The following is a 72,089-nucleotide window of genomic DNA, read 5'->3' as shown; positions in this document are numbered from 1 at the left end:
AAGTTAAATAAAACTTATGTAATCCAGAGAATAATCATGCATATGAAAAATGGCTTCCGGATTATGTAATCCGGTAACTAATTACAAATTTAAAAAATGACTTTCGAATTATGTAATCCAGAATATTATAAAGGGGTATTTTTGGAAATTTGAAAACTTATGGAGGTGAGAGAATAAGGTATGGAGGTGTAGGAAAAAACAGTATTGGTTTTATAGTATCCATAAAGAGGGGTGGGCCTAATGGGCTCATCGAATGGCGCAACGCGACCTCCCCTAAGAACTCTATCAGCCTGAAACAAAACTTTTATAGAAATCACATTTTATATAAGTATATTATGCTTTTGAAAAAATAAATAAATAAAATAATATATATATATATATATATATATATATATATATATATAAAGTTGGTCTCACTAGCCAGTAGGATTAAGACAAGTCTCAAGGTTCAGAAGAAGTTTGTAAAACCCTTATGATTATCTAACAATTTTAATATGAATAATTAGAATCACATTACAATTTTATATATTAAACCAAAATAGATGCAATTGAAATATATATATGATAATCCTACTGCAGATATTAATAATAAAAGTCTTATTTTTCATATCATATTAATATATTTCTATAATAAAATTTTATAAAATTCTTAATCTTATGACATAATATACCACACTATTAATTTTGAATAAATGCATACTAACTAGATCATACTTATACTGTACTAAATTTCTGATATCATATTTTATATAAGTCCTTCTATTCTTACAAGACCTAGAAACAAACTCTCTTTGCCTTCCACCCATTGACCTCTCGGCCTTCGCTTCCGAACTTCCTTCTCGGCGTGATCTTTCGGCTTATTTGTTCTTGGTTTGTACTTGGTTCGAAAATCTTTCACGTTTTATTGAATTGCTTGACGGACACTTCCCGGTCAACTTTAATTTACTCCATTTGATCTTTCGGTTTTTGGTATCGGCTTCCTCTCACAGATGGGTGTGCGTACCTGAAAGGTGCTCCGATGCCAAAGTTAGATTCAGTTTTACAATATATTAGAATGAATTCACCCTTGCTTAGCTCTCAGGATGACCCTCTATTTATACTACTCTTTTATTGGGCCCAGAAGTTATTTGGGCCTTTTCTCTTTGTATTAAACATTTACTACACACACCTACATATTTGGGTCCAGTTGGGCCCAGTTTCATGGGCTTTTGCTTAATAATAATTTCCATTTTATTTTATCTCTTTCTTTTAAGTCTCTCAATTGACCTTTTTTAGTTCACTTTTGGGTTGAACTCTCGGCTCAGTCTTCACATTGCTTTCGGTTGGCATCGACCTAATTGGACTTTCGGTCCAATCTCTCGGCCCAATCAGTACACTAAGCCCCCCAGGCATAAGGAGATGTAGACGACGAAATGTCTATGAAAAAATGAAACTTCACCTCTCTTATATTTTGGAGGGAAAACAAATTTTGAAAGAAAAAAGACTTTAATGGTGTATTCATTGCGAAAAGACTTTTTCGTTTTGCGCGTTTCCTCTTGATTGTACTGCTTGACATGACAAGCTAGAAGTTTCCAACCATTGGATGTGACTAAATCTGATGGTTACAATGCCATGACTCTTCATATGTCACCACTCTTCCACCATTATAAATCTTCACCTCTATTCATCTTGTTACACAGTTTCTCCTCTCATTATATATTAAAGCTGAAGCAAATATTCACGGAAGGTATAATGTCTTCATCGAGTTCTGTTTCCGTTTCTTCTGAGTTTACGGGATTTTCGAGCACGAGTAATGAATCTACTGGGAGAGTGATTGAGACCAATAAGAATGCCAACTCCGCTTTGTCACCTGAAACGATCTCGTGTATGAATTCATCAAGCAAAGATGTCGTAGATGTTGAAGCCGAGGAAAAAGAAGAAATAGCCGAACAAAGATTAAGTCTTCGACTCGGGTACGAATGGGTTAATCCGAAAGTTCGAGAATATTTCTCTCGGTACCAATTTACCTCAACCCTTCGCAATTTCCTTTCTCAAATTTATGTGTATTCTCCTGATGCCACTGAGGAAATCATTTCTTTTCGGCGAACTTGTGTCATTGATAATGTTTGCCATGGTCGTGAAGGCGACAAACACGAATTTTTTTATTTTTATGAATGTCTCTTTACTGATCTCCATTCGGTTTCCTTTAAGTGAATTTCAGATGGGTGTCCTTCGTTTTCTTAACGTTGCTCCTACTCAACTTCACCCCAACGGTTGGGTTTATATGCAAGCTTTTAGCATTTTGTGTAAATACCTTTCTTTAACTCCGAGTCCGAAAACTTTTTTATATTACTATAGCTCTTGGCCCGGTAAGAAGCCTAGTTGGTTGTCCCTGATTAGTAAGACAAAAATTTGTTTTCTTTCTCCATTTACTTCTTCATACAAAAACTTCAAAGGAGGTTTCTTTAAAATTCTCATTAAGGAAACCGGGAGAAAGTATTTCTTTGATGGTGATATTCCAAAATTCCCTTTCTACTGGACCCGTGCTCCCGTGAAATTTAACTCTTGTTCTTATTATTCCATGACTATCGAAGAGAAGCATGTTATTGCGGTTCTAGGTCACTTCTCCCTTAAGATTCCAACTCGTGCTCTGCTTCGGCTATACGTTTCTCATAAACCCCAAAAAGATTTCATGGGTATGTGATTTTTTCGGATTCTCTCTTTTAGTAATAATAGAATTTTAACTTTGCTGAATCTTTTGGTGATGTTCAGGTTTAATGGCGGCAACGAAGCCGAAGGATCGTGCTTATTTTTCTAAGTTGTTTAACCAAGCTGGAGGCTCAACTCCTCGTCTTGAGAAAGAAATTCCACAAACAGAAAATGAAGTTGTTGAGCCTGCCTCTCGCTTAGAGGTTGAAATTGCCGCGGATGCCGAAATAGGACCTTCTAAGAAGAGTAGGAAACGAGACAAAAGTAATAGAAGGTCACACTCTTCTAAGAAACATCGTCATGGTTCCGGGAGTTCTTCTCAATCTCTCTTTGAAACAATATTTACGTCGTCCACACATTTTTCAGATTTTGTTGACTGCAATCTTGATTCCTCTGCTCGGGATATGTTCAAAGTTGTTTCTGTTCCTTCTCTAGCTCATTCGATGTTTGAACTAACTAGCCGTGCTTTTCTGATTAGTAAAGCGATAAGGGAAGAAACTAAGAACCATATTGCTTCTACTGAGTTTGAGAAATTGAAAAGAGAAGCAGCCGAATCAAATGAAAAAATCAGATTAAGCCGAAAGCGTCCAAGTCTGAAAGAATTATAAGTAGATGTTCTCTCGGGAGGGATTTCACCTGGAGTGAAAGCATCCAAGTCCGAAAGAATTATAAGTAAATATTCTCTCGGGAAGGATTTCACCTGGAGTGAAAGCATCCAAGACCGAAAGAATTATACGTGAATGTTCTCTCGGAAGGATTTCACCTGGAGTGAAAGTATCCAAGTCCGAAAGAATTATAAGTAAATATTCTCTCGGGAAGGATTTCACCTGGAGTGAAAGCATCCGAGACCGAAAGAATTATATGTAAATGTTCTCTCGGAAGGATTTCACCTGGAGTGAAAGTATCCAAGACCGAGAGTTTCTAGTTAACACTTAGAACTTTCAACAAAAGATCTTAATATACAATAGTTAGTGTTCTTAAATACAAGCCTTAACTGAAATAAAATTTTAAGTGACTCGTATTCCAAGTTCTGGGTATTAACTTTTCGTCTAACGTTTCCAACCTATAGGCTCCATTCTTCAAGTTTTCTTTTACTCTGAACGGTCCTTCCCAGTTTGGTGCTAACTTCCCTTGTGCTGGATCTTTTCTTGCATCAGTTCTCATTCTCCATACCAAATCTCCTTCACTAAAATTTCTCGGTCTTACCTTCGCATTGAACCTCTTACATGCTCTTCTTTTTACTGCCTCTTCTCTGATTTTGGCTTTCTCTCGAAGTTCTTCAATCAAATCTAATTCTGCCTTTAAACATTCATTATTAACACTCTAATCTTCTATTTGTCTTCGTAATGTTGGTTTAGTGACCTCTATGGGCAACATAGCATCTGTTCCATATGTGAGATTAAATGGTGTTTCTCCAGTTGATGTCTGCGGTGTGCATCTATATGCCCACAATATTTCAAGTAACTTCTCGGCCCACAACCCTTTTGCACTTCCCAATTTTCTCTTTAGTTGACTGAGAATGACTTTGTTAGCTGATTCTGCTTGCCCATTTGTTTGCGGATGTTCAACTGAGGTGGTTGTAGATTTGATTCCCAAATCCGCATAGAATTCCAGAAGCTTTTTATCAGTGAACTGTCGGCCATTGTCAGTTATAATAGAATGTGGAATACCGAATCTACAAATTATGTTCTTCCACACAAATGTTTGAACTTGTTGAGCTGTTATTTTTGTCAACGCTTCAACTTCTATCCATTTTGTGAAATAATCAACCGCAACAATCATGAATTTTGTTTGTCCTCGGCCTAAAGGGAATGGGCCGAGGATATCCATTCCCCATTTAGCAAATGGCCAGGGAGAAGCAATGCTTTGCAACTCTTGTGATGGTATATGGTTGAGGCTTCCAAATTCCTGACACTTCTTACAGGTTTTAACGTATTGATTGAAATCTTCTCGTATTGTCGGCCAATAATATCCGGCACGACAGATTCTTGTTGCCATTGTTCGCGCACCACAGTGCAATCCACATAGTCCTTCATGAAGTTCTCGGATTACATGTTCAGCTTGCTCATGAGAAAGGCACTTTAACAAAGGAGTTGAAAACCCTCTCTTGTACAGTTCATCCCCTATGAGGATAAAATTAGCGACTTTTCTAGCCATTCTAACATCAATTTCAATTCCTTGTTCTTGATTGTTAATCACTTCTTTGTATGATCGAATTCAATCATCTTTCTCTGTGGTAACAATCAAACATTCTTCCACTCCAACTGTCGGATTGTGCAAGGTTTGTTGTAAAATGGAGTTGTGCTGAGGTTGTCTTCGTTGACTTGCCAACTTGGATAGAGAATCTGCTTTTGTGTTTTGTTCTCTCGGAATATGTATGATCTCGGCTGTGATAAAGTTTTCCATAATGCTCAAGACTTTGTGATAATACCTTAATAATAAGGGATCTCTTACCTGGTATTCACCTTTCATATGTCCAACCATTAATTGAGAATCACTCCGGCATATAACATTTTGTGCACCCATGTCTTTGGCTAAAACCAATCCTGCAATTAAAGCCTCATACTCGGCTTGATTATTTGAAGTTTTGAATTCAAATTTCAGGGCCATTTCCAAATGAAAGTTCCCTGGTCCTTCTAGCACGATTCCTGCCCCACTCCCTTTCTTGCTGGATGATCCGTCAACAAATACAATCCACGCTTCATGATCGGCTTCCGTTGTCGGCATTTGGATAATAAAGTCTGCTAATGCTTGTGCTTTGATTGCTCCTCGTGGCTCATATTTGATTCCAAATTCTGACAACTCTACTGACCATGCTACCATTCTTCCCGCAAGTTCAGGTTTTCTTAATACTTTGGCTATCGGGCAATCGATTCTGACAATAACCTGATGATTCTGAAAGTATGGCCGGAGTCGCCTTGCTGTGTACACAAGTGTTAAGGCAATTTTTTCAACCCGTTGGTATCTGGTTTCGACGCTTTGGAGAACTCTGCTCACGAAGTATATAGGCTTTTGTTCTGGATTTTCTTATATCAAGGCTGCTCCTATGGCTTCGTGAGAAGTGGCAAGGTAGACGATGATAGGCAGAGTTGACATAGGTTTGACCAGGATGGGAGGTTTAGCTATCGTCTCTTTAATCGTAGCAAAAGCTTGCTCGCATTGTTCATTCCACGTGAACGTTTCGGCCTTCCTTAACAACTTCATTATCGGTTTTGACTTCTCGGCAAGTATTGGCAAAAACCTTGCCAATGCATTTAACCTTCCTATTAACCTCTGAACTTCTTTCAAATTTATCGGATTCCTCATATTCATTATTGCTTCACATTTATCTGGATTTGCCTCAATTCCTCTGTTAGTCAACATGAAGCTGAGAAACTTCCCACCTTTGACTCCAAAAACACATTTTTTTGGATTCAATCGCAAGTTATACTTCCTTATCTGTGCAAATACTTCTTCAAGATCTTTCACATGGTTATCTACCACATGCGACTTGACAATCATATCATCCATATACACTTCCATATTCTTTCCAATTTGTTTTTTAAACACCGTATCCATCAATCTTTGATATGTAGCTCCGGTATTTTTTAAACCGAAAGGCATGACCTGATAGCAATAGTTTGCCATATCGGTAGTGAATGCAGTCTTCGGGATGTCAGGTTTATACATTTGTATTTGATTGTAATCGGAATAAGCATCCAAGAAACTCATCATGGCTTGACCAGATGCCCCATCAACCAACCTGTCAATACTCGGCAAAGGATATGAATCTTTCGGACATGCCTTGTTCAAATCTGTATAATCAGTACACATTCTCCACTTTCCGTTTGCCTTCTTGACTAGAACTACATTTGCTAACCAAGTCGTATATTGGATTTCTTTAATGAAACCTGCCTGTAACAATTTTTCAGTTTCTTCAAGAGCAGCTTTTCGTCTTTCTTCTCCCAACTTCCTTCGTTTTTGAGCTATCGGTCTTGCTTCTCGGCAAACAGATAATTTGTGAGAAATGATGTTATGATCAATTCCCGGTATGTCTGATGCCTTCCAGGCGAACAAATCTTTGTTCATTCTTATAACTGCCACTAAGTCATCAATCATTTCTTTGGGCATACTACCCCCAACATATGTACATTGCGTTTCATCTTCACCTAATTGAACCGATGTAATTTCTTCTCTTGGCTCTATCCTTTCATCATCATTCATTCTGGGATCCAAGTCCACCATTGCAACCATGTTTCTTGCTTCCATACTTCCGGTCGCCACTCTCGGCTCTTGGACCATCTTCAATCCGGTCGCATAACACTTTTTGGCTGCTTTTTGATCGACATATATGGTTGCTATGTCTCCCTGTTCTGTTGGAAATTTCATTGCCAAATGTGGCGTCGACACTATAGCTCCCAACTTATTCAACGAAGATCTTCCTAACAAGGCATTATAAGAAGTACGAGTATCTACCACCAGGTATCTGATTGTAATTGTTTTCGTTGCATTTCCTCTACCAAAGGTTGTCGGCAAATCGATATATCCTTTGGTGTCAACCTTTTCACCTGAAAACCCAATTATTTGCTCCTTCAAAAGGACCATGTCTTGTTCTTTCAAATGTAACTTTTTGAAGGTTTCCCAGAACAGATTATCGACTGAGCTCCCATGATCTACTAGAGTTTTCATTACCGCGTACTTGGCAATTTCAACTGTTATCACCATTGGGTCTCGTTGATCAGGATCAATATCTTGGAAATCTTCATCAGTAAATAACATAGGTGGTAAACTTCTTCTTTTGAAAACATAATTCACGGTCATGGTACCACTCGAATATTTCTTTCCTATCGTATTATATGTTTCCTTTTCCGGAAAGCCTCCAGAGATGGTATTAATGAACCCCCTAACCGGCCTTCCCAAACTGCGTTGTCGGCTCCTTCTCTCTTGAGAATGGAGGTGGCTTCCTCCACTTCTTAGATCTCTTTTTTCATCTCTTCCTCCTCTTCTCTCCTTTCGATCGTTTTATATATCAGTCGTTCTTCCAAATTTTTCTCCTCTACTCCTGACATCTTGTTCTGGACTTTGACTGGCCTTCATTCTTCCGACTCTAACAAAGCGTTTTAATTGCCCTGTCTGGATCAACTCTTCAATTCGGTCTTTCAGAGCTATGCATTCTTCAGTGTGATGGCCATGATTTTTATGGTACTGGCAATGTTTGTTGTGGTCAGCTCGATCTGGGGTTCGTGCTTTCATTGGTGGCGGTATTACTTCAGTTGCCATCGCCTCTTGAAGAATTCGGGTCCGAGTTGTGCTCAATGGTGTGTATTGTTGAAACTTTCGGCCACGGGGTTCCTCTCTGAAACGTCTGCTTTGATATCCTGCCTCTCTTTCATTTGTTTTCTTCTCGTTCTTCACGTCCATCCTTGCCTGATTCTTGAAGTCCCTTAACTCCTCCATTTGCATGAACTTTGCTGCACGCCGTCTTAATTCATCAAGGCTTACGGCCGGTTTTTTGCACAAACTATCGGCAAATGGTCCCGGTCTCAACGCAGTTATCATATGATGCATAGAAACTTCCGGACTGAGGTTTCTAATACTTAAAGCCATTCTTCCAAAGCGTTCCATAAAAGCTCGCAACGACTCATTTTGTTCTTGTCTTATGTTTACGAGAGCTATCGATGTTAAGTGATGTGGTCTACTTGTAGCGAATTGAGCTCCAAACTTTTCTATCAAAGTGTCAAAACAATCAATAGATAATGGTGGTAACCAGGTAAACCAGCTTAAAGCTGCTCCTTTGAAAGTAGTTGGGAACACTCTGCATAGGATGGCGTCATTCCACGTGTACAGACTTATTTGAGTTGTGTATATAGCAACATGTTCATCTGGATTTGTACTCCCATCATACTTCTCTATTGTTAGACTTTTCCAATTGTCAGGTAATGGGGTCTCTATTATAGTCTCAGAAAACGGGTGTCTTCTGGCTGGCGTTTTCACAGCGATACCAGAAATCTCAGGTAACTTCCTTTGTGTGACCCCGAAACTCTCTTCCTTATTCTCTCTTTCATTAACATGTGTTCTCGGCTGAAAAGTTTCAAGGGAAGCATTCAACACGGTTTCTTCATTTAATCTTTGTCTCATGTAAGCATTCTCAACTCTCAACATACTCAACTCCTCTTCATTACTCTTCTTCAGTGTCTCAAATTCCTCTTGCAATTGTATTAACATGGCCATGGTCATAGCGTTCTGACAATCTTCTTGTTCTCTGGAATGTTCTCCTCTTTCGCTCATTTTGTTTCTCGGCCCCACGGTGGGCGCCAAAATGTTCTTACAAGGACCTAGAAACAAACTCCCTTTGCCTTCCACCCGTTGACCTCTCGGCCTTCGCTTCCGGACTCCCTTCTCGGCGTGATCTTTTGGCTTATTTGTTCTTGGTTTGTACTTGGTTCGAAAATCTTTCACGTTTTATTGTATTGCTTGACGGACACTTCCCAGTCAACTTTAATTTACTCCATTTGATCTTTCGGTTTTTGGTCTTGGCTTCCTCTCACAGATGGGTGTGCGTACCTGAAAGGTGCTCCGATGCCAAAGTTAGATTCAGTTTTACAATATATTAGAATGAATTCACCCTTACTTACCTCTCAGGATGACCCTCTATTTATACTACTCTTTTATTGGGCCCATAAGTTATTTGGGCCTTTTCTCTTTGTATTAAACATTTACTACACACACCTACATATTTGGGCCCAGTTGGGCCCAGTTTCATGGGCTTTTGCTTAATAATAATTTCCATTTTATTTTATCTCTTTCTTTTAATTCTCTCAATTGACTTTTTTAGTTCACTTTTGGGTTGAACTCTCGGCTCAATCTTCACATTGCTTTCGGTTGGCATCGACCTAATTGGACCTTTCGGACCAATCTCTCGGCCCAATCGGTACACCTTCTAAATCCAAGAAATTAAACTTGTATGATCTCATAAATTTTGACCCATAAAATCTATTATAAAAATATTGTAAAAGTTTATATTTATTTAAAATGTAAAAGTTTGAGTTGAATCCAATGGGCCAATACCACTGCAGGGTGCACAAGGTTTATTAGTCCTTTCTTTTACTTATTATTTGATATTTTGAGTTTGTGTGGACAGTGTTGATGCAAGAAGTGGACAAAGACAGAGATGAAAAGAAAAGAAAAGAAAAGGATGTGTTGTGGTGAGTGCTGACATTAAAATCTTTTCAGTGACCCTGCGTGCCCGATAAGTTACACTCACATTTCACAACTCACTCAAAAACAAAACTTACACATTTATTCTTCCACTTTTATATTACACTGCCAAAAACCTCACTATTCAAAAATATATATAATTTTCAATTTTATTTTATCAAATTAAGTCATTCACACACTTCTTATTTTTTACACTTTCTACCTTCTAAAGAAATTCTTTACACTATAACCATAAATTTATATTGCTATTGATGACTATAGGAATCAATATGTGATTTCATTGTTTTATCAAACACTAAATATTTATTTATGTACTAGTAATGTTTTAGAACAATTTTTTTATGATATCTTATTTTATTACAATATTTAGTTTTATTTAAAAAAGAATTTCCATCCTTAAATCGTCTAAAATAACATTCAAATATTTAAATATAAAAAACCTATATAGGATATTGACACCTTTCAATAAGGGCTTACAAAACTAAATGAAAAATAAATACATTTTTAAAAAAACAATATATAAACAAAATATATCCTTATATTTAAATGAGAAAAAATATGAAATTTATATTAATGTCTTCATTATCAAATACCTAAATAATTTCTTGCTCATATTGTAAGAACTCATATTTTAATAAAATTAAATTTTAATTGGATAAAGAATAAAAATTCTATAAATAGGTTATAAAGTTTTCTTTTCTTTATTTTCATTAGAAGTATATCATTTTAAACTTCAATTTTTCTATACTCTTTGTAGATATAAATGTAATTTGATTATTGTTGTGTTGTCATATTATTTCTTTAAGAAGGTAATAAAGTAAGGATCAAGTCTAAGCGATTAAATAAATTCAGATAAATAGTTCATTTTCTACAAAGGATTTCATTTATTTTCTTTTCTTTTTTGGATGTTTTAGAAAAGGAAATTGTTGATTATAAATTACCAGAAGTTTGATTGGATTTCTTAGTGAGTAACAAAGGAAAAGTAACATGCTACCTCCAAGCAATAAGAATGCTACATCTACTCAATATAATATTAGTTAGATGAACAATTATATAAGTTTGAGAAGTATGATGTGTTTATGTATTATAGTTATAACTCTAATTATATTACAATAAAATTATTAAATAAAAATTAATTTTAAAAAATTATTAAATAAAAAATAATTTTAAAAAATTATTAAATAAAAACTAATTTTAGATATCAAAATAATTAGTTCTTATTTAATAAAATTAGATATCATTTTATAAACTAAAAAAACTATTGGTATATAAAGTAGTTATTAATAAAAATTTATAAAATGATCTCTAAATTGGTATCTAACCATTAACTACCAAGGTTTATGCTACTTACCACTTTATATTCTAAATTAGTCTCTATTAGTCTTTCAGAGACTAATTTAAAGTATAAAATATTAGTCGCTAAAATTTAGATAGTTAATTAATTTAGATACAAATTTAGAAATCATTTTATAATTTTGTACTAATAATAGAAACCATTTTAGATACAAATTATTTTGTAGTCTCTAAATTAATATCTAATTTAGTTAATATAATGACTAATTATTTTTTGTCTCTAACGTTAGTTACTATTTAATGATTTTGTTGTAGTGGTAGTTCAATTTTAAAAAAATCGTAATAGATGTTAAATTGATAAATTTGGAATGTATAAACCTTGAAGGATATATGAGAGAGAAAAAAAGGTTTATTGTGTATTACATTGATGAAGTCATTATTACATTCACTCTTTGCCATCCCTGAAGTGATAAGGTGTATAACTCAAGTGGTAACTTAAAATTTGAGTGAGAGAGATTGAGACGACTATTTCTCCTATGAAATAGATGACATTGAAGTGATAATTTGGTCAAGGTGATGGTGCCATGAGTTTTTAAAATATGTAAAACTATGTAACTACATGTCAATGCACAATAGGATGGTTATTCAAGGATTGAGCCAGCGATATATTTAACGCTTATAGAACTTGTTGCTTGATAGTTTAAGCATTCTAAGAATACTAAAAAATATTATATATATATATATATATAATCTTAAAGTCATTTAAATATAATTCATAATTAAAAATATTTAAACATAATTATTTTAAAATTGAAATTATAAAAGCTATTTGTTTTCACAACTAATTACTATATTGCATTGTATGTATAATAAATGTAGTTGGGTAGTGTAGCCAGCAACTATTCCTATATTCATGCATCTTTGGCTTCACCTTACCAAAAGTCTTAATATTTTAGATTTTTAGAATATATATAATTTGGCATAGTTTTATGATATTGGGTTGGGTCTTATTTTTCAACTTGTCATTTCATGTCTTCAAAGAAACAGATAAGTAGCTATCTTGATGGGCCATATTTCAATCTCCTCGGCCCACCAAAGTAGGAATGCCACGTAGGATAGATAAAACCCAAACATAAAACAAAGTAAAACGATACACTCACCATAAAATTTTCTATCCAATTCATCATCATCATCTTCTCGTTACGTCGCTGAACTTGTAAATTAAGACTTTTTAAAATATGTGTTGGGTTGGGGGCACAGTGGAATTTCAAAAGAAAATAACATAAAATATAAATACTGTGTTTTTAAATTAACAAGGTTACACGTAATATTTTTAGTCAGTATAGAACGTATCATCTTTGAAGAGGTAGTATCATAAAGATAAACTTGAGTTTATCAAATTATTGATTCGTGAAAGTAATTTGTAATCTATTAAGGATTTAATTTTTTTCTTTTTCTTTCGATGTTGTGTAAGAGGAATGTTGTTGGCATGAGATTTGATATCAGAATCTTACTTGAATTTTTTGAAAGATACAAAGTAAATTTTGTTAATATCTCTATAAAAAAAATTATTAAATAATAATTAATTTTAGAGAAAAAATTAATTAATTATTATATTAACTGAATTATGTATTATTTTATAAATTAAAAGATTGTTGATATTTAAAATAGTTTTAATTGCTTTCATTATGAAAAATTTGACTTAATGCAAGAAATTATAAATTTTGGCAATAAGTTAACATTGTAGAAAACCAGTACCAAGATATTAATGAGAATTCTAGGTTTAGTTTTGGTAAGCAACAATTTATTAGAAGATGAAATCGTTTAATATTAAGATAATGATTGTATATGTGACTAGTTATTGCACTCTCAATTGTCAAAGCATAATACATTGCAACGGCTAGTTGTGCAATCCAAACAATATGACTATGAAATTTTGTATAAGTAATATATTTACACAAAAATATTTTGTGACAACAAGTGTGCAATTGTATTATGCACAAATCTAATGTTTCATGGATGGTCTAAATACATTGATATTCAATTTCATAAGATCTTCAAGTTGATTGAGGAGAAGGAGGTGGAAACCAAATATTATCCAACTGAAAAAATAAGTTGCAAATATTTATACTAAACCATTAAAAAATGAATTATTTTACAAATTCAAGAAAATGCTTGATATGATAAGAGTTTAAGCTTGATTAATGAAAGTAATTAGAGAAATTAATCAAGTTTTACCTAATCACTCTATTTTTCTCCTATATTCATGGGTTCCTCTACATTTAAGAGATCACCATGTTTTTCTTATTTATTTTAATCATTTAATGTACTTTATAAAACCTATATCAATACATTTATGTGTATTTCATATTACAACAAAATGATGAGTTATTAAATCATGTTTTAAGAAGTTATATTCCTAGTTTTATGTTTTTGCAAATTGTAAATTTTATTGAAGTATTATAATTTATTACTCATTCTAAATTATAAAAGTAAATGAAAAGTATGATTAATGCTTGTAAAGATTATCCCCAAGACTACAAGATGATAAAAAAAATTTATTATCCCATGATAAAAATGTAACAAGAAAATATGTAAAATAATTCAATATCGCTTTACAATTATAAGCCGTACATATTTAAGATATTGACTCAGTCAAACGTATATTATATTTACACATCAAATTGTATAACTTAATTACAGAACATCAACAATGCAACTATAATAGTAATTTTGAATACTTTTAATAAGATCAATAATTATTAATAACCGATGTAAATGTTGATTTAACAACATCATCATCGACTTCAATATTGATATTTTTATTATGCCATCTAAATTATATTTTTTTATTGCGAGAAATTTTTTTCTTACTAATAATCTTAAAAAAATCTAAAATTAAAATTAATTAATTTATAAAGTATTTTTGAGATTCCTTATATTGATTTGTGCTTGTATTAAAAAATTAAAATTAAGGCATAATATCTTGCAAGATGAAGCCATCACAGCATAGAAATTAGAGCCCATGAATGGGTCCCAAATTTTCCCCGTTTTTTAAGTATTGGGCCCACTTGTCCCTTTCATCCAGCTGACAGCTACTTTCTTTATGGGCCTTACCTAAAAGAGCAACCTTTATGACCTTCACCATCAATTTTTCTTATCAGACTACCACACTCACCAATTCAATTTTCATTTTAATTCTCTATTACTAAAATATTACAATAAATTATACTTGTACATATCACGTTTTCTGTTTTTTAATATTTTTATATAATATTTTTCATTGTCTATATCATATAATAAGAGTTTGTATAATAACATCCCATTTTTTTAATAAATTATGTGTGAAACGCTATCATTATATAAAGAACAGTTCATTCATTATTATAAAACAATTTGTCAATTTCATTCAAACTAACCTTAAATCTGTCTAAAACTTCACTCAGTTATAAATTATTATTTTTTTAAAATAAAAATATTCAAGAAAAGGTGTTTACTAAAGGAGTATATAAATACTGAAAAAAAAAACTGTGGATGGATGGGCCAAGAGTGGGCCCTTTCTCAGAATCCTACAGTCTGTTTCAACCTAGGACGTCATCACGCACTGGCCAGTGCCAATACTGGAACTGTATTGGCCATGGCTTCACACACCAAACTTTTCAAAAGTTTATGCTAAATTTGAGATGTTTAATAAAAGTCTAAAAATTAATGAATAAAAAAACATGTTCAGATAAGATCTTGGTAGCAGTGTTGGCTCAAGGGCTAAGCTCTTAAGCTCAGAAACAGAGCTATAACTAGAATCATGAGAGCAAAATTAAAAAAAAAAAACATTACATAAACTTTTGTTCAACTTTCTCTGGTCTTCAAAATGAATCAGATGTACATCTTCTTGTGTAACCTGTTGTGAAAATACATTTTTTTGTACTTTATTTTCTCCTAACTTTTGCCCCATGTTATGAGCAATTGATCTTATGTATGGTGTTGAACTTAGCATTTTGATCAAACAAAAAGGAAGAATTGATGGCGAAGGTACCAACCAGATTGGTTTTGTTTTTGACACACTTGACCACATAGCTGTTTGTTCCATGCACTTTGCGCGAAAAATGTCGTTTTTAAGATTTAACCACAAAGTGCCGACATTGCACAGATCGAGGAAGTGCGTCATTTTATGAACAGGTAAGGTTTTTATTTATTAAAATTTTGGTTTGCTAAGTTTTGTATGTTCCTTCTGTATTCTTCCTCTGAACCAAACATGTGCACACTATCACTATGTGTCGGCAGGTTTCATGACCACAGTTTTGTTATCTATTCACTACAGAATTTGTTCAAAACCATTGTTTTATTTTTTATTCCACACTCGATGGTGACAACTACTGGGTATGATTTATCAATCCAATAAACTATGGAACTAAATCTGTTGAGAAAGCACAAAATCTACTATTTAATTCTTATTCCAATATCAAATTATTTTTCGCGTTTAAACATTTGTGCTATCTGTTTCTTTACTATTTTTCTCAGACATATATTACATCGCAGCTAAGTACCAAGTTCATACTCTAAGAAACATTTAAATATTGTTCATATCATTTGTTTTTTATTTGACAGAAATTGAAACACGCAACTGAGATGTCACAACTAATTGTTGATCCAAGTGATCATGTACTCTCTTTTTTTTTTCTTGAATAAAGTATTTGTTTCTAGTTGTGTGAATTAAACCAAGGACTTCGTTAGTTTCATTTTCCATGATTAATAACGTACTTTATAGCTAGATATTTTATGCTCACATGTTATAAAGACGTAAAAATCTGTTGGATTTGTTCTATATGTTAAAGCTAGTTAGATTAACTATAATTAATTACAATATTATGAAGTAGATTAGTGTGTAATTTATAGATAATTAGGAAATTAATAGCTGAGTAATAAGTTACTAGTATAAAATGAAAAAAAGGAGAAGCTAATAAAAATGAAGTGAAAGGCAGATAAAGCAAAGGTGGGTGGGATAGAGAATGAAAGGGACATAAGTGAAATTTAATGGTGATAAGGATTTGATTATTTTCCAATTTAGCTTCATTAGTGCAATCTCTCTTATGCATTTGCTTTTCAACAATAATGGCAGTTCCTGTAACATAAAAAGGACATTACCCTCTTAATTAAAAAAATATCCCCACACACAAACAAAAAGTTAATGCCAAGTCTTTTTCATACATCATTTCTACTAAAAAATAAAAGTGTGTTTCAATTACCTGGATTTCAATCTACATGTGTAATTAAATACATGATATAAGAAGGAGTTTCACAAATTTTTAAAATGTGGGAACCTGTATTTTCCTCAGAAAAAAAAATACACTAAGAACTATTCAATCTCAAACTACATATATAATACATTTATTGACTTTAGTAATATTTCTTTAAAAAAATTATTTGATATTATTATTTATATTATACTAATTAAACTGATTAAGAATATACTAAACTAGTATGTTTACCTGTGCTACGTACTGAGATTTTGTTTTAAAATTATATAATAGTGTATATACTAAAATTGAATTTTAATTAATTTATAAAATTATATATTATAAATAAATTCAAATTTGGAGATTTATTGTGAAATTAATTGTAATTTTTTATGAGTAAATAAAAAAAAGTACAAATTGATAGTTTTGATCTGAAATTGGTAATTATAAGAAAAAATATTGATCACATTAAATTATGCAAAACACAAATATATGATTTTAAAAAAATTTAATATGTTGCTTTCAATATAGTTTCAATTTATTGTATTTTGTTTATAAATTATCAATATAATATTACCTATTTTAGTATTTTTAAATGTCAATATTTTTATATATAGTATTATATTATTATTTTTCATTTAAAAATATATGGTTTATAATTATTTGTCAATTTAATGAATTTTTTTATAAATTTATAGTGATTATAATAATATTCTTCTATTGTTAAAATTTATATAATAAGGAAATTTTAAAAATTAAAGGTTACGCGACACCATTAAAAGTTATACTTTGATTGTATATATAATAATTTTTAATTAATATATTCGGGAAAATAAAATAAAAATGCAGGAAGAAAATGTTGAATTGTATTTTAATTTTTTAAATAAATATAATAATTATTCAAAATTTTATTTGTCAAATGATCATAAGAGACTTTTGTATTCATAGAGTATAACATACACAACTTAATTGATTTACTAAATAAGGCCTCTTTCTAATAAGTATTCTAATAATAGTTGACATTGTTTTCTCTAACAAAGATTTTTTTACTTATTTGTTTTCTTTAACAAATGATTTTTTTTTTCAATTGAGTGATTTTACATTGTTTATCATACCAGCTCTAAAGCTCTAATGGAAAGAGAATTAGTCTGACTTCTCTCACCTAAGCTTTTATTGTCGCTTGAGTGATCATTCTTTCTCTTAGATTACTTAAGTGCAACATATAATCAACAATTGTGTTGGAGATCCCACATCAACTAGAGATGTGTTGGGCTTATGGGATTGAGTTGGGCTTAAAGTCCACTTCGTAATAATATTCTTGTATAATTATTGAAGTTTGATTAAAAATATATATAATATAATGGATGAATTTAAGATATTTTTATATTAAATACATTACATATTAAGAATAAAATTTAAATTATTAAAATTTGTATTCATGATTGTAATATAAATTTAGTTCATAAATCTTTTAATAACTTTAATTAAGTGTTTATTATTTATGATTGTAGAAATCCAAGTTTATAAATGTTTTAATAAATGTGTGCAAACGTTTAGATTGTAAAATTGTTTGCAAATTAGATTATGTTTGTCATATAGAAACATAATATAAGCTATATTATTTTTATTTTTTAATTGGGGAGGATAGTTCTGAAATACACTTGGAGAAAGAATAAAGAACTTACAAGTTTTAAAGAAAGTGAAAACTAGGGTTTAGGGTTTATGTCAGATTTCTATTGACTAACATACTCCGATACTTGACTCTACATGTATTGACTTAGATTCAGAGATCTTCACATGTCATATTATCTCAATGTGAAATTCACACAGCTATGCGCATAAATAATCTCAATATAATCTCTCCTGGTATGACAGGGTTAACTCATATAACATGTCAAGTTATTTGTCTTTCAAACAACTCACCTGAATAACTTCATCTATATGATTCCATTTGCTTAGAAGAGTCAGAATATTTCCTGTAAGACGAATCCTTAGTCAATGCTTACCCTAAACATCCATTATCAGTTAGAATAATATATAGCTGTGTTTTTCTTTTATGACATAAATGGAAACAAACATCAACCATCTTTGCTTTTAAATTATAGTAAACAATTGTTCCATAGAAACAAATACAAATCTCTTACACAAAAAATGTTGCTTATTAATTCAGATTTTATTATTATTAATTCATATTTTATTACTCTTAAACTATTTTACCGTTATATTGCATTAATGGTCAATTTACAGGCCTGTTAGTATTCCTAATTTATAGTTTCCAGTAATTGTAATTATTATATATATGATTGAGTGAATCAAAATGAATAAGATCAGTTTTACAATTTTGTGTAATTACGTTCAATCAGTTGCTACAACCTTGTTTCTTCTCTTATTTCCTTCAATTAGTTCCTAAAAAAAAGTAAAAAAAAGTGTTGTCCGAAAAGAAAGTGATATCTATAAAATACACAACAGCTTGTTTGAAACATTTATTGATTCTCTAGAAACACAATTGAAGCCATTTATTTGGAATAAAAAAGGGTTTAAACCTAAAAGGTTTACATTGAGTGGTTGTTTATGATGAAAGTATAGTGTAGGGGTCCATAAAAGCTGATGAAGATGAAGAAGAGAGGTAGAAGAAAGGTGAAATGTAAATACATGAGTGTGCAGAAAGTAGGAAGTGAGAAATGACAGTTTCATAAATAGTAGTCCCAGTTTTTGTCATAAACTGCAGTGTCTCTCTCATTCTATCTGGTGGTCGTTTTCACACCTCCTGAGTCATCACCCTCCCAACACGCTACTCCTATTTCCTTTTCAACACTGCCACTTCATTAATCTCTTCTCCATTCAAACTCTTCCCTCTCTTTCATCTTCTTTCTTCTCTTCCCACCTATCCATCTTCATTCGGTAGCTATGACCTATTTTAATATTCTCACTGCATATACAAATGTGTAAACATCTTCATCTTTCAAACTCATTTTTCTAAACTTCAACTGAACATAAATTCACTTATTAAGTTGCTATATGAGTAATTTAGAACCTATTTTAACAAATTTTATAGGAGCATATTTAGTTTTTTTAGAGCAAACTCTAATATGTTTTTTTTAGAAAAAGAGTTTGCAATAATTTCATAATGAGAAATATATATTTTTGTTAAGTTTAATAAATATTTCTAAATATAAAAATAAATTAAAATTAATTATTTGAATAAATATTAACATTTATTTGTATAACCGTTCTAATTTTTTATTTAAATTTTTTGTTTTTTTTTTCAGAAAAAATAATATATACGTATGAGCTACTTCAGGAGTAATTTAACCTATATAAAAAATACTAAGATAATTATACAACATAACACATTCCAGACAACTACATAACTAATCCTGTTAAGAACTACTACCGCAAACAAGTATTAATGTTGATAACAAGAAAAATACAAATTTCACTAAAATTTAGTAGTCACTTAGGCAATTATTTTCCAGGAATGTACTTTGGTTAAATACTTTTTTTTTCTATAATAAGTCAATAATTTAGATTTCTGAAGTATAATCATAAGTTCATACGTCAGAAGAAAATAACCCACCTATGAGTTTCATCAAATTCTCAACATAGGTTAAAAATCTTAGTAACGATCCAATATATATACTCCTCAATTTATGCATCTCTTTACGCTTTTTTATTTATTTATTTATAAAACTCATATTAAAAATTAATATTAACTTTATATTAACACTCCAAAATTCAACATTAATTTGTCATCACATGAACTACTCATTACATATTTAACTAAATGTTTTTTTTTAATATTTATACAATATAAAACCTTGGACGGTGCATAAGGAGACAGAAAGCTATTCTCTCCCTAGGTATCTGCATGTTCATGTTCCTTTCACGATTCTATTTTATGTTTGTAGTTGTTGTGAGATCCCTAATTAAATTTATGGACAGGATTAACCTATCTTCTTAGATAAAACTTAATTAGTAATTACCTTTAATTATGGAATATTAATTTAGTGATAGTATAATAATATTGTGCCGTTGCGCCGGATTAAGAGTAATTAAGAGTAGTTGGTGGTAGCATTTGATGTAGAAGTTTGCAGAGTAGGCATTAAAGTGTGCATCCACAACCACTCTTTGTTGCTCCACCCAGAAAGAAAGGGATAGATAAAGAAATGTTATAGGGCACCACTAAGGACTAATCATACTCAATAGCATGACGAACCCCTAGCTATAGGGCTCATCATCTTACATCAAACCCTAATTATATTATAATTACTGCATAATCTTCAAATACATGAGGGGTATATTTTTATCAGTTTTTTTTAAGTGCAAGTTTTAAGGACTAATTATATTTAGGCACTTCATCTTTGTCTTTGATTGATGTTCTTGTTGAATGGTTCCACTGGTGAGATAATTTCGAATCATCTTTAATTAAATTTATTTTATGTTTAAGTTATAATCTAATCAATTACGTGTGTAAGATATGTATGTATATGAGTTAGTTGTAGAGTTAAAAGGAGTGTCGTAGCGGTATTTGAGTATAGAGGTGAGAGTAGTAATTGTAAGTGGTTAGATAGTAAAAGTACAAGTCTTTCGGCTGAAATAAGCATAAGTATGTGAAATTATACTTTATTTGGATTTGACTTAGGGTGAGACTTGAAAAAGGAAAGAAAGGATGGAGGAAAGGTGAAAAACAGTTTGAATAAAAAGAAAGATAATAAGAAGTAAAAAAAAGTTGAAAAAATCATAATAAATTTGACTGATTTAACATAGGTGATTCAAAATGGTAACATCAAATTGTCTAAAACTCAATTGGTCAATTAAATTTTTATTGCAAGTTAAATTACTTCAATTTTGATTTATTATGAGGAGCTAAAATTCCAACGTCAAACTTTTGTTAAACAATTTAAACACAAATAATATGTACAAAAATTGTTTACTATTTAAATTTAAATTATTTATTTCTTCATCTTCTTGAACTTTTGTTAACATGCCAAAGTTATAAATTTATTCAAAAGTTTTTTCAAACAACTTTTACCTTTGTTAATATTACAAAGAGGACTAAGGCAAAGTAATAAAATTATTACTCTCTTTTATCATTTCAGTTCACGTGGGGAGGACCAACAATTCAACCCCCCCTCCTTTCTTTCCTACAAATATGTGAGAAGCAAACTACACAAATTCGCATCTTCCTTTCGATGGTAAAGAGTATATTCATTGAAACAAGTGTTTGTGAGAGTAAGGGCTACAAATAGAAATTAGAAAAAAAACTTCTTTTTTAATTGACCAGTCTAAACTCTCATTTCTTCTTCAATTTATTTATCTCTTTAAATACCTTCTTCTTCATCTTTTGGTGATTTTAAGTATCCAAACAAGTTTGGGGGCGATTTGGGTTAATGACATTTGGGGGACGATTTGGGTTGGTGTTGTGAGTGGAATTTGGAGATATAGGAACTCTGTGACCTTCGATAGGGGCGTGGTAGATGCTCTCGAAGTATTCGCACTGGTACAGGTAAATGTTTTGTCTTGGATTTTTGCAAAGTCCTGTTGTAATTCTTTTACGTACTCCAACTGAGTTTTGAACCCACTGGACTGTATGAGGCTGGTTGGTTAATGTTTTTTTGAGTTTGGTTTGGTTGTTCCTTAGTTAAGTTGGAAGGTGTCCCTCGGTAAGAGGTTGGTAAGGCGTTAGCTCTTTATGTATAAAGGTTGAACCATTCCTGAAATGGTTCCATTTATTTATTTTTTATTACTGATAAAAAAAATTATCCAGACAAGTTAAGAGAAATTTTATATCATCAAGTTTGAGTGTTATCATAATTTAGACCGAGAACAAGTATAATAATATAAATATTTTATCATGAAATTGATATTGGTAATTGAAGTTATTGTTTACTCTATTTTAAATGAAATACTTTATTATAAGTTGATGATAAGATTACAGACAAAGAAATTACGATAATAATATCTTAATACTAGTTTCGTCCATTTAACATCTAAAAAATTATTAATTTATTATAATATAATATTTTATTTTAATATAAAAAAATCTTATTATTTTAAAAATGTTCAAAAATTTCTGAAATATCCTAAAATAAAATGAAAAGATAGGCGAAGTCAAATCATCGCCCTGTATTTAAGTATATTGTACATTAAGTATCAGTATTAAGAAAGAAGAGCTAGATAAAATTAGAAGAAATATATTAATATACAGTGATGTAAGTGATGTTGGCTTCTTCTATGAGCAAGGTAAAAAAAATGACTCACTTTATCTGCAGATATACATATAAAAATCGAAACCTAACAACAGTGGAATCCATGAATACATGAGGGTTTATTTTTTCATGTTAACCTTAAACTGTGTCGAAGAGACACCCAGTCTTTGTCATCATGCATGAAATTCTTTGATCTTCTTCCTTTCTGGAGGATTGTCATAATCTAATCCATGATTGAGCAACAAGTCTTGCATGTATAAAAGGCTAAGAGTGGTAATGGAAATTGTGCAGCCATGGAAATAGCTTTTGGCAGTCATTTTCGTATCCGTTATTGTCCAACTCCCGACACCCCTATTTCCTACTTACTTAGACATCATTAACCATTTAAATAACACATCACCAACCACATCCCAATTGCCATTCAGCCCCCACACTATATCATAGGACAGATGTTTCATACTAATAAACAAGGATAAACTATGTTTTTTGTTTCTCAACAAATTTTACTCTATTTTATTTTCTTCTTCTATAAATTTACTACTTTTAGTTATCAAAATGGTGTAATAGCATTTGAGGGATTAAAATAATATATTTTTAAATTATATAAAGACTAAAACTGGATAAACAAAATTTAAATAACTAAAACTTATCACTTTTAAAATTCAAAAATGTGTTTTATCTTGATTTAAAAACTATCATCTAGTAATAATTTAGTATTAAATTAATTTTATTAACATTATTTGGAAGTAAATTATAAATTTAGTCCCAAAAATGAAATTATGTCTACCTATCATATTTGTTCTTGAAAAAAACTTTAAGTCCTCGATTTATTTTATTTTAGTCCTTAGTCCGGCAACTTAACTGATAAAAATAATAGCACATGATTCCCGAAAAAAAGTTTAGGAACTTACATGAAATTAAAAAAAAAAAACTTGTTTGAATTTTCTTTAATTTCAGGGCCAAGATAATGAGATAGACATTAGATTAATCATTTATATCGTATATATTTTAAATTTAAAGCCTTAATATAAAAAATACATTTAGCTTTTCCTAATTTTTATTTGAAGGGGATTGATTTAAGTTTTTTTTTCTTCTAAATATTATTTTTTATTTAGAAATCTCAAATTAATTTTATATTCTTAAATCACACTACTGTAACTAGAGGTTTAATATTGATTCGTTTGTGTATTTTACATTAATAGTATGACTGATATGGAAAACAGGGTTTAGGGTTTAAAAAGAGAGATTTTATACATTATGTATCAACTAAGATAAAGAAAAAGGACATATATACATGGTTATACTATTAATTGATGTAGTCTATTATTCTTTTTAAGAGAATATATATTTACCCATTTATTGTCTATTGATTGTTTATATAGCTAATTTAGAAAGTGTAATATTACATCAATTAAACATGTGTTATGTGTTGTTGTTTTTAAATGTGTTTTTTATCACGAACATAGAAATCTACACAGTCCAATGATTTCATAACCTAAATTCTTCCATTTAAAAGGAAAAGGATGTATATAAAGACGATCAACATAATATTCTACTCCTAACTACTACTATTAAAACTAGGCCAACTAACATATATTTTTTCATCCAAAGAATCGGTAGATTTAATCCTTACCTTACATTTTTATATACGTATTTCTAATTTTTATCGCTAGTTATTTTATAGTAAAAAAATATAACATTGAAGTATATTATGATATAAAAAATTTATAATCGTTAGATTGTATAAGTGAATATCTAATAATATATATTAATTATTTGAGGTAAATGTGATAATATAGGTGTTTCTTAAGAAGGAAGGTGTGGTGAGAAAGTAGTTGTAAGCATGTAAATATTAAACGGAGCATTGAATGGTATTAAAATATGTATTTAAGTTAATTTTAACGATAATTAAGATGCAGTAGAGAACTATATACATACTCACCAGGATATTATACAACACGAACACATACACAAAGATACATATAATATTTAAAATGTAAGACACGGAGATCCAAATCTATATATTATATAATTATGAATTATATAAATTAACAATAAAAATTTATGTGTACAATTCAGATTATTTTTTAGAGCAGAAAAATGTTTTTCTTGACTGGTTTATAAGGATTTGTTTCTTATTTTTATAATCATAATAAAAATGTATACAATAAGTTTGAGCTTTTAAAAATTTAATATATTTTCTTTTCTTAAATTATGTTAGAATTGTACTACAAGTGTTATATGAATGTCGGTATCCGATATGAGTATCTGAAAACGACATATATTTAAGAGAAGTGTCTGAAATTCATAAATAAATAATAATTAATTAAAAATAATAATGATAGTTGGGAGTGTTAGAGTAATGATAGATTTTGATGAAAAAAAGTGTGTCCTGAGAGGTTGGAAGTTGATTAGGTGGATGATGATGATGTAGAGATTGTGGTGGTATTGCAATGTTTACGTGACGGTTGACCCTTTCAAATTGACATCTTCCATGCAGTGCGGCTCCCACACATCACATGCCTCTACCACCCACAGGAATCAAACCTAGGGGCACCTAGGGCCCACACCTACCTCTTTCCTTTTTTATTTATTTTAATATTTTACCCTCTAAATCAAACATAAACCAAAAATACCTCAAGGATCAAGAATCAACCTTCAAATGGAATCTCATCAAATTAAAATATAAATAAAAAATTAAATTTAAAGTAAGGAGACAAAAAAACACCGTCCCGTTCCTCCCATTCCTCCAACTTGGACTGGGACCCTTTACCAATTGCTGCTGCTTCGCGTTTCTCAAAGGCCAAGGAAAACAAAACACTGTTTCCCCCTAACACCACATCACGCTTTATTGCTTTCCTTCCCAATTAAATATTAACCCCTTTTCTCCACTGCTTTGCTTTGGAGTGCCAAAAAAATTACGTATGAGGGACCCTTTCCACACAGAGCTGGACCACCTCCATCACCGTACACGTGTACAATGAATGGGTTTTCAAGAAACCTACACACGATCACAAAAGCTATGTGCAGAATATCACAGAGAGAGAAGAGGACGCCATGTGCGACCCTGCAAACAATCAAAGCGGGGTTCTATCATATCATCCACTGCGCTCACGCGCATCGCTCCAACCGTACACCCCCGCAGTAAAATGCTGTTTTGTTTTCTTGCTTTCGGAGAAAAAAAAAAGGCAATTTGCATTTTCAGGAAGCAAACAGTTATTGGTTGTTGGTGGGGTTGTTTTCTTTTCTTACTTTTTTTTTATAATATTATTATTATTGTTAAAGGAAGTGTTATTGTTTTAAATAAGGAGGTTGATAATGGTGTTGGGAGGTTTTTTATTTTTATTTTTAGCTTTTAACCTTTAACAGAAAAGTGAAGGATGTTAATGTTACGAAGCAGATCCAATCATACGGCACAGCTTTTTAGGGACGCTCTCTTTAATCATGTTTTGTCTTTTTCATTTTTAGCATCAGATTTGATTAAAGTAGAAGAAAAGGTCGTAAAGGAAAGGAACACACAAACATACCTACTAGTACTACTACCTCCCAAAATTCATGCACCACCACTTCATGCCAAATTCCACAACATCTCCTTTCATAAACAACTTAATTAGATTCACTCTCCCACTAATCCTTAAAATTATTAAAATGTCGTTTGAAAGTGCTTGAATTCATTAATAAGTATTTATAAGTGATTGCTATGTTAGTCTTCAAACTTATAAAAGAAAGTTATTAGTTGACACCATTTTTTTGCAAAAATTACTTTTAATAATAGGGTATCGTCATTTATTAAGACCAAGTCTCTCATTAGATGAAATTTTAATAATAACAAGCAGTTAAGATTACTAATTCTTTGTTTTGTGAATGCAATCAAAGTAGATGACTTCTCATGGTACAAACAAGGTCAATTTTCTATAAGTTAAAGAATTCTAACTGAGTCTAAAACTTGTTAGAGATTATTTTATTGAGGAAATTCAGTTTAAACCATTATATAAATTCAAAAGGAGGATTTTAAATTAAAGGAGGTGACTATTTGGAAAAAGAAAACCTTAAGGGTAACACACAAATATATACAAAATAGTCAAAAACAATGTAATGGACAAACTTTGATTAAGCTGCAAACCACATAAACAATTGTATTGAGGTCAAACACTCTATTTGAAAGCCCATAATATTTGAATATATATTTTATGTAAGGAAGGAAAATAATAACACTACATCATTCTTTATCATATTTAATATCTTAAGAAGATCATTAGGTTTTGTATAATACTATATATGTGTCCACTATTTGAGACAGTACTTTTGAGAAATTCCTTTAGAGAAGAAAAACATACTTATAATCTAATATAAAAAATATCGGAGTTGTTATAAATTAAACGACTCAAACTAATCCCTAAATCTTAAAGATATATTATATGTTTAATTTAGTGCTCTATTGATTTCTTTTGATTTTTTATTTTTTTTTATATTTCATGCAAAGTCTAACATTAACTTTTTATAGCATTAAGCATTTAAGAAATAAATGAAAGATAAATCTATCGTAACAAACCATGGAAGATGAATCTTTGCGGAGTTTTGGAAGTGAAATACTTATATTTTTTATTTTCGTATGTTTAATTGGTGATCGACTAATTACATAATTATATTATTATTAAATTAATTATATATAATTTTATATAATATTTAGATATAATAATTTGATTTTTTTTCTTAATACATGTGCTTTAAAGATATTAAATTATGAATGAACTAAAAAAAATAGGTATTTATTATGTGTTTATAGAGTTTATGTCTTCTATTTGTTTAAAACTTTATCTTTAAATAAAATTCAGGTGTCAGATATAATATAATTTAATAAAATTTTAAATTAATATTGTTTTAAAATTATTAGGAAAGTAACTTGTATGAATCCACCAACTAGTTTTATAAAACACAAAAAACTTGCTCTTATATATATATATATATATATATATAACTTAATGATTTGTTTGTTTTAGTTTTTGTTATATTATTTTCTTACTGTATTAAAATTGACTTTATTCGTATCAATAATTAATCAAGTGGTTTGAAATAAAATGTGGTTGGATAAGAGCGACATGATAAAGGCTAATGGCAGATGATTATCTTGTCCGTTATAGTCTTGAAATGCTGAAAAAGACAGTGACGAGCAAAAACGTCATCATCTCAAAGGCTTTCATTGGAGAAATGTCACGGAATCTTCATCGCTACATAATTTTCACTCTTCCATGGCATCATTCAGATATCAACTCACATGCTTTATATATTACAAAATATAATTTCTAATTTAAGAATTTTTTCTTTCATTTATTTTAATCAAAATATATAAATGATTTTCTACATGCCTTTAATTTAAATTTAATTATTTATACAATCTTTATTTTTTCAATGGATAAAAATAATATATTTCATTTCTAAGATTAAATTGTTTTGAAACTATTTAGAAAAGTAACTATAATATTTTTTAAACAACTTTTGTACAATTAAACTGTGGAATAAAAAAGAACATAATTTTTTTAGACAAAAATTAAAAGAATAAACTAAAAATGTTAAAATAACTATTTTAATTTATAAATTCCATAATAATCTTTGTAACGTCTACGTGTTCGAACAATCAAATAATTTTGTTTAATGTTTATTTATAATCTTTATATATATATATATATATATATAATTTGTGGATAAACAACTTTTTAGTATTTAAAATATTTTTTTAGACAAAATTAAAAGAATAAATTAAAAATGTTAAAATAACTATTTTAATTATAAATTCCATAATGATCTTTGTAACGCCTACGTGTTCGAACAATCAAATAATTTTGTTTAATGTTTTATTTATAATTTTTATATATATAATTTGTGGATAATTTTTAAACGAAAACCAATACAGGTAGCAGAACGATTTTTTTTCCTCTGAACCGGTTGCTAATATAATAACTTTCATATATAATTATTCTTCGCATTATTTGAAAAAAAACATTTAATTATTACTGTGATAAAACTGTTTTTATGGAAAAGTAAAACTGTTATTTAAAAGTTTGTTGTGATGTAAAGTCTTTTGAATGGACTCATATTACTTATACAATATTGTATAATATTCTTAAGCTTTTATGTTGACTAACAGGTTAAAACTTTTTCCTGTTAAGAATAATAAAATAAGTTTAGAATCTAATTTCTAAACTATTCACAACTTAATGGATTATTTTTTCAATAAATATCTATCAATGAGTTACATGCAAACAATTACATACTTAAAAGAATAAGAATATGATTATTTTCTATTAATGTCTTACCCTTACAAAACTCAAGTGATAATTATCTTTCCTTTGCTTATTTCATGGTGAATGGTGCATAAGGTGATCCAAAGTTCCTAGTAGAAACTTATAAGTGAAGCATTTTTTTTATTAAAAGATAAACATTTCTTCTTAATCTTCTTCCTTGCTTCCTTTTTTTTCTCCTTACCATTCTTAATCCCATTTTCTTTTTGATATTCTTAACTTTGCATACACCTTTTCCTTCTCTAGCCATCAAAATTCATTTCTTGCAACCAAGAACACCATATAACCAAAACAAATATCAAAGTCAAGTCTTACAAAGATCAAAGTCTACCTTGCCTTTAAAGAATTTTCCTCACATACTAACCTCAATCCTCTCAATCTTTTTAAAATTTAGGATTTAGGATTTAAAGTTTACGGTTTAAGGTTTTCTTGAAGATCTAAGAATCCTTCAAAAAGAATTCAAGAAATTTCATCTTAACTTCTCTTATTTGCTTGCACAACCCACCATTGTGCTTCTTCTAAGAATCAATCAATAAGTCACTATAGTCAAGACCAATCCCACCTTATATCATCAATAATCAAGCTAAACCTTGTTTATCTAAAAAAAGCTCTTAGAAACTTACCAAAATCTCCATCTAATGCAAGTTCTTACATCCTATAAGGTTCTCCAAAGTCATGAAGTCTAAGAGGAAGATTCTCCCATCCTTACAAGCCATACAAGGCTTCCATCAATAGTAGTAACATATTTTCATTAATAGTTAGATTTTATTAATGGTTTAATTTTTAATTTTTTTTACTTAATAATGCTTTGATGAAATGTTGTGATAACTTATTTAACAATGTAATTTTATATGTAACTTACCAGATTGTCCAATAATCATTCTAAGTTATTAGGCGCTATATAATTTATGCATATTATCTACACGTAATTAAGTCATAATCACAAAAGCTTTATAGAATTAAAATAAAAGTTTACATGGATATTTCATATTCTTTCACTTCTTTAGTTAGTTAATAGTTCTCTTATTTGACGGTTGTGTCAATCTTTTAGTTTTGTGTTTTCTTTTATTAATTTTCACGGTTTTTTTTTTCTATTTCCTTTTCTTTTCATGTTTTATTTTTATTTTTTTTCAATACAATATATTTGTGGAATCAAATTGAAACACTTCAACTAGTGTAATATTTAATAACGACTTAAAAAAATAACGCTTTATTTAATCATCTATGATTTTTTTTATAAAGAAATTTTTTTCTTATACTTATCTCATCTTTTAATTGTAAATTTTGTTGTGATACATGGAAAGAGTTGGTTGGCCACACAATAATTTTCTTATTTCAATGAAAAATGTAATAAAATAAAAAGGTGAATACAAATATATATATATATATATATATATATATATATATAAAGACGTGAAAACAGAGAAAATGGATAAGAAAGATGAGAAAACATCATTTTTTAATTATGTTTTTACAATTATGATAGTAAATTTGAATCAATCAAAGATAACAAAATGGGTCAATTCTGCCTATTTAGACTACCAAAAAATAGGTTAAATAGTCTTACCATAGTTGGGAATAGTTTCAAACTTTGCCTGGCTAGAGAGTAGGCTAGTGGATTGTTACGTTGAATATATATATATATATATATATATATATATATATATATATATATATATTATAAATATTTCGTATGTTTAAATAAATTGAGAGAGTTATTATTTTTATATGTTAATTTTTTCAATTAAATCAATAATTTAAAAAAAATCATGATTTAAATTACAATATTTTTGTATTTTTACATTTATCAAATAATATAACATAAAAATTACAATTCTTTAAATTTTAGTATTTTTTATTTTAATATTTATATATATGATATAAAAATTAAAAAAAAATCGATAGATCTATTAGTATGTATGACCTTAAACGAGAGGGGGTGAATTGTTTAAGAGGGATTTTCACAAACTTTGATGGTATAATGAAAATCAATGCTTAATTACAGAGAAAGAAATCAAGGAAACAAAGAACCAAAACTGTTTCAAGATGATATCAGAAAAACAATTGGTTGTTTTTATCAGCAGTTTATAAAAACAACTTAAAAACAAAATTTAAAGAGTTAAGGGTAAGAGATAAGCACGCAAGCAATTTATATTGGTTCACTCTTACACCAAGAGTCCAGTTCCCATAAACCACTGGGTATTCCACTATGCAATCAAAACCAGATTACAAACACCACACACCAAAGTAGTGACCTTGAACCCCTCAAGAAACACACTACCTTTGGCAAACCACACCAAGAGTGTTGATCTTGAACCCCTCAAGAACACACAACACTCCTTGGCAACACAACTACAGAAATACAGTAATCAAGGAAGAAGGGAATAGAATACACCTGGATATTACAAAGCTTAAAGTTCAGATTTACAACCCAATCCTATTCCACCCACTTAAGAATGATCCAAAGCTCTTTCAAATCTTGGAAAAACTGTTTTGATAAACTCTTTCTGTTACTCCAAGATTAGGAGCGTAAAACCACCTTTATAGTGGTCAAAAGCATTTAATAAAGGAGGCAAGTTAGTTAGGATCATTTAAAACATATTAAAACCGCTTAACAAATCGATTGTTTTGGTTTGATAGCAAAGTCAACCAAGTTTTTCAAAAACAACTAAGGTAAAACAACCTATTGAATTTTTGACAGCTTTTTAGAAAACACATCTTTTCAAAAGGTTAAAGATTCAAATGAACTTGGATCAACTTAAGAAGTGAATTAACAAGTTTCAAACAACTAGACAACACACACACCCAACAACAAGGTCTTCAAGCTTTCCTCTTGGATTTGGAGACATCAAAGCATCTTGTTCAACAAGATCAACCTACCTCACTCCATTTGTGATACAATGGACTAGTCAAGACGAGCTAACAAACTATCCTACTTGAATACATTGTTTTGGTACTCCTAAATTTAATACTCTCCCATCTCACAATAAACCATTATATATATTGTGTCATTATATATATGTATATATATAATATGGAAATATTAATCTCCAATCTACCTTATTGTGTCTAATTTATTGACTAGGCAAGTTGGCATGTGACAATGGAATGAGAGCATGTGTGACTTGTTTGTTTGTGTATTTGAAGTAAAACTTCGTACAATTTCTTATTCTCATATCTCTAAAGTATAAAATTTGTGTTACATTTCTGTCCTATCGGATAACGGGTGTATTCATATTTGTGTCCGTACTCATTGTTCAAAATATTAATTAAATATTTTTTATATAAAAAAATAAAGATAATAAAGAAAAGATTATAATAAATAAAAATTACACATAATTGAATTTTTACAATGATAAACACATTTTTTTTTCAAATGTTGAGAGGAAAAATATTTCGAGGATTTGGTGAATTTGATAGATATTGAATGAGTTGAATGGTTGAAAAGATAATGAAAATTTGTGTAATGAGAATACTTCAAATGAAACAAAATTAAGAATAAAAGAAAAGTAAGTTTTTTTAAGTTACTTAATACACTAAAGATTTACATAATTGAACACTCAAAATTATAGTGAGATTTTTTAATGTAAAAAAATTGAACACTCAAAATTATAGTGAGATTTTTTAATGTAAAAAAAATATTAAAAAAATAGAAGTGATCTAATGTAGAGTATTAAAATGATTAAATTTGATAATATTGAAGTTTACATTTTCTGAAATGCAAAATATATCATTTGTGAACAAATTGTACAAAGGATAAAAATGTATAGTAAGACTAGATATCAAATATTAATTAAGAAGTGGAACAATTGAGAGATAAATTATGGTGCAATTTTATGTGTTTATTATGGATTTGGATAAAAAAAATAAAATTACAAGGGAAGCTGTGTCTAAGTAGAATTTATATTAAGTCGTGTCACATGCATATAACTTTGGTTTAGAATCTTTACATGTAAAAGTCAAGTCATCCTAAGACGACTTTAGTTGAATTAAAATCAAAATTTTGATTAATTTTAAATATAATCTTAAGTAAAGTCGTGTCAATCATCCACAACTTCAGTTTATTAATTTAATTGTGTTAAAACTTTAGCCCTAACCAAAAAATAAACGAAAAGTCTAAAATAAACAAAAAGTCTCTAAAATACTAAAAAAACAACTATTCAGAAATGGTTGATTTTTCAAAATTTTGATATTCTCATCCTCTTTCAATATTGACCATGACATTATTTATCTTATTTTGTGTATCTTTCATTTTAATGCATCTCAATCCGATTTCTCTATAAAAAATTATTATTATTTGAAATTTTTTTCCTACAAAATTTTAATATTTTTGATAATTCAATTAATTATTTTATTTAAAATAAATAAATATTTTAAAAAACAGAAAAAATAAATAAATTTCATACAACTTAAGTGATATCAGCCATAAATAACTTTACTTAGTGTTAAATTCAAATTAATCAAAATCGTGCTTTTGCACGATGTTTTTGTTATTTCGATTCAATTAAAGTTATTTTAGACTAATATTACTTCAACATGAAATTTTTGTAAACTGAAATCGTATGCATATTTTTTTTTTAAACTGCATAAAGTCTTGTAAATTAGACACGAAGTCTAAAATTCCATGATAAACTTTTTTACCTAAATTCGTAAACTTCTAAAATTCCATGATAATTTTTTATACCTAAATTCGTAAGATGCCTAAGAAAAATAAAAATAAAAGAAAAATTTAATAGTTAAAAATAAAAAGCATAAATAAAGTTTAATGTAATTGTTCAAAATAAAGTCGAAATTCTGGTAATAGTATATAAACACACTCAAGTGCATCTAAATATTCTTAAAAAAACCCCAAAATCTATAAATTTAACCTTAACTTACTCTATGAATCTAGATAAATACAATAAGCCGATAATAGAAGAGTGGTGAGAGAGAAAGAAAGTTGGAAGCAGACAAGTGAATTGCGGATTTTTACAGCATAGATAGATAGATTTGATTTCATTAGCACCTAATCATTATGATTATTATTATTATTATTATTCATAAATTACCCGCACGCCCGAGAGATTGATGATTATTATTATTTTTACCCTTTTCTCGTCATCAACCTCTCTTCTCCGACCCCACCCGGTTCCTGCAACCCCTGCATCTCTCTCTCAAACTCTTCAAGTTTTCTCTCTTCTTCAATCTTCACCATGCCAACCCTTTCCCTTTTTACAAAGCTTCTTTCTTCATTACTATACACCCTGCAAAATAAGGCTCTTATTCTTCTCTCTATTCCCTCTTCTCAACAAGGTGACCATGATGATGATGATGATACTTCTTCTTCTTCCTTTTTTTTCTCCTACGTGTTCCTCTTCTTAACTCCACTCCTCTGAACAGTACCACTGCAGCGTGGGCGCTTGTTCATCCGAAAAGAAATTGCACGCCTCGTCCGCGCTCAGAAAATTATGCTCCTCCATCTTCACGTACTGCGTCGGAAACTGTTTCTGGAACTGGAAACAGTTCATCGGAGAAGACGACGATAAAAAGCTCTGACTTTGCATAGCCCCAGAAGACGAAATCGTGGCGTTGTTGGGACTGTTGTCGTTGTTGTTGGCATTCTCTTCGTTCAAGATCGCGCTGGAGTCGCTGTCGGAAGACCCGTCTTTGAAACCTAAAACCTCATCACTCTTGTTAAAGCATTCGTAACTCAACTCCTTGGACTCGGATCCAGGAATGGCGGTTTCACAAAGTGGGTTACTATCTTGCAGTGTTATCATCTCTTCCTTCACTGAAACATCGCTTTCAGTGTTGCTCTCTTCTTGCAGCAGCAACCTTGATTTCAATTCCTTTATCTGCCAACACAACAAACCAACCTTTTAATACTCTTTCCAGAAAAGAACTTCCCCACTAAAAATTAATGACAAAACTTTAAAAAAGTTAATAAATTAGTGATGAATGAAAATTGTTTTTTTTTTTTAATTCTAGAGTCACGAGATTCTACCTCTTTGAGTAAGGCTTCGTTGTCTTGTTGGAGGGTGTCGTAGTTAAGTTTGAGGGAATCATAATTGGCTTTGAGGACTCCATAGTCTCTTTCCAATTGCTTTGTCTTCCACCTGGCTCGACGGTTTTGGAACCAAACCGCAACTTGTCTTGGTTGCAAGCCAAGTTCTTGTGCCAGCTTCACCTTTCTGTCAGGTTCGAGTTTGTTCTCTACTTCGAAGTTCTTCTCCAAAGCCTTCACCTGATCCACGCTTAGTCTTCGTTTCTTCTCAGCGTGGTGTCCTGGTTCCTCCACACACCCTTCATCGTCTAGTCCTTCCAGCATAGACTGGAACTCCCTGCCATACACGTGGTTGTTCCTCGGACTGTGTTCGTCTGAATGCAAATCGGACATAATCATGGTTAGTGCAACTGGTTTTGTTGTTTGCTCTTGAAACAAACGCACAAAGCATAATACGATGAGTTGTAAATTGTAATGCAAAAACAAAGGACAGAATAAGGAATTTGGGTTAATTTAAAAAGGAGGAAAAGTCTGCAATTGGCGTGGTTGATCACAAAAAAAGTTAGAGACAAGACAAGGCACAAACATGAAACGCGCATCATGGATCTAACTGTCTGAAATAATTTTGAGAAAACAGAAACAAAGTTAAAAAAAAAACAACGAAGTTTTAATTCAATTAACCTGTTGGTGGACAAATGGTCATGAGAGCACCCAGAGAATCGGAGCTGCCAAGTCTCTTCATGAGTGCAAAGCACGGATCTTATTAGATCAAGGAACTTAAATTCGATCCCTTTATTTTGTTTAGGCAATGTATATTAAGATCTGAAGAAGAAAAGGTGGGAGAAGGTTTGTTTTGTTTTGTGTTTTACTTAAAGGGAGGCATTGAAGATGAATTGTGGTGTCTTAAAAGGGGCCAATTTGCAGAGGAAGTAGCATACAACCACTCATTTTCATAAACTCCCATGCTTTGTTCCTTCTCTATTGACACCTCTTCTCCCTCTTCACCCATCAATCAAACAATTCCAACACAAGGAACAAAACAAACCCACAAGCAACAAGAAGTGACCAATCTCTTTCTAACTGGACACAGTGGTCTCTTTTTACTCTCTATCTACATCATCAGTGATGAAGTGAAGAAAAGGGTGGAAGTGAAGAGAAAGAGGAAGAGAAAGTGAAGAAAAGGAAGGGTGAGTAAGGAGTGATGAGAGGGGTGAACGAGTTCACAGGCGAGCTTAGGTGAGAGTGTGTGTCTTTAAATAAACCAACCTGGGTTAGAATCTGACTGGGGTTAGGTGACTGCTACTGCGGTTGGCTACGAAATGAACCTAAATTCAACCCAAATGCAACTTTTTTGCGTTACCGGGTTAGCCGGTTACGCTTGAGTTTCCTCGAGGAGCGGTATTTGGGAGGTAGCGCAGAGTGTGGACAGATGAAAATAGAAACGGCGTGGCTTTCGGCAGCTTGCGTCCACTGTTTAAGCCGGCTTAAGGTTTCTTACGTCACCCAACTAATACTATACTCTTCTTATATTACACTGTCACGCGCTTCAGTTTAGTTTTACTTATCAATATCAAATAAATTTATTCAAACCTCACTAATCAAATTTCTCTATTTAATAATTCTTTTCAAACACCATGTGCTTTTACGTGTTTTCATTCAATTTTATTCAAATAAGTTACACAAAACAAATAAATATTTAAAATTTATATCTGCATATTGACTGAATTTGAAACTATTTAGAATCTAACTATTTAACTGTATTCTATTATAAATTATTTGTGAAAACATTTCATTTCAAGATCAAGATTTTTAGTCCAATAACTATCTACTTTCTATTATCTCATGTCATACAAAATATCAAACCATGAATTCATAAATAAAGAACATGTATATTTAATGTTCTACTTTTGACCTACACATACAATAATAGAAGATACTTTTTAAAATAATTACCAAAACTTTCATAAGCAAGATGATCTCTTCTATTAAAATATAAAAAAAAAATTAATTAGTTGCCAAATTTTAGTCATTAATTATTTTAAATTTTAAAATTAATAATTAAAATTTAATAGTTAATCAGATAAAAATTTAAAATTAATTTAATTTTTTTATTAATAATAAAAATTATTTTATAGTCTATTAAAGTATATAATATTAATTTTTAAAATTTATTTTTTATTTAATAATTTTCTAGTGCATAATGTGTAAATTGTTATAAGAACTCTTAGATAAAAATTTAAAAATGATATTAAAAAAGAGGATTACAATTTATTTAACAGAGAACTCTTAGATAAAAATTTAAAAATGATATTAAAAAAGAGGATTACAATTTATTTAACAGTTTCACTTACACTTAATTTGTTAAAAAAATTAACAATTATAATAAAAATGACATTAACAAGTATACTAATTGCGTGATATAAAATTCTTATATCTAAAGCATGATATTTTTACAACTAATGAAAAAGATATAAGAGCATATCATTTCTTAATAATCGAGAATTTCCTAAATTATTGCATAATACAATACATTAAACCACTTTTTAATTATTTTTTCTTCATTACGTTATAAAAAAAATTAAAAAACTAAATTTCTATGTTGTATATACTTTTAGTCAATACCATTATTAAAACATCAAATAACGTTTTTAACTTACTTGTTTTGGTAGGAGGAAAAACTCAACTATGAGACTTTTTCGTGTCGGATACACATATCGGACACCAATACTGGTAAGATATGTATCGGTGAAGTTCAAATTCAAAAAATATTTATTGGATTTCTGACAATTCTAGTACGATTGTAACACAATTTTAAAATTAAAAAATACATTAATTTTCTAAAAACTAAAATTTATTGTATAAATTTTTAGTATAATTATAAAAATAAAGAACAAATTATTTATGAACCAGTCATGAAAAACATCTTTATGTTTAAAAAAAAACTAAAACATATTTGTACACATAAGTATTTATTATCAATTTATATAATTCATAATTATATAATATATAGATTTGTGTCCATGTCCTACATTTTAGAGATTATATGTATCTTCGTATCCTTATCGTATCAGTCTATGCTACAATGAAGAAAAACAATGCAAATCTTTATAAATTGCAATAAATAAACATTTTCATACATTTATTTAATATATTTTAAAAAGGCTTAGCTCTCAAATTCTTTCAAATTATATGATAAAAATCATGAAGTGTTTAAAACTTTTACAACAACATCGTATAAAAAATGTAGTAAAATGCATCGATATAAGCAAAAACAAAATGAAAAAAATATCATGTTGTATTGAAAATATTTATTCAAAGAGACAATAGAGATGTTCATGGTTTGATAAAGTCATTATGCAACGGACCAAAATAAAAAGGAAGTACTAAATATGTTTGTGGTCACCAACAAACACAATAAGAGACATTTATATCACAAAATCGAAAAAAATTACTCACCTAGATTATCAAAGTTCTTAATCAAAGTCTGGCTATCTGTTATAAACCAACTTTGTCCACCCAATTACTCACCTTAAATTCGATCATTTTCAAAATTTTCCTACATCAAACTTATGCATTAGTGCTCATGCCTACTAATAGGTGAACCACTAATCCCTTTCATTATGTCAACATCTATTCTTGATTAATTTATATTTTAATATTTTATAAATCTAATATATATTGGGTTTAAGCATAATATATCCACACGTTATTTTTAAACATTTCACCGATACCCATTATTAAAAGTGGTGATAGAGAGACCATATCACTCATTTTTATTAAATATACAATAACACATATCTATATGGCTTTATTTTATTGCTATTGTTGGAAACATAGGTTGAGTTTAAAAAGGATGGGTGAATTGAAGTTTGAAAGAAATTATAAACCTTTTACAAATGAATAGAAGATGGATATTTAAAAAAAAAACTAGGTAAAAAAATGTTATTTTCAATGTTTTTTAATCTTTCATAACTATAAAATATAAATTTAATTTATGAGTTGTAAAATATAAGAAAAACACAAAAAAAAAAAAAATATTAATTCACAGTCACTAAAGAACTATATTCAATTGCTTGATCACTTAATTAAGCCAATTAATTTTTAAGTTCTACAAAATCATCTTAAGAAAACCAGAAAATATATAACATGAGATCTTGAATCCTATAAATTTTGTTATACCACTACTTGTGAAATCTTATCATAAACGAATCAAGATCTTAGAACTACAACATCCTTACAATCTTTTGTGAAATTTTAACATTGTAAAGTCCTTTTGACAACCCTAGTTAAAATTAATACAACTCGGAGAAAAAAAAACTTTTAAAACATTAATAATCTAGTTAAAGATTCTTAAATTAGATGTGTCTTTTGTATTGAGTTAATGCGTTGTGTAAAGTTAGTTAAGTTGGGTTTTACTTATAAATAAGGATATTGTAATGTCACTTTTAATAACAAATCAGTTAATTAAAGTTGTTAGAATTGTTGATTGAGAAATAGCAAGATTTTACAATAAAAGAAACTTCCACTTATAATTTTATTTGTTTTAGTGAATTTTTCATGAATGTTGATTATGCTCGTTAGTACATCAATCATAACACATTATCCTTGATTTTTTTATTTTTTTTATCAGCAACACATTATCCTTGATAGGTTAGTCTTCCATCTTCTTCACATTCTTTTTTTCAATAATTCTCTTACAGTTAATTATATTATCGGTATATTGTTTCTATGGTAGTGTATATATATATATATATATATATATATATATATATATATATATATATATATAAATAAATGGTAGTTAAAATCTTGGTCGTTAATTAGATACCAATTTAGAAACTATTTAACAATAATAGAAACTAATTTAGAAACAAAAAAAAAATTTAGTCTCTAAAATGGTTTCATATTTAGTCACTATAACAACTAATTATTTTTTGTTTCTAAAATTAGTTTCTATTTCATGATTTTCTTGTAGTAGGTGGTGATAGGACCCTTTTTGAGAGGTTTTGGAAGGTCAAGTTCCTTCCATTTGCACAAGTTATTATTGCTTGGAGGGTGTTGCAAAATAGTATAGCAACAAAAGATAATCTGTTGAGGCGAGGTGTTATCTAGATAAGTAGTTTACGGGGGTTGTGTGATGAGGAGGAGGAGAATGTTAGTCATCTTTTTTTTTTTAGTGTAAGTTTGCTTGGAGAGTTCGGGGATTGTGTTTGTCTTGGTTGGTGGTACATTTGTGAATGCTCCATTTCTAGAGTTTGGGGGTGTGTGGATTGCTTTGGTAGGTGAAATATGGAAACATAGGAACATGAGGGTTTTTAAGGATGGGAGAGTTGATTATTTAGAGGCTTTTGTGGTGGTACAAAGAAAAACCTGAGCTTGAATTACATGTAAAGAAAAATCTGTTCAGTTCTTGTTCTGAATGGTGTCTAGAACTATTGGAATGTATGGATATGTTAAGAAGTAATGTTTCATATTAGAAAATTTGTATAGCTAACCTCTTGTTTTAGGGAGAGTGTAGCAGTGTGTTATGCAGGTTTGAGGAGATGTTCTTATGTTAATTAAAGTGGACTTTTGGAGGAGTAGCAGCTTTTTGTTGGCGGGAGCGCAAGAGGAAAGAGTTAATTTATAAAGAGATTTTTCTTGCTTTTAATTATCTAGCTCGTTTGGAACTAGTGTTATGTTTGATTAGAGTTGGTATGGTAGATCTTCATTATCCTTTTTCACACTTCCAACATTTCAAACTTGTTAATATACTTGTTTATGTCAATGTTGTTTGGGAAAGTGACTCATTTGCAGTAGTTGGTGAGATTTGGAGACATAAGAATAAACACTTTTTTAAAGATGGTGTGATTGATCATCCTTGGTTCAATTAAAGGTATGATCTTGGGTTACTTATAATTTTGCCTCTTCATGATTTTCTTATTTTGAGTGGTGTCTTAATCCTCTAGTTTGTATGTATTTGATTCAGAGACTTTGAAACTCTAAGCATTTTGTTTTTTAGAAGGTTAGGATGAGATGTTAGGTTGTTTATGAGGTGTCATTGTTTTGGTCTGTTGACTTGTTTTTTAGTTGCTCATGTAGAGTATTTGTGGTAAGCTTTTGGGAGGAGGTGTTATAAGTTTTTGTTAAATTTTGTATAAGGGTTGAACAACTCATGAAGTGATTTATATTTATCTATTATTTCATGTTAATAACAAAAATTACAAAAAAGTTTCATATTATATTGGTGAGATTTTTTTAATATTGACTTTATAATTTATTCATCCTAAAAAAAGTGATAAAGTGAAAAACAGGTTACTTGAAGTTCCTTTCAATCTCAAAGTCAATGTTGCATTCAAAATCTTATCAATAGTATTCGAAATAGAAAAGGAATCAGCCTCCTATATAATGTATTTGTTTATTATAGTTTTAGTATTTATAATTATAATGTTTATGTTATAAATAAATATAGTTAAATATTTCTAATTTATTATAATTAAATTTTAAAATAATTATAATATAACTATATTTAATTAAAATGTATATTTTTTAAAAAACAATAAGATTTATTTTTAAAAATATTCTTTTTTGGATCTTTTATTAAAAAAAATGATAATACTATATTTGATGTTGGAATAATTATTAAATATATATTAATGAAAAAAAATATCATAATACTATATTGAGTTAAATATGTTTTTCGGTTATGTAGTTTAATTTGTTTTCGTCTGTTGGACCTTTCCGGGTATTCATAATAAGGAAACTATTGAAATGTGACTCGTCAGAGACTTGTATATTGTAATATTATAATACAGTTCATGTTAAAAATTCGTTTGTTATATAAATAACATTAATAATGACTCATTCTAATAATTTCTTTATTATAAGTACTAAGGAGGTCTAAAGTTTGGAATAGTGACAAAAATCAATTCCGTGTTATAGTACATGGACGAAAAACATATTTAATTCTATTATATTTAATGATAAAAAAATTATTAGATACATATTAATGGAAAAGGAGAAAAGATGAATAATAAATACGGACTAATTTTAGAAGATATTTTAATAATTCTTTAAAAGAGAATTTAATGCATAATCTCAACTATGAAATGGAAGATTAAATGCATTTATCATTTAATTAATCTTAACAATTATATATATATATATATATATATATTAATCTCTTAAATTTATATAATATATCAAATATATATTCATTTTCTATTAATGCTGATATAATTAATTCCTTCACCTACTACCCAATCCTGAGACTAAAAACTGGTTGGTTTGCCTGCACTAGCTAGTTATCTTGTTGAATTTGAAATAGAGTTTCATGCACTTCAATATTTGCATTGTTTGCTACTCAAAATGTGAATTTAATTAACACTCTGCATAGCTGAATTCGGTTGGTCATGCAAGTTTCAAAAACTCATGACTTCATGGTGTATTCAAACCTACAAATGGTTTCTTAACGAACAAAGTGGAGTTTCAATCATCATCAAAGAATTAGGTTACGTTGCACTTAGGTAGAGATGGAACTACTGCCAATTGATTCGGCAAGGTTATTGCGTTTTGCATATGGATTCAAGTTACTTTTACTTTATTAATATACTCCTTATAATCACTCATAAACAATTCTACTTTCTACAATAATTTTTTGTTAGAAATTTCAAGTCCAATTCAGTTTGGATGAAAAAAATCTATCATAAGTCTTTTAATAAATCTTTGTAGTTTGATATATCAATCTTCAACTCCTGAACCAGTAGATACTATTAATTTTTAAAGGAGATTACTCCTTGTTCGATATCTGATTCAATCTCCAAAGTTATAATAATATATTATTTTAGAATAATATATTATTTTTCTACTTCAAATTTTAGATCTCCTTTCTGAATATTTTTAAACCTCATTAAATTTTAGATCTCCTAAAATTTTAGACCTTCTTAAACTTTAGAACTCCTTAATAAATTATTATTAATTTATTTTACATAATAAATAATAAACAAATTTTCAGTATAAATTATATTATAATATTATGACATTCAAGTAATTATGAATTAATATAAAATATTTTAACATTTTAATTTATATTAAAAATTCGTTTGTAGTCTAAAAATTAACAAAAATCTAATTTTCTTACTATAAATAACTAAGAGGTTTAAAGTTTAAAATCAATTTTAAATAAAATATATATATTTAACAGTAAATTAATGGATTCCGTATTAGAAAGTAGGAGTGTAGGGTAAATTAGACACTAAAAGATAGGCATAGATGATGGACCATGTTGGAGGAATAGGTACCATGCCATCTCCCTATCTGTGATGCAAAAGAAATAACTCTACAATTGACCATTAATTTAGACCAAACAAAAGACAAAATCACTATTAATTGCAAACAATGCCTTTCTCTTATCAAATAGTAGACACCATAAAAAACCTTACACATACACTCCTCATTAACTGCTTATCATTTAAGTTGTTTAATTTTAAGAAGTTGAGTGTTGGATTTGAATACCCTCACTTCTTTACAAATTTATTATACTATGGATTTCAATGTTTGAAAACTATTCTTTACAATTCTATTGGTTACTGCACTTGTTCTATGACCAGTTCAACTTTCCATTAATTATAAATTGTTTTGGATATGTCTTTAGTCCATGTAAAATTACCAACTTTTTTTATTTTTAGTTCCTATATTTTTTAAAAAAATAAATTAAATTCAGCATTTTTAATCCATATAAAATATATGAATTTTGGGTATAGTTTTTTTTATATTTTTAATTCTCCAAGTTTTGAAATCACTATTTTATTTACATTATTCATGTACATTATTCATGTTAAGATCAGTAGGATGGATCTTAAAAGTTTAAAGGTGTTATGTTGACATTATATCATAAGACATATATATATATATAATACTAAAGATAAAATATAATGTAAGTTTTTTATGTGTGACTTCTTACATATCAATATATTCAGAATAAAGGTTTGCATATATGTTTTGTGTGTATGCTTTGCATATTTGGAGTTGGGTTCGACAAATTTTTCTTACTTCTCATTTCTCTAATAAGAATGATCTTCTTTCTTTTATTAAGGGTGATGGTAGTCCTTTGGTTAAATTGATTAAGTTTGTTGTGATAATTTTTTCCATTTAAATGATATGGTGTATGAAGAATTATACTAGATTTCAGATAAAATTGAGGTTTCTAGGGCTATTTCGGTAATTAAAGATTTAACTTGTCTAATGAGAAATTCGTCTAAAGTTTCAATGAAGAATGATACGCTGGATTTCAACATGATTACGTTTTTTTTTATTAATACTCGTAGTGGTAAAGTTCTTCGTCCTCTTCTTGTTAGATGAGAGTTTCCTTTATCAGGCTGGGTTAAAATTAACACTGATGGGGTTGTTAGGGGTATCCTGGTCTTGTTACTTGTGGAGGTATTTTCCGTGGGAGTATGAGGGAGTTTATTGGTGTTTTCTCTATGTTTCTTGAAGTTCAGACTGTTATGGTTGCTGAGTTTTATGGAGTTATACATGCTATGGAGGAAGCTCAAAAGATGGGTTTACTAATGTCTGGCTTGAATGTGATTTTGTCTTGATTTGTGTTGTGTTTACTACTAGGACTAGTGTTCGGTGGATGCATAATAATCGATGAAATACTTGTCTTAATTACTGTGGAAAAATCAGGTTTAGGATTATTCATATTTTTCGTGAAGGGAATGCGTGTACTGATAAGTTGGTTAATTTAGGATTTATTCATAAAGAGTCATTTTATTGGTATAATAGTTTTCCATCTAGTTTGTTATTAGAATTCTTTATGAATAATACTTTTTTCATGTGATGACAGATGACTGTTGTTATTTGAGGTGTCAACCTAACTGAGATGTCAAGTTGCATAATGATATCTAACATAAAAGTTTTTATAAAAAAAATCAAATATTATGTTTTACAATTCTGAGGATAAAAAAATAAATGTATTTTGAGAGACCAAAACCAGCACTCACACTAAAAACATATATAAAAATCCCTATAATTATAAGTAATATAAGAATTCTTCTACTAAATATTTATCTAAGGATATTTTTTCTTAGTCTTTTTGTCTTTTAAATTAGTTAGTTCTTTATTTTTTTTTCTCAATTTTCATTTATTTCATCTATATATGATATCCTTTATATTTTGATAGCTACCCCCTCCCCCCTCAAATAAATATACGAAATACAATAATTTATAGTAATGTGGAAATTATTATATACAATAACTATTTAGGACTATTATTTTTATTTAGTAAATTTTATTAATGCAAGTCACAATAAAATAATATTAAGAAAAAACTTTATTTAATTTTTCATTATGTAATTAATATAATAACATCTAATTTAAGTACTCCTAATAATAATATACAAACATATATTCCCTAGTATTTGTATACAAAATATTTACATTACAATAAAATATAGAGTTTTGAAAATATTATGTGTTCCTAATGATGATAGCAATTTACAAGCATATATAAAGTAAGTTAATTTAAATTTAAACAATAATTAAATATTATTTATTTTGGTCTTTGTAATGATTAATTAGTAATGTTATGTGTGTGACTTGCATTTCCAAAATTTGTAGAAATGTGGACTTCCTTCACCACAAAATCATTAAATTTTGATCCCACGAGTACTTGGTGGTTGGGATTGAATTAAAGAAGTTTCACAGAAATAAACATTTGAGGTGCCTATATGAAGAACTATTTTGGATGTTTCAACAAAGTGAGAAAATGAAGATATAAAGTTTATGAGTGTAACCAGAATATTGGTCGGAGATTTATTTTTTTCAAACTCTATAATGCTCAATAATATTATAATGGAAGTGGATTACATGTCAAAAGAATGTAAATAGTGGATTTGATAGGAAAAAATTTCACTTATTCTAAGGTTATACAAACCGACATTTATACACTTTTAATTTTTAAAATAAAAATTTATTTTTTATTTTAATAAAATAATAATACTACTCGTTTTAATTTAAAAAAATATTTTATTTATATTATAAAAAAATTATTTAATAATATCTAATTTTAGAGAAAAAAATAAATAATAATTATATTATATTATATTATATTGTTTTATAAATTAAAAAATTATTAGTATTTAAAGTAATTTTTATTATTAATCAAAATTTATAAACTAATTTTAATTAGTATCCAACTTTAATTACTAAAATTTTAATTATTAAACTCTAGATATTAAATTAATTTAAAATATAAAATATTTAAAATATAAAATAGTTAGCAGTTAAACTTGGTAGTTAATTTTATATATTAATTTAAAAATTAGTTTATAAATTTTATTAATAATAAAAACTATTTTAGATATTAATATTGTTACGAAGTGGCTCGATAGGCCCAACAAATACTCCTTAGGATAAACTCTGATACCATATTAAGAAAGAGTGGACTTTAAGCCTAACTCAACCCTAAAAGTTAAAGAAATAAAATTAACATACTATAAGAAAAAAGTAATTTAATTACCGACTTTAGCGATAAAAATACGAAAGTCGCAAATCATGATCTTAGGTTTTACACTTCTAATAAGTGACTTGAACTATTTTCTATCTTAATCCATGAAATACATGTGGAGAAATATAATAAATAGAAAAAAAAATATAATTTATTTTTGTTTTTTATAATATATGTGTTTCTACTAGGGAGATGAGACCTAGAGAACTATTGAAGTCTTCTTCTCCTTCCTTCAATCAGGCAGGTGACTGGGTGATGGGCTGAGATTCTTCTCGTCCTCCTGCTCCTCGGTCTCGGGTGGATACCGGATGGTGAGGGTACCTGCGAATGCATTCCGACGCTCAAGTCAGTAAAGCGGGTGGTCAGCTCACAGGTAGGTGAACAGTAATAAATGACGTACCTTACTCCTTGGGATGCGTGCTATTTATATTATTCTAATGAGTCTAACTTATTGGGCTCGTTTATCGAGGTGGATACCTTTTATGGTTGTATTACCTAATTCTTAATCGATGGATTAGCTTCGCTGACCTTGGTTTGAGAGGATAATCAGGATTGGTCGTCGGCCGTCGGCCTTAGGCACGAGTCGGCCATCGGCCAGATTGCTTGCTCTTGGTTGTCTCGGCCGAGTCTTCGAAGGTCTCGGCCAGATGGGTCGTCAGCCAAGTCTTCTCAGGTTTTGGGCAGGGTCCCGATCAGGTTGACCCGATCTCGAGCAGGGAGACCAAGGGTCGACCTCGCCAATACCGGTACAATATAGTTAAATGAATTTATTAAAAGTAATTATTAAATATTTGATATATGATTTCTTTTGGCAACTAATATAAACACATAATATAATCATAAATAGAGATATCACTTATACTACGAGATTTTTTGTTTAATATGTTAATAAAGGATGAATTATTTTATAGAATGAAATAATAAAATATCAATGAATGCACTAATAAGTAGTCACACTTGGGAGTTACAAGTTAATTAAACTAATAATTGTATATTGAAACTCGCTTAGGATTGTCTAATCATCATACCAAATTTGTGAAACGCCAATGAAAACCTTCAACGACCATTTAACCCTTTTTTGTCACGAAACTCAAATTTTCTACTTCAATCTATCTTCACTGCCCTCACAAATCATAAGGGATTTGACTATTTTTCCCCCGCTTATAGACACGTCTTTTTAAATGTAAATGGTATATTTATTCCCTTCAAAATGAATATTGGTGTTTATTTTATATACATTGAAAGCGTAAAACACTTCTACTTTATTACAAATTATTTTATGATAAAAAAATGTAAAATTAAAGTAAGCTGTTAGAATTTTGTTGATTATGGTATGAGAGGCTAAAATAAGTATATTTTAGATTATAGAAATGTATCTTGATGATTTAATTCTTGCAAATAAAGTACTTTTTATAAATACTTATTTTATTTTGTGTTATGCCAATTCAAAAATAAATAAATAAAACATAAATACAACTTGGTTAAAATCTTTCCTTGAAACTGTCTAACATATACTAATTATTATCATAAGATATTTTTAAATGACGATCAGTTTTAACTACAAGTAATCGTTGTTGTAGTTGTTTTTCTTCACTCCATTGTTTTATACTTTGTTTCTTTACACTGTGATTGGAGTTTTGCTCCATATTTATATTTATGCTTCTTGAACCCAACTTTTCCATTGTGGCTTACAATAGTCACTAAATTTGCACACTAAGTTGCCTCACACTATAGGCTTTTGCTTAGTTCCTTTGAACTACTACTCCACATTTCATAATTGTTCAATTTAGACTTATGTGTCATGAAGATGTCTCATTGACTCTGCATAACCACTTAATAGAGCCGAAAAACTTATGCATTCCATCAGAAACTTATGATCTACAAAAACAAAAAAAAAAACATATTTTCCAGCCGAAAATACTAAAGACCATCATAAGTAGAGTAAGAATATCTTAGGAAAATGATGAGAGGAGAGAATGATGAATGTAGGTAGAGGGTATAGGGTAGAGGGATGATTATTGGAATGAGGAATGAAGAATGGTGGTGAAGAAGAGAATTTTGTGATGAGAAAAGGAAATGCATGCATGAGGGTATTATTAGGAAAGCAAAGAGCATGAGACCCCCACACTAGGGTTTCCCTAAACATATATATGCCACATGTTGTGAGTATATGAATGAGGTTTGGTGTGTCCAGCTAGGGTTTCATGTGTGGACAATTGTAGTGCCAATGTGCTCCATTCCACCTACGCAATTTCAGGCCTTTTCAAACCACTTACCCACCAGAGAGAGGCAAAGATGCATCAAAAGAATGGGAATGGAACCAAGAAACCAAGTTTGCACAAAACTATGCCTATCACTTCTCTTCGGCCCCACTCTCATGATAAAAACAAAAACCAAAAAGAAAATTTCCATAACTTTATGGCCAACGGGACCCACTCTTGTTCAATCCTACAACACGTGTGTGTTGCCCCATTCCATTCAAATCATAATACATACGTCACCCGGGAACCAAAACTTTTTTTATTATTACTTTTTTAAATATAAATATAAAGATGTTTTCACACTCTGTTTCACTTTACACTTACTATAAAATATTAATATTTATAATTAAAATAATTAAGAAAATAAAATAAAATTCTTAATGAAATATAATTAAAATGCAAAATATTAAATAATTTTCAAAATTAAAAAAATTTAAAAATGCATCCGGCACGACAATAGTATCGGATGTGAATTGTTTAACTAATGTAAACACATTAAAGTAAAAAAAATAAAAATAAACAGATAATATAATTTTTATAATAATACGTATTAGTTACTATTCATCAATAATAAAATTTATTATAATTGTACCAATAAATATATCAGATAAAATAAAGATATGTTTTTATTAAAATATTAATAGTACTACTGAATACTTACTCAAACTTTTTACATATATATTTTGAATCGAGAACTAAGCCCAAACACAAATAAAAAAAAAAAAGAGAACAGAAAATCAATTACTCTTTTGAGTTCTTGCAAGTACAATAAATATAAATAGGTTCATGCTTTGTTGGTATTGCCTTTTTTAAAAAAAATTAACGATAACTATCTAATTAACTTTTTTAAAGATAAATCTTTGAAAAATGTATTTCTTTTTATACAAATTATTTGTATTAAATATAAAGAAACAAAATTATATTTATGTAACAAATATAAATATATGTCAAACGGTTATTTATATAAAAAAAATGAATCGAGAATCCATTTATCAATGTATTTATGTTTCTAGGATTAGTATTACTATTAGTTTAGCTTTATTCACTAACTCCCTGAGTCTAACGAGCAACCTTACAGGTTGCAATCGCTGTTATGTCTTTTCCTTAATTGAGACATTGGTAAAAGTGGAGTCAATTACGGTGCACAACTTCGACCATTTATTCTATTCTACCCTAGTTTAGATTGTCGGTGATGTTAGATTTTAGTTTGAAACACTAAATTAAATAGTTTTGATAATTTATTTTACTTTAAGATTTTTTTCCCCTAATATTTTATTCTTTATAAAAAAATATTTGGGTAATTTAACCTTTAAATTTGAATTAATTTCGTCCTTTTGAAACACTGTCCGGTTTCAGTTTTGGAACACGATTTTGAATTTTTTTAGAGATTCAAGAAGTAAAACTTGTTAAATTAACTTATACAAAAGTTAGAGAGAACACAAATAGTACACCCGAACAAAAAGTAATAAAAAAAACTTTATGAAAATCACATAGAAAGCGAGTCTAATGTACAACCTGTTTATGAGAAGAGTTAATGTTTATCAAATGTATTTTGATATTTTACATAAATGACTGGTTCAATGCTTACTATATAAGTTCTATAATTTGAATGAAGAATGGTTAAAAACCTCTTTAAATATATGTATTTTGTAGTTTATTTTGTTGTTGTTTATTTACTAATTTTTACTTAACCAAATTTCTCAAGTTATATATATTAGTTTGATATGATGGTAATATTATTATATAAAAATTAGTTCTTTACTGAATCGAGAGATTCAAAATAAAGATTTTAGTTTTTAAATATATGGAAGCCTTTTAAATCTATAAAATTCTTCCAAATCTTATCATTTAATATTTTCTAAATCCTTTAAAATTTTATCACAAAATAAAAGTATTTTAAAATCATTAAATTATAAAGTCTTAACCTATTAGACTTTTTATGTGTAGAATTATTTTTGAAATATTATATTTTAATTATAAAAAATATTCACAATTACAAAATGTTTAAAAAAATATTGAGCAAAGCATGGTATTATGATCCAACCCAGCATGACAGTAAATTTAAGAAGATGGAAACATAATAGACAAAATGACAGTTTTACAAACCGATCCGGCCCAAACAATATTTTCTATTTTCCTGCACTGTATCTCACCAAAATATGTTCCAGAGATTTTTATTCTTTAGGTATCCCTAGAAAGTAAGTATTGTTTGGGTGAAAATCTACAAATTAATTTTAGATGACTCCATTTTACAAATATTAAACTTTCAATTTTAAATCCTATATTTTAAATAAAAAATATTTTAATTATTTTTAACTAACGATTAATTTAGATATAGTTAGATCCAATTGTGTCTAAAACACCTAAATAATGAGAGCAATCTTCAAGTAGTTTTGACACCCTTATCTTCCTCACTAGAGATAATCTTTAATACAAATAACAATTAATCCTCTATTTTCTTATTAAATCATAAAAAGACTTATATAAACAACCTAACACAAAGAATCACATAATTATTTTTATTTTCCTCCCAATTTACTTCCATTGTATCATTTGCTTATCCAACACTTGATTTTATAAAAAAAAATGCACATTTAGTCCTCTAAATATTACAATTACGCAATTTTAGTACCTCAACTTCTAATTACGTTAATTCCATTGTTACATTATATATAAAAATTTGATTTTAATATATTTAAGTTTTAATTTTGTCAATTCAACCTTTACATGTACCTATAATTTCTTAAACATGATATAAGTCAATGACTATATGTGTTTGTGGGTTGAGGAGGGTAGGATTTGGATAAATCCATTATCCCATCCACAAAAATTAACAGGTTGAGTTGAGTTAGTTTTTTACATCTTTTTTATGATAAATCCAATCAAAGTTAACACACTCTTTGTATGGTTGAATTGAGTTGACTTTCACTAATTAAAATTTTACAAATTTATAGTTAGTAATTAAAAGATTAAAAAAATCTTATAGTTATATTCAATGACATAACTAAAGACTATAATAACTAAAATCATATTAATTAAGCTGCTAGAAATAAATAAATAAATAAATTCGTATAATATTATTTTCTAGAAAATAACAAATATTCGTATAAAATTATGGACTTCAAAACTAATTTACACAATTAGTAAAGTGTGTAAATGAAAGAACTTTTTTTAACTTAAACCCTAAGATTTTTTTTTTCTATTTGTATGAGGTCTTATCAACTTCAAACATAACTTCTCATAAACTAAATATTAATATTTTTGTACATTTTGGTAAATCTTAATACTCTTAAGATTTAAGATCAATCTTTAAGTTTACCATTTGAGAGTTACTAGTTGAGAGATCTAGTTATTGAGAAATTTAACCTCACACTTCATGTAAATCTGAAATTAAAAAAAAAAAACTCAAATAATAGCTTATAGAAAAATTCATCTTATTTAATAAAATTTGACCTTAATTAAAAAATAATTTAGAAGGGAAATTATATGATCTTTTCATGTCTTATCTAGTAAGGTTGGTTATCGTTGGATATATCACATTAACTAGAAATTAAAAGATTTCATAATATATAAATGAATATAAACATGATCTTATAAGTTGGTTTTATAATGTTAAATTATATTTTAAATCAATTTCTTAATATGGTATTATAGTCATTCAAAACATATTATAACTCTCAGCGAGAGTTTGTTAGGTTTATCGTGACACCTGCTATGGGGTGTTATCAGACCATCTATCATAAGTCGATTTTATAAGGTTGAATTAGGCTTATTGTTAATCTTTTAATGTGATATTATAATCATTTAGAACACATCCTAATAAGAGTATGTTGGATTTATGATGTCATCCACAATATATATATATAGTATGACCTATAAGTTCACAACGTTAACATGAAAGTGTTGGAGATCCAAGATTACAGAAAAGTTTGGAAGGGGAAAATGAGGTATTTGTTGGACAGGTATAGGAGGAGCTCCGCTTCTGAAGCGATATGTTTCGTGAATGGAAGGAAGGGGACAAGGGACCTCATTTTGACACGTGAGTACGTCATCATGAACCTCACCCTATCCTTAGATTCATTGGGTACCTCTTCGATCACTTCCTCTTACATCTTATTCGACATAATTATTACTGTCGCTGACTTGTACAAAGCCATCTGGGTAAGCAAGCCTGTGTTTGTTTTCTAACACTAATCATTTTTGAATCAAAATCCCACCAATCCAACTTCTACACCTGGATTTAATAACTTCTCCATTTCAGTACTCACCCTTCCTCTCATTCATAAGCACAAATGCCAATCAAAATGTAAATTCAGTAAAAGAGTTGTCAACAATCCAAAAATAGATTAAATAAATAATTGTATATTACAACTTAAAATATTAAAATAACAGTTCAATAAAATATTAAATATTCCTTAATCTTAACTTTTTCTCTATCATCTATTATCATTATGTATTCTTGCACTTATGGTGTATATACATGGATTGTCATATCTTAGTTGTTTTCTTTTGGAAAAATGGTGTAGTTGATTTAAGATGATAACTAATCAAGTTTTTGTGAGTTATCTTTTTGCAGGGTTAATATATTATATATTATAGTATTTTTTTTATGTATTTTTATTGAAAAAAATGAATTAAATAATAAGACACTTGAAGAATACCTCAATCTTTGTATAAAATTTTATAAGACCCAAGAGAGATGTACAATAAAACACAACTTAACACCTTATTCAAAAACAAAAATCAAGCACTAAAATGTACAGACAAGAAAAAGAAGACTTTACTCAACCCTTCTCTTACCGCAAGTCTTGAAACAAGATTTAAGATCAATACATCATTGAGCATAAGTGAAAATCACTAATCTTTCCTTACTTGTCACACAGGAACAAACTTTTAACTGTGCTAACCTAAATACCTCAAAGTGGTCTACTTTACTTTTCTCGAAGATAACTCTATTTTTCTGCTTTCAGATCTTCCCTACCACTGTAATCCACATGCACCCTCATACTCTATTAATTTTTTTGTTCGTCCAAGATAAGCTAAACCCTAAAAGATGTGCTTTGGCTTCCTGGTGATAAACAGATTCCTCCCCAATCAACTTACTACACAACCTCTGAACCTGTCAAACAATTTTACAACTAAAGAAAACATGGTTACCCGTTTCCTCCTTATCGTCACACATAACACATCCACTACTTTCCAATATCAGGCCTCTCCTTCCTAAGTTGTCTCTAGTTACCATTTTATCCAGAAAAACCATTAATGCTAGTTGTTATTTTTTTTTCTTTATGTAAGAGTGTGTATATAGATTAAAAGTACCTATGTATATTTTTATTTATATATTTCTTTTACTGATTAAAAAAAATTCATATCATACCCTTTTAACTTATAACTTTTGTTCATAACAATTATGATGACAAAGCATGGATCACATGAAAAATAAAATTTATAATAATTTTAACTATATCTTTTTGGTTCTCACATTTTCTTAAAAGAAAATTATTATAATCATCCATGTCCTTTTCAACAAAAACTCCTAAAATAGAGGACATAGACATGGAAATCCAAATTCTCACTTTCAACAAACTAATAATTGCATGATGACAATTTCGTCCACTTATAAAAATAAAATCAAACTATTGATGAATGATGATCCATTTAAAGCAATTTTTTAATAGATTAGGTTAAGTAATTCAGAGTTGATTGGTGGAATACATGACTTTAAGGAACACTACTTTACTATACAAAAATGTGCATAATAATTATATTTCCTATTGTTAATAGACTTTGATGACAGAGTCATCAACAAGGTGAAATATCTTATTATGAGTTAAGTTATACATGAAATGATCTTTATTTATAATCAATAATAAACAATAATTGAATGAAGATTTACATGTAAATAATATTCCATCAATAAGATAATAAAATAAAAATATTATGTAATGAATTATTAGATTAAATTTAAGTTGAAATGATAGTCCTTCCATTAAAAATATTTTCACATACATTTTGTTAATTTTATATTATAAATATAATGAAAAATAGTCAAATTATTAAAATTTTATTTATAAATGATTATTAACAGATATGTTAATAATAATTAATTTATAAAATACTCTAATTATATTTTAAGTATATTTTAGATTAACTTCCATTTATTTGAATTTTTTAAATTTAAAATAATATACTTCTTTTATCAATATAAATATTTCCAGTGTAAATCGATTAAAATTTATAATTAATATGATTTCTAATGTTATTATAAATTTAATCAACTACTCATATTTGTATAAAATATGTGTATATATAATTTATTTAAAAGATTCATAATAGAAATAACTACAATTTTTTTTTTAAAATTTTATTTTCTAAACTTATTCTGATTTTAATAAAGATTTTATGTATTAATTAAGTATGAAGATGATTAATACCTGTTTTTTTTTTTTAAATCAAGACTGATAAAAATTTACAAATATATATTAGTTGAGTTCTTGTTCTCTACTCATTTCTGTTTTAAATTATTAAAATATTCTTGAATAACAAAATATCACTAATTTTATTTTAAAAACCTTTATTTTAATACACAATTTTTGCTTTCTATGTTCATCTTCACTGTGATCTCCAAATATTTTTCCTCACATCACAGTTTTTATTACATAAATTTTTTCTTTTATGTGGATTATTCAAATGATGTAATGCCTCTCAATAAACATAAATCTTCAATTTATCATATTAAATCATCTATAGGAATTCACTTGGTCATTTTTTAAATATTTTTATTTGTCTCTAGGTCAGTTGAAAATATCTGACTATCAATTCAAATGTCTAATTATATAAACCCTTAATATTAAGTAACCTAAAAAAGCTTATCTTTTTTCTTAAATTCATTCTATTTAAAAAAGCTCTTATTTCATTACATCCTTCCTCATCCACTCTCTTAACAATTCAACTTATTTGATATCTACCATGTTTACTCTAAAATCTATAAGGTACTTTGGTAGTCAACGTTTGCAAAAATAATAGAGGTAGATCATAAAATTTTATAAATTTTTTATAATTACTTGAAATTTATAAAATTTTATTAATATTTATACAATTATAAAATTGTTGATTTGAACTTGATCTGATTCTACTTATCCTGACTTGAATCACGTCCGATCCAATTTAATATGGACTCTTCTAGACCCGACCTAGATTAAATGAGTTCCCTTAGGCCCAACCCAGAAAAACTTGGGTTTGGTCTGACTTAATCCCATCTTGACTTGGATTATACCTAACTTAATTCAACCTAATCTAGGTCCAATATAACCCAACCTGATTTGGATTACCCCAACCCCACCTTGCAATTTTTTGGACTTAATTTGACCTAACATTTATTGACTGGGCCGAACCTAACTTAAGTTAGATTCAACTCGATCGACCTAGGCCAACTTGACATGATCTTTGTTCAACTTGATCTAACCTGATTCCGACCTCACTCGGTCTGACTTGGATCTGAGTCGACCAACTTGGTCTCGAAACCGATCTAACTTAATGGGTCCAACCCAATTCTGTCCATACTAACCTTATGACTGATTTAACCTAACCTTAGTCCAACCTGATTTGATTTGATTTGACAACTAGTCTTGGTCCATCTTACAAGTGAGACTCTTGTCAACTAGATCTGACTTGTTTCGAATTGGACCCAACTCGATATGGACATGAGCTAACTAACCCAACCCAAATGACTTAGGCCCAACCCAACTCATTATGACCTATATACTTGACTTGAGCTAGATCTAACCTAACATAATTCTTACTAAATCTTGACCAATCAGAGTCAACTTGACATGGTCTTGATCCTACTCGATCTAACCTGAGAAAATCTTGACCAGCTTGACATTGTCTACACTTGACCTAATTTGATCTAAGTTGGATTTGAGTTTAGATTGAGTAAATGTTTTTTATATGTATAAAGATTTTTCTAGGTTAATGCTTTTTTTTTTCATTTTCACTTTTAAATAAGATTTTTTATTTTTGAAAAATTGTCCATGGATTGCCTTGGCTCATGAAGTTTTTGTGAGTATTTTGGTCTTATGAACCCTTTTTCATTTTAATTTTTTAACCTACTGCCTTTTTTGGCCCCAACCCCAAAACCAAACTACGAGAACTAGACCAAATTAACAAATCTAGAATTTGGCTTCATACCCATCTAGTAACATTGCCATCTCTGATTCATAGAAAGGTTGAATTATTTTTTGAACATGCACATATGACATTTTTTAAATACATTTTTCAGATATTATGAAAATATCAATGGTTTACATTTTACTGGCATATTATATCTCAGTTTAGTCCAATGCGATGGTTTGACACTTTTTCCAGAAAATGTATAAAAAAGGTAATAGAAAGCAATGTTTTTGCACAAACCAGAAAGAGTTGAGACAAACGTTTACCACGTTATGTAGCAAAAATTCTGCAAAATTAAATTAAAATTCTGGTACCAAACAAGACCAGATTAGAGCATACGTGGAAAAAAGTTTGTCCAATTAGGTAGACGAAACGCCATCGTGGGTAGAACTGCCAAAAGCAGAACAGACTCGCAAGTAGTCCTTTCTGTAAAGACAGGATCTGTGATTTAAGATTTGTTTAGGAAGCAAAAGCTAGTCCGAATCCAAAGAGAAGAAAAAAAACCATTTCCAGGGTGCATGGTTTTCAATTTTCAACACTGCATTGCTTGTACATAGGCCTGGCAAAATTCAAACATGAGTAATGTACAGAAACAAATCTTGCGGCTATATATTCGTCACAATTTAATTTTGAAAAGATGATAAGTATTAACGGCCATAATTTCCGTCTTGTAAGACTTTTGGATGTGTGATTAAGAAAATCCATGAATATTTTTTGTGTTGATAGTTAAAAAACTATTGATGTGAAGAAAGTAGAGTGGTAGCGAAGTGTCTGGCAGGCATTAGTTCCAAGTTCTTTTAAAGACAGAGACAGTAAAGTTAGGACCCACAGCTTGGGAATGCGTAAAAACGTTCCGATCGTACAGAAAGAATGGCACATAGGACAGTGTAAGATGAAGTTGGAGAGACAAAAGTTGGAGTTGCATGGAGAGGGAAAGTTTGAAAATTTGGCAAGTTGGAAGTGCATGAATATGAAATTTGAGTTGGGGGGAATGAACTAATTAAGCAAAGCTAACACCACCTTAGCTAACTTGTGAAACACAATCAGCCAATCACATGGGGCTTAGAAAGTAAGAAAGAGAGAGAGAAGGTTTTTGAATAGGACCTACCAGATAGATACTGTGCATGGAATAGAAGAGAACAAATTATGATGTAGAAATGGAAGAAACGGCGAGAGAAAAACAAAGAAGAAAATGAATTAATAAATGAATTCCCCACCCCACCATGAGAAAAGAAAGGAAAAAAGGAGAGTTGATTTTGATTAGGTGAGAGGCTTTGTCTGACAGCGCATAACACCTAGTGGTAGGCAACTTTGTTCTCTTTTTTTAACTTCTCAGTGCTATCCAAATCAAACACAGAATAACCAAAAGTTACGGCAAACAAAGAAAACAGAATCTTCATCACTTCTCCTTTTCCATTACCATTACCATTTTCTCTTTCTTCCAACACACTGCAACACTTCACACCTTTCTTCCCGCAATTATCCTCCATTTGCACTTCACTGCATCACGCACAATCATATTCAAACATCTATTCAAATACACTTCACCACTCTGGATCTATAAGAAACAAAATCATTTACTACTTTTTAAATCAAAATTATTTTAAATTGGAATCAGTTTTTCAAATTCTCCAAACAAACACCACGTGACAACTTCGCCAAAACTTCCTTTTGATGTACACACACGAGCTTTTGCAATTTTCTAGCCTGTTTGGTTGCATCCAAGTAAAACAAAGTTTAATCCTGATAGTACTCATGATTAGAAGTGGAAATTGTAGTTTTAGGATAGGGTTGAGAAATTCCCACCATGTGTTTACTCTCTGTACACTTTCCTTTTGGAATACAAAATTTCAAACATAAACTACTTCATTTCAATTTTAATTTTAATCAAAATTATTATGTTAGACTAAAGATTACTTAGCCATTACAGACAGAGGTCATGACTACATAGAAAAAAACCAATGAAAACTTAAAAACTAAGTGTATATAATATGAACATTCCAACATTGTCATCATATAAGACCAGAAATTGATTACAGAACTCAAAATAAGTTAGAAAACAGCAACAAGATTAAAACAATATTCAGATTCAAGTGTTAGATAGTGAAGCAGTTATCCCTAATAAACTAAAATGATCATTCCTTTGTACCCTCCCCATCAAATATCCAAACAAATAGAAATATATACTTCATTATTCCCTTCCCTTTGCATTCCTTAGTAAACTATTCAATGCTGTGGTACCCACTCCAAAACTACCATCACAATCAATTACATCACAAGAGCTCATATACGTAAAACATCATAAATAGGAATCATCACGTTTATAAGACGATTATATTTCTATGAATTATTGATAAATGCTAGATGTCGGTGAACGAGATCTACAAATAAATTTGTATTAATCAATTCAGATAGCAGCGAGAAATAAAATCTTTGTCATTATGAAATAATTTGTAATTAATGACCTAATGATTCGTTCTCTTCATATATTATTTATTTTTGTTTATGCGAAGATTATTCATTTACCATCATGAACTATGAGATCCTAATTAGGTTGGCACTCCAAAGCTCAACAATCATTATCGTTTATCTTGTTTATTTTTACATTTAAATATTCTTAACAATAACTAATATTTATTTGACAAGATTAAATTGTTTTTCATAACAGACTCTTTTAAGTGGATCTTGAGATTGTTTAATGAAAGAACTTTTAGTGGGGAGTTAGATACTAAAAATAGTCTGAGAACCATAGGAAGAGGATAAACATTCTTGAGCTACTCCTTAATCCCATTATCTGAGTTATCCTCGAAACAAAATTATCAGCTATTTGATTGGGTGTGGTATTCATCCAATTGAATAAGTAGGAACACATATACAATACATTCTAGTTAGATTACATTGTTTACGACAAAACCGGTTCATAATCTATATGCCTACACATTAATCACAACTTTTGATAGTCTCAGGTTTCATATCCTAAACACCAAGTACTTAAACACAGTGTAATACAAGGTGTGATCTTTATAAAGTGTCTATGTGAGTTTGAGCTTATGCAGTTCCTAATGTGAATCATGGTCCTGAGCACTGAGAGGGGCAAAAGAATCAGAAATTAAATTGGAAGTGCCGGATATTGCATCTTATAAAATTTACCTAAGGTTGAGCAAAAATACAAATTAGCCTTAACCATGAAAATGAAGAACTATGCATCATAAAATGGATAAGAACATAAATCATTTAATATAATATTTAAGATACACAAATCAAACAAATTTAAGATACACAAATCAAACATTAACTGTCTGTTTAATATTATATAAATCAGATCATAAATAGTTATAAGTTACTAGTGGTTATAGGTTACTGTTATAAAATCAATTTATATCATATTATAACCATTCAATATTTTTTTAATGGTCTAAGTCTAACAAAACCTATAAATAGGTAATGACTATCTCAGTAAGGGAAAACACTAAAATTTATTCTATACTCTTACTCTTAGCTATTTGTTAAGAATTTATCATTATCTTTGTACTTCTACTGACTTAATCATGAGAGAGTTTTTTTGCAGGTGGACCTCCCTCTCATTTTTAAATTGGTATCTAAATTAGCTATCAAATTTTTTGCTACTAATATTTTAGTTTAAATAGTTAATGGTTAAATACCAATTTAGAAACTACTTTATAAATTTTTATTAATATTAATAATAAAAACTATTTTAGATACCAATAATTTTTTAGTTTAGAAAATGATATTATTACAGTAAATGAAGATGAATATTCCTTGTCTGATGTGATGCTTTAATGTAGCGTACGTAATCGCACGTAATCGTTTTGATGAACCCTAATTGTAGAGAAAAATAAATATAAAAGAAATTTTTATTCACTTGTTTTATTAGAGAGTAAAATACATGGTGTATATATAAGAAAAAGATTAAGACATAGCTGAAACAGAAAAAGGAAAGTTGGGTCAAACAAACAAAGCCCAATAATTTAAAATAGAAAATTAAATATATTAACACCCCCTCAAGCTGGGGAGTAGATATTTGTCAGGCCCAGCTTGAATTTGAGAGTAGAGAATTGTGCGGAAGCAAGGGGCTTGGTGAATATGTCAGCAACTTGCATTGCAGAAGTAATGGGTAGTAGTTTGAGGAGACCAGAGTTAAGTTTTTCACGAACTAGGTGGCAATTAATTTCGATATGCTTGGTTCGTTCATGAAAAACTTGATTGGAAGCTATTTGAAGGGCAGATTTGTTGTCACAGTACAGGGTTGCAGGCTGGGAGAGAGGAAGATGTAAATCCTGAAGGAGGTAAGACAACCATTGTAACTCACATGTGGTGGTGGCAAGGGCTCTATACTCGGCTTCAGAGGAGCTGCGGGAGATAGTTGACTGCTTCTTTGATTTCCATGATATTAGGGAGTCTCCTAAGTAGATGGAATATCCAGTGACAGATTTGCGTGTGGTAGGACATGTTGCCCAGTCAGAGTCACTAAAACCACAAAGGTGAAGTGAACTAGTGTGAGAAAAATATAGTCCTTCACCAGGGGTGCCCTTGAGGTAACGCAAAAGACGTGAGATAGCTTGCTGATGATGAGTTGTGGGTGCAGATATGAATTGACTTAAATTGTGGACAGCGAAGGCAATGTCTGGTCGCGTGTTGGTTAAGTAAATTAGACGTCCAAGGAGTCTTCTGTATTGAGAAGTGGCATCAGCATCGAGAGGTGAGCCTTGGTCGGGAGAGAGACGGGAGGTGTGAGTCATAGGAGTGGCCACAGGTGCAGAGTCAAGCATGCCAGTTTCTTGAAGGAGATCAAGAGTATACTTGCGTTGACTTAAATGAAGACCAGTACTGTTGCGAGCAATTTCCAGTCCCAAAAAGTAAGTGAGATTACCTAAATTTTTTATCTTGAAGTGATGGTGAAGGGATGCAGTAATTGTATTGATTTCCTCCGTGTCATCACCAGTTAAGAGCAAGTCATCAACATAAACAAGAATAACAGTGAGTTTATCATTATTATATTTAAGAAAAAGAGAGTGATCAGCAACAGAAATAGAGTAATTATTTGATAAAAGAAAAGTAGAAAGTTTGGCGTACCATTGGCGACCAGCTTGACGAAGGCCATACAAAGACCGTTGAAGCTTGCAAACATGCTGGGGAGAAGGAAGAGAGAGGCCAGGTGGGGGGGTCATGTATATCTCTTCATGGAGATCACCATGAAGAAATGCATTATTGACATCAAGTTGTTTTAAAATCCAATTTTTGGTAGTGGCAATAACAAGCAGAAGGCGGAGGGTAGTGAGTTTAGCAACAGGTGCAAAAGTGTCTAAGAAATCAAGTCCTTCAAGTTGGGTAAACCCTTTGGCAACAACTCTAGCTTTGTGGCGCTCAACAGTGCCATCAGAATGGTATTTGATTTTATATACCCATTTACAACCAATAGTTTTCTTTCCTGGAGGGAGAGGGGTAAGTTGCCAAGTATTGTTAGCAGCAAGAGCTTGAAGCTCATCTTGCATGGCAGATTGCCAAGAAGCATGTTTGGAGGCTTCATTATATGTCCGAGGTTCAGGATGAGAATTGATAGAGGAAATAACATTTCTAAAATTGGAAGATAAGGAATTGTAAGACAAGTAATTATGAATAGGATATCTACTACTTACAATGTTGGTTGCAGTGTGGAAATCTGCAAGATAGGCAGGTTGTCGGTGAGGACGAACTGAACTTCTTGGAAATTGGGGTGAGATGCTTCCTGGAGATGCAGGCGGTGATAATTCTGATGGAGGTGCAATGTTGGATGCAGGAGTAGAGGCACTATTTGTTGGAAGATCATAGGATAATGAGGCTGGTGGAGGAACAGTATTGGGTGCAGGAGTAGAGGCACATGGCTCGACAGGAGGTGCAGTATCAGAAAAAAAAATCAAAAGCAGAATTATATGCATTAGAAATAGGGAGAGATAAAGTGTTAGGGTCCTTAGGCAAGCCACTGTCCAATTTATATGGAAAGTGGTTTTCATGAAAGATTACATGTCTTGATATCTCTATGCTATGAAACTTTAAATTTAAGATAATATAACCTTTTGTATTTTGCGGGAAGCCAAGAAAAATACCTTTGATAGATCTATCATCTAATTTTTTCCTATGTGCAGTAATGGTACTAGCATAACAAAGACAACCAAACACTTTTAGAAAGGAAATGTCATATGGTTTTCCAAACAACTTTTCATGAGGAGTGATGTTATCAAGTAATGGAGTAGGAATAGCATTTATTAAGAAAACAGCATGATTTACAGCAAATTCCCAAAAAATAGGAGGAAGATTTGCTTGAAAAAGTAAAGCCCGGGTTACATTTAGTATGTGTTGATGTTTATGGTCTACAATGCCATTTTGTTGTGGTGTTTCAACACAAGATTTTTGATGTATAATTCCCTTTGAAGCATAAAAATTTGACATAGCAAACTCAACACCATTGTCAGTACGAATCGTTTTGATATTAGTTTTGAAATGATTTTGAACGAAAACAGTGAAGTTAATGATGTGCTGACGCACTTCAGATTTGTTATGCAACAGAATAACCCAAGTATAACGCGAGTAATCATCAACAATAGTCAAGAAATAACGAAAACCTTGCATAGAAATTATGGAACATGGTCCCCAAATATCAAAGTGTACAAGATCAAAAATAGCAGAGGTAACAGTATTACTTAAAGTGAAAGGAAGTTTTCTCTGTTTTGCACGACTACAAGTGTCACATACATGATGAGTATCAACAGTAATAAAAGAGTATTGTTTGCTTAAGACATGTAATCTTTCATGTGAAGGGTGTCCTAGTCTATAATGCCATAGTGTTTTGTCTGTGATATTACAATTAATAAAAGGAGCAAAACAATGCGGTTTAGATTGACTAGAAGCAGGCAAGGTAGTGACAAGATACAAGCCAGCAGTGGCTTTAACTGTACCAATCCTCTCTTGAGTGAGATTGTCTTGTATAATGCAGTGGGTTGAAGTGAAAGTTAAAGTGCATTTAAGTTGGTGTGTGAGTTTAGAAACAGATATTAAGTTTAATTGAAAATGAGGCACGTATAACACATCAGACAAATAAAACTGATCAGAAAAACGTACTAAACCAGAATATGTGGCATAAACAGTTTGGCCATTTGGAAGACTAATTAAAACAGGTTTAATTTTAGTATAAGTAGTAAAAACGTTCAAATTGTGACAAACATGATCAGTGGCACCAGAATCAATAATCCAAGATTCTTTTATAGAAGATAGTGAAGAGAGAAACTTACCTGTTGAAGAATGCTCAGTATTGGGGATTTCATCCATAGAGATGCTGTCGACTTGATTAATTTGAGTGTGAGAGGCAGGATCCTCAAGGTTTTGCTGACGCAAAATGTTGGTAAGGAATTGGCACTGTTGTGATGTAAGTTGAATCCCCTTTACATCCTGTTCTTTAGGAAAAAGCTCAAAAAAAATGTCAGTAGTAATCATATTATTGGCTTGGGATGTCCAATTGGTGAATTTGTAGCCAGGAGGGAACCCATGCTTTTTATAACAGGTGTCAACAGTATGGCCAAGACGATTACAAAAAGTGCAGACTTTTCTAGTAAAAGAAAACTTTGAGGTTTTAACATTACCAGGAAAACCCACTTTGTGAAAACAAACAGCCTCAGTATGACCATATTTACCACAAAAATTGCATGTAATAATGTGACTACTATTAAGACTATGAAGACTAGGGTTTTCATTAAACATTGCCTAAAAGATTTTAAAACCAATCAAGATTTTGAAAGAGAACAGAAAAAAAAAATAACCAAGAACAACAAAGAGGGAAATAAAAATCAGAGAGAAGCGCAGCAGAACTCTTCATTCGAAGAGCTCTGATACCATATTACGAAAGTGGACTTTAAGCCTAACTCAACCCCATAAAACCGGCTCAATAGAGTGAGGTCTGCACCCACTTATATACTATGAAAGGCTCTCATCTCTAGTCGATGTGGGATCTCCAACACCCCCTCACGCCGAGAGTGATAGATAGAAGCTCGTGCGTGGGACTATATATTTTGGGTGGTCCGATAGCGGCCCGATAGCGGATGGCCTGATAAGCCCAACAATTACTCGCTAGGATAGGCTCGAAATGGCTCTGATACCATATTACAGTAAATGAAGATGAATATTCCTTGTCTGATGTGATGCTTTAATGTAGCGTACGTAATCGCACGTAATCGTAATGAAGAAAGAGAGGTTTTAATGAACCCTAATTGTAGAGAAAAATAAATATAAAAGAAATTTTTATTCACTTGTTTTATTAGAGAGTAAAATACATGGTGTATATATAAGAAAAAGATTAAGACCTAGCTGAAACAGAAAAAGGAAAGTTGGGTCAAACAAACAAAGCCCAATAATTTAAAATAAAAAATTAAATATATTAACAGATATCTGATTTAGTCAATATAGTAACTAATTATTTTGGTCTATAAAATTATTTACTGTTTAATGATCTTCTTAGTGATATATTACTAGCTAAATAAATTTTTAAACAAACATAATAATCAAATAATTAAAAACATACCAAACTATTTAATATTTATCTAATCTATAAAATATATAAATTTTGAAACTAACATAATAAAACAAATAATCATTACTTGAAAGTAGTGAGAGGAGGATGGTGACAACAACTCTCCTTGTAGGTAACAACAATAGGATGAAACTTGTAGGTGGCAGTTACGACAACTTCTTGCAAGTGATAGCATTGTGGTGACTTCAAGTGGTGGTGCAAAGGAAACCTCTTCTTGGAGAATCAACCACTTCATTCCAATTACACCATACATGATTATTTGTTTTACTGGTAGGTTAAGATGAGATTTAGAGAACTAATGAAGTCTTTGTCTTCCTCCTTCTTTCGGACAGGGTGCTAGGGTTTTACCAGGATCCTTCTCATCTTCGTGCTACTCCTTCGAATCTTAATCTCGGGTGAATGCCAAATGGGGAAGGTACCTGCAGAAGACACTTCAATGCTCAAGTCAGTAAAGAGAATGTTCGACACTTGGGTAGGTGTACAGTAATAATGACATACCTTGTTCCTTGAAATGTGTGTTATTTACATTATTTTAATGGACTTACCTCATTGGACCTGATTAGTGGAATGAATCACACTTATGGTTGCATTACCTAATTCTTAATGGTAGTATAATTTCACTAACCTTAATTTGAGTGTTAATGGTTGAACGTGTCAATCGACCTGGTCGTTCAAGATATCTCGGTCAGAGTAACGATGGTCGGCCATGCCATTACAGTTACTTATTGTAACATAAATACTCTTTCTACTTGCTTACTTCAACCCTTTCCTATTCTAAATCAAATATGGCAAGATTTAGTTTTAGACTTTATCACCAAGCTTCCTCATTCCAATGGTTATACAATGATTTCGGTGATAAGATAATTATGCAAATATGTCTCTTTTTCTTCGCTTTAAATACACCAACAAGCAAGCGATTATGATATTCATGAAGATTGTGGTTAAATTACATTTTTTTATCAGAAAAATAAATAAATTAATGCAAACCTCTGGTGGTTAAATTATATTGTATTATAAAGAATTGTTTTAAATAAAGATATGATGTTGACTATTTTGTTTCAGCAATATTTATTCAAGCTGTGTGACACAATTTTGAACATGAGTATCGTGTACCACCTGTGGTCTAAAGCATTGAATAAGTGCTTACAAATGTATTTGATATAATTTATTTGTGATGCTTTGTGAGATTGGATGTTGCCTCCTTAAGCAGAATATTCCTATGGTATTCTACCTTATATCATATTAAGTGGCATGATCCCATTTAAATTAGTTTATAAAGTAATTATATTATTTATTTTTATCTTTAATTTAAATACAAAAGTTAAAACAAATTATGATTAAATTGATATTTTAAAAGTTCTTTAAGTTTTACACTACAATAAAATCATTTAATAAAAAACATTTTTTTTTAAAATAATCAATTTTTATATTGACTGAATTAGATATTATTTTAAGAAAAAAAATATTGGTATCTAAATTAGTTTTTTTAAATAGTTTTTTAATTGATATTTAATTAACTATGAAGATTTGAACTATCAATTAATATCAAACTCGGACAATACTCCACCTTAAAAATTAAAAAATAATAATTAAAAGATATTAATTAAAAAAAAGTCTAAAAATACTCCTCTCTTTTTATCATAACTCTTTGTCTCTCTCCATTATCTCTCTTTCTTCCTCTACCATATTTTTTTTAATCTCTTTACTTGTTATTTAATTATTGCAACTTATATAATCTCTTTCAATAGTTACTAAAATTAAGAAAGAATAACATTAAACATTTTTTATATTATTAAACTTAATTTATTTTTAATAATACTTTTATTGGAGATCTTACATCGACTATAAATAAAAACAATTCATAGTGTATAAGTGAGTGTAAATCTTATCTAAATTATAATGGTTTTATAGTATTTTGTTAGGAAATTATATGTGATAAACATTTATCGTTGTATACTTAAAATTTATAACAAATAAATATTTTTAAATATGTAAACCATAAAAAATGAGAAAAGAGAACATTTCTCTTAAGTTGTCTATTCCAGAGCTAATTAAATATCCTATATGAATAAAGGGTATTTGAACCAAATAAGTAATGCTTGATTTTCTTGGAATAAGACGTCAAACACGATTATTGGGAAAGAAAAATTCAAACGACACTATCCCTAAAAATTATATTCTACTTTCTAAAACAAAGCAAATTTTGTACATTTTGACATTCTGCAAAAGTTTATTCTGGAAAGCACGTAATAATAGCTATAAACAAACAATGCAATTGGATTTGTAACTGGTGACGAAGGGACAATTAAGTGCCACCTCGGCGGAGTTACCGATATGCATATATATAAACAAAACAAATGCGGAAGGTTTGTTGTAGCTGAATCTCTGTCTTGTTCTCTCTTCTTGTCTTAGGTATCTTTGTCCTTGACCAATCTATCACACACTACATGGCTTTCATCAATTTTCATTGCTCTTCCATGTCCCTCCACACATGTTCCAAGTGAGCCTCTGCATACCCTTTAATTAATCTTCTTGTTCTTATATATTCTCTTGTCTTTCAATTATCGGGCAATGCATACCCTTTTGCATGCCACATGCAAGAACGTATCCTATATGGTTTTATCATGCGTATTCGTGGGAAACATTGGGATTGATATGTAAAAGCTAATCAACTGAATTACAAATCCAACATTAATCTATGCTGTTGAATCTACGCTATAATCAGAGAGCAAGAGTGAGATCAATGAGAAGTAAATAAATGGCGATTCCTTGCATTTTATTGAATCATGAGCAATGTCAATATTTGCATGTAAAGTGTGTGAGTTTTCTTTTCTTTTTTTAAGTGCTATTATCATATTCTAGGACATATAATTGCATGCACTTGTAATAGTGTTTTAAATGTTGCCTTGTCATTATTTGAATACCTTAAGCCCAAGGATCATGTTTGAGGTGAACCTGTCCTTAGGCAGAAGTTAGATAGGTAAGGTAGTGATTTTCCAATACAACAGAGTGCAAGAATTCATCACAGTGCACAAATTCCCATGTTAGAGGTTCGCACCACTAGCAGGTTTCTATGTGAGGTTGAAGACACCTTATAGACAAATAAATATATACTTAGAAACTTTGTAAGTGATATAATGGTTATTTATTATTTGGAAATTTGATATTTTATTAGTTTACTTGGTTCTAGGAGATCAATTTGATGTTATCTTAGAAGAAATTGTATAACTTCAATTTGACTGTTATCTTGGGGTGAGATAACTGATTCCCAAACTCTTCTGGTGATTTTTGGCAAATTGTGTGGAAAACAACTCTAGCTCAGCCAAGTGTCCTATATGCATATGCAGCTTTGTTACTTATTGCAAATTTATTCATTCTAATCTAATGTTCTTTGAGAATTGTTGTTACTTTGTTCTGCTACTTCCATTTGTGTAATTGGATGGTTGCTCTTCTGTTTAGAATGAAGTGTATTTTAAGTGCCGTGCCTCCACTCGGATATAAATCTGATCTCATGTTGGATAGTCCAATTAGAAAAGTGAAATTCAGTTTCAAGGCTGATAAAGTGAGGGCAGTAATATCTGGGGAAGACAACTACACTAGTCCAAGACAAGATGACTCGATTGATACACTGGTAGAAGAACATACTAGAACTAGCCCGCAACTTGATACATTTGCTTTTGGAACAGTCTTTGATGAGATAAATCCCACAATCAATGGTTTCTTTGCTGATAGAAATGAACATGAACTGGATTGTCCTGCTCAAGGGTTTTCTTCTATCCCAGAGGCCATTGAAGATATTCGTCAAGGAAAGGTTGATTAGTCTGTAGATTTGTTGATCAATTCTCTAATCAAGGGCACCATGTTAAAAAATTCACTTATTTGGGACAAATTTGCAGTTGGTTATTGTTGTAGATGATGAAAATAGAGAAAACGAGGGTGATCTTATAATGGCAGCATCAATGGTAACACCAAAAGCAATTGCATTTATTGTCAAGTATGGAACTGGGATAGTGTGTGTGAGCATGAAAGAAGATGACTTAGAGAGGTTGCAACTCCCATTGATGGTGACTCAGAACGAAGAAAAACTTTGCACCGCATTCACAGTGACAGCGGTACACAGGTTTTTCATTCTTGATTCTTGATTCTTGATTCATAATCCTCTTGGAAACAAAAGTAGGATAATGATCTTTAAGCACATTTTTCTTTGTTAAGATCAGGATATGTGTTTTCAAATATAACATTGACTTGATTTCTTATCTGATACCAAAACAACTGCATCATACTATAGGATGCAAAGCAAGGCACTACAACAGGAGTGTCTGCTCAAGATAGAGCAACAACAATCCTGAAACTTGCATCAAGAAATTCGAGGCCTGATGATTTCAATCGACCAGGCCATATATTTCCTCTGAAGTACAGAGAAGGAGGGGTTCTTAAGAGACCTGGACACACGGAAGCTTCAGTTGATCTTGCTGTGTTGGCTGGCTTGGAACCTGCTGCAGTTTTATGTGAGATAGTAGATGATGATGGTTCAATGGCCAGGTTACCAAAGCTTCAACAGATGGCTAAGCAAGAAAACCTGAAAATAATTTCCATTGCTGATTTAATAAGGTAGTTTCTAATAAATCACCAGTTACAGAATTCTCTCAATAACCCTGCATACCACGAACTGAATTCACTGCATAATGTCACATGCTCATTTATCTTTAAAGGAAGTGTAATGAATGATATAAAAGTGGACAAACCGCCATATACCTGTTAACTATCATCACCAGATTTTTCATACAACAATCTTAGTTACTACTGATCAATTGATAGGTCTGCACACATTTCATTAGTTGTGATTGTGACACAGACTTGGTCCAATATTGAGAGTCACCACTGATCAAACTACTCTTTGGATGCGCCCATTTTTAGGATTTTTTAAAGTATGCCATCTCAAAGAATCATAGGAAGATAGAGTTAAGAACTTTGATGGCGCATCACTAATATCTGCATGGTTTGAAATAGCAGATACAGAGTGAAGAGGGAGAAGTTGGTAGAGTGTACTTCAGCTGCAATAGTACCCACTATGTGGGGACTTTTCAAAGCTTATTGCTATCGGTCATGTCTGGATGGGATTGAGCATATTGCGATGGTTAAAGTAAGCAACTCACCAATCTTTGTATGCTTAACAGCATCTTGAATTGCAACTGCCAAATGACACTCCCCTTTAAATCAATCAGATTTCTTGATTACGTTTACATTTTGTTCTCATTAGAGACACTTACTTTTCTGTGGCAAGGGTGAAATTTTGAGAGATTTGAAAAGTGTTATTGTGTTGGTGACAATAATAGCATGGTTGATATTAACAGGGTGAGATAGGTGATGGGAAGGAGGTGATTGTACGAGTACATTCAGAATGTCTAATTGGTGACGTTTTTGGGGCCACAACGTGTCCATGTCGAAACCAGTTAGTGATTGCATTGAAGCAAATTGAAGCAGCAGGTAGGGGTGTCTTAGTGTATCTTCGAGGACATGAAGATAGAGGTATTGTCTTAGACCACATTGTACATGATTGCCACTCTGAAGAGGACAAGTACGAGGAATTGCATTTACCTGCTCATTCTACTGAGTACAGTATTGGAGCACAGGTACTGTTTTGGTTTTCTATTTCCCATGTTTTATTTTACATCAGAATGTCTAGAGATTAATCAACTTCTTAGGACATAGTTATTCTACAGCTTAAATCCGAGTTTAAAAGAATCAGAGTTTAACAGTAAAATATATAACAAGACCATCGAAAGTAGAATGCAAATAAAAGCAATAACTTGGAGTGAATTATTGTTTAATGGCAAACTATTGTTTCATTTGGCTGCATAAGCATTATTTTTTAACTAATTGAATTATACATATCTATGGCAGATACTACGAGATCTAGGGGTTCAAACAATAGCCTAATGACAAAAACAGGAAAATTGTGCTGAGTACGAAGGACCCAAAGGTTATGGCTTTAACAATTGCAGGAAAAGTTCCTCTTTTTAACAACACTAACCGGACATGATCACAGAGATCATGAAATGCTTGAAAATTAGACATTTAAAATTGATACTTTTGATTGGTATTGGATTTCATCAAGCATATGAATACAACATTATATCTTGTGCAAGTTAGTAACTTTAGGGTCAATTTTACTTGTAATATATCATATCTTGATCTATCAACAGTTATATAAAGTGTTGCTGTTATTTGATTACTCTTATGACATGAAGATTTCTTTTTATGTTCACTAGATATTTTTTGTTACATCTTGCATTATTTAATCTTAAGATACTGTTTAAAAGTCTAGCTGACAAATTCCATCAAAGCTGAAAAGCTATCATTCCAAAATTAATAAGCCGTACTTTGTTTCATAAGAAATATTTGGTGAAGTCAATTACTAAATTAATTATAGAAATATATTTATATGTTTTTTAATATAAATTCCATTTTTTTAGAAAAGAACATCCTATTAGGCAATTCTATTTTTTTTCATAAATTTGGAATTGTGATAATCAATTTCTTAACATTACTTTGGTATTACTAATTTACATGTTATTTACATTTTTATGTTAAATAATTTGTTAATAAAATAATTTTTTTATATATCACCTTAAGTAATGGATGTTTTAATATTCATGACAAAGTGGAATAATAAGAGTTTAGTAT

At 30.0% G+C, this 72,089-nt stretch overlaps 4 protein-coding genes across 4 annotated transcripts; 1 reads left to right on the top strand and 3 right to left on the bottom strand.

Moving 5' to 3' along the window:
* Window positions 1-4,905: 4,905 nt before the first annotated feature.
* LOC137809519 (uncharacterized) lies at window positions 4,906-5,511 on the bottom strand. The gene has a single exon (XM_068610627.1). The coding sequence runs from the start codon at window positions 5,509-5,511 to the stop codon at window positions 4,906-4,908; it is 606 nt and encodes a 201-aa protein (XP_068466728.1).
* Window positions 5,512-7,689: 2,178 nt separating this feature from the next.
* LOC137809518 (uncharacterized) lies at window positions 7,690-8,898 on the bottom strand. The gene has a single exon (XM_068610626.1). It carries the CDS (start codon window positions 8,896-8,898, stop codon window positions 7,690-7,692), a length of 1,209 nt encoding a protein of 402 aa, XP_068466727.1.
* Window positions 8,899-33,776: 24,878 nt separating this feature from the next.
* LOC137812371 (homeobox-leucine zipper protein ATHB-6-like) lies at window positions 33,777-36,204 on the bottom strand. Its single transcript, XM_068614317.1, has 3 exons — window positions 35,585-36,204; window positions 34,904-35,277; window positions 33,777-34,754 (listed from the first exon to the last, which is right to left on the bottom strand). The coding sequence occupies exons 1-3, from the start codon at window positions 35,643-35,645 to the stop codon at window positions 34,278-34,280; spliced, it is 912 nt and encodes a 303-aa protein (XP_068470418.1). The 5' UTR covers window positions 35,646-36,204; the 3' UTR covers window positions 33,777-34,277.
* Window positions 36,205-67,775: 31,571 nt separating this feature from the next.
* On the top strand, window positions 67,776-71,669 carry LOC137809793 (bifunctional riboflavin biosynthesis protein RIBA 1, chloroplastic-like). The gene is made up of 7 exons (XM_068610870.1): window positions 67,776-67,902; window positions 68,862-69,213; window positions 69,299-69,514; window positions 69,691-70,013; window positions 70,416-70,545; window positions 70,757-71,035; window positions 71,307-71,669. The coding sequence occupies exons 1-7, from the start codon at window positions 67,850-67,852 to the stop codon at window positions 71,340-71,342; spliced, it is 1,389 nt and encodes a 462-aa protein (XP_068466971.1). The 5' UTR covers window positions 67,776-67,849; the 3' UTR covers window positions 71,343-71,669.
* Window positions 71,670-72,089: the final 420 nt, after the last annotated feature.

The sequence above is a fragment of the Phaseolus vulgaris genome, chromosome 2 (assembly GCF_000499845.2).
Source record: "Phaseolus vulgaris cultivar G19833 chromosome 2, P. vulgaris v2.0, whole genome shotgun sequence".
Classification (NCBI taxonomy): domain Eukaryota; kingdom Viridiplantae; phylum Streptophyta; class Magnoliopsida; order Fabales; family Fabaceae; genus Phaseolus; species Phaseolus vulgaris.
Note: the sequence above shows the minus strand (reverse complement) of the source record. Positions and strands in the feature narration are given on the sequence as shown.

Bases quoted from the DNA above. Each gene is read 5' to 3' on its own strand.
- LOC137809519 (XM_068610627.1), bottom strand. From the start codon at position 5,511: ATGGTAGCATGGTCAGTAGAGTTGTCAGAATTTGGAATCAAATATGAG.
- LOC137809518 (XM_068610626.1), bottom strand. From the start codon at position 8,898: ATGGCCATGTTAATACAATTGCAAGAGGAATTTGAGACACTGAAGAAG.
- LOC137812371 (XM_068614317.1), bottom strand. From the start codon at position 35,645: ATGAAGAGACTTGGCAGCTCCGATTCTCTGGGTGCTCTCATGACCATT. The intron at 35,278-35,584 runs GTTAATTGAATT...ATTTGCATTCAG, and splicing joins GACCATTTGTCCACCAACAG to ACGAACACAGTCCGAGGAAC. The intron at 34,755-34,903 runs GTAGAATCTCGT...TTGTGTTGGCAG, and splicing joins ACGAAGCCTTACTCAAAGAG to ATAAAGGAATTGAAATCAAG.
- LOC137809793 (XM_068610870.1), top strand. From the start codon at position 67,850: ATGGCTTTCATCAATTTTCATTGCTCTTCCATGTCCCTCCACACATGT. The intron at 69,214-69,298 runs GTTGATTAGTCT...ACAAATTTGCAG, and splicing joins AAGATATTCGTCAAGGAAAG to TTGGTTATTGTTGTAGATGA. The intron at 70,546-70,756 runs GTAAGCAACTCA...TGATATTAACAG, and splicing joins AGCATATTGCGATGGTTAAA to GGTGAGATAGGTGATGGGAA.